This window comes from Dermacentor silvarum, chromosome 11 (genome assembly GCF_013339745.2).
Source record: "Dermacentor silvarum isolate Dsil-2018 chromosome 11, BIME_Dsil_1.4, whole genome shotgun sequence".
NCBI lineage: Eukaryota > Metazoa > Arthropoda > Arachnida > Ixodida > Ixodidae > Dermacentor > Dermacentor silvarum.
Genome location: NC_051164.1, coordinates 94,956,118 through 95,028,206, shown reverse-complemented (window position 1 = coordinate 95,028,206; position 72,089 = coordinate 94,956,118). Strand labels below are relative to the sequence as shown.

Sequence of the window (72,089 nt, the reverse complement as noted above, 5' to 3'; positions counted from 1 at the left end):
GTAGTGTGTCTCTCGAACAAGCGTGGTCCACCCTGCTTTCGTATGCGGATCGCGTTGTCCTCCGCAGCACTAAGCCACGTCATCATTCCAATGTTGACTAAACCGAGGCGCATAAGCGATTTTCAATACGTGTGGCCACTTTTGGCAGTGACCTCGCTTCCGGCGCCTGCAATAGCTTCTGGCACTTGCGGTACGCAAAAAAACATGGCCTTCGAGATTCGTGTTTCTTAACTCGAGGCTACAGCGGGTGGGGTGCGATGTGGACACCACCTGTCCCTCTCGCCCTCAAAAGCAGACTTCACGCCAGAATGAGGGTTTGCACAGCGTTTCGGCCACACGCTTGACTATCTTGAAATATGCCCGGCTTATACAATGGGCAAATCGGATTAAAGAGTGGTATGGCATCATAATAGGTTGCAATATGTGATGTTCAAAATGATAGCGACCATGACGTCACCAATAGCTTCCGGCACTCCCAGTACGGCAACAGCAAGGCCTTCGAGATACTGTTTCCCTTACTCTGAGGGAAGCGTCGCAGGGAGGTGCGATATGCAGCGCAAATTAAGGATGTGCAGTAGCAGTACGTATTTCTAGTGCATATCTACGGGCGCCTAGACAGACATAGGGGTGGGGGTGAATGGATAGACGAATAGGTGTGTCGTGTAGGGATCGGTGAAAACTTGTAATTAAGATTGAGTGTTCAAAACTTTCACCGACGATTACGATATCTAATGTTAAACTTGAGCGCAGCTCTATACGTGTTTTTATTTCGCGATATGTTGGTTGGCGCGGACAATGTCTCGTGCCGCACATTACAAACGGAGGAAAGTGGCGCGACTGCCTCGCTAATCGGGAGATCGCGAGTGGCAGCGCGTGGGTGACGCGTGGGCGCCATTCACAGCAGCCGCCGCAAAAAAAAAAAATTATGGGGTTTTACGTGCCAAAACCAGTTCTGATTATGAGGCACGCCGTAGTGGGGGACTCCGGAAATTTCGACCACCTGGGGTTCTTTAACGCGCACCTAAATCTAAGTACACGGGTGTTTTCGCATTTCGCCCCCACCGAAATGCGGCCGCCGTGGCCGGGATTCGATCCCGCGCCCTCGTGCTCAGCAGCCCAACACCATAGCCACTGAGCAACCACGGCGGGTACAGCAGCCGCCGCAGACGGGCCTCCGCTCATGCAGCGCTTTGTTTCCATATATGGGTATCGGTGAACGCGCTAGCCGCATGCCATCGGTGAACAGACGACGGCGCGCTACTCTGGCGTCATCTCGTAGCGGTGGTCGCCCCAGAGCCCATCTCGCGCGGCACTACCCTTTTATTGCGATAGCAATTATATGGACACTTGAACCGGATTTCTGCCGTCGGCGTCGTCGTCGCCGTCGCCGTGAGGTTCCCTATAGATAAAATCTTCGCCGCGCGCCGTATGCCCGAGAGGAAGCGTGCGGAGACGCGCGCTATCACGGAGAGCGAACGCACTCAATCTCCCACGCGTAAGCAAGGAAGCAGGAAGCCAGCGCCGGAGGGAGCAAGGGGGGGGGGGGCACTTCTCTGCCAACAACCGCGCTCGTCGCTCGCTCGCACCATCTCTTATCTCCACACGGCTCTGACCTTTAAGTGCATTCGCCGCTCAGTTTCCGTTGAAGCGATAGACCGCACGTACCTTCGCCCGCTGCGGCGTATGCTTGCTGCCAGCGTTTTGACAGTCGTTGTCTGCTGTCATTCAGTGTGATCTCTTCGTGTTTGTGCGCGCTCACACCACGCTTGTTCATTCAGTTCGTAATAGTCGGGCCACATTTTCCAACGCACGCTACACACGCAATGCTGCCCGGATCGGCAGTGCAGCGCTACAGGTGTGTCCCTTCGCACGCGCTGCCCACGGGAAGCGCTTCTCATCAACACCACCGTTTCACACGCGCCTTCTCGTGGTCATCGAGTCTCTCTTCATGTCGGTCTACTTACGCCGCAGCACACCTGCTTACTTAATCAGCTCATGTTTACTACAATTCATATTGCTACCAAAGCCGCTCACCTTACTTCGTATGACATTGCTGTGTTGCTATCGCATTCATTGCTTCGCCCTTAGGGCGAAACTGTGACATTTTTCTTCTCACGCTTTCGCCATACCCTCCTCAACCGCATTCCTCCATCGCGCTCTTCGCTATCGCCGTCCTTGATCCCCCGCTGCGCTCGACGTTCTCTCTTTCATCCTTCACTGTGCTCGTTAGCTCGGTTACGCCAAGGGACGCCGACTCGAAACGCAAGACAGGGCGCCTAAGAGCTGCTCTAAAAGAGCAGCTGACGATATTTCTAAAGATTTATGATAGCGTTGTGGCGGTGCTTCAGTGCAGTGATGATAACTTGAGGTAACAACGAACTTTCGATACCACGCACTACAACTTGTACGTGACTTACAGCGGCTGGCGTAGGTCGAAAGGAGATGCGTCAAATGCGTCGCGTCGTTAAAGCAATATTAGACTAGCAATGATACCAAGTCTTGGCCTATTCAACACAGATGATTAACTGTACTGACGTGGCTGTTCGGTAGAGTGCGGACGTTCCGAGGTATTGTGGTATCTGTAATTTCCCACAATATACCGTGCAAATTATCGATGCTGTGGCACCTTTGGCCTCGGTATTACGCGTAGCATCGACACGGTGGTGTAACGAGGAAGTTTTGCGCAAGTGTAGCGTATACAGAACGCAATAGTATCTTCCCCTACATGCATCCACACCACTGTACCACAGCCTAGATGCAACGTAAAGTGCACTTCACTGTACTGTGTCGCTAGTCCATCAATGAATCAAAGCCTGTCAAAAACACAGCATAACCTTACAGTACATGGTCGCATCTGAGATGCTAAACACGTACTATACACTGTATCACTGGTTGAATGCACCAATCCCAACGCATTATCCCTGTAATTATCCTGTCGAAACTTGGTTGCATCGCAGCAAGGTAGACCGTTTGGCGAGTTGATTAACGTTAGCAAGCGCAAACAGGACGAAATTACGAAGAACAAAATACACAGGAGGCCCTGCATTATTGCTATACATTTCCAATACTATATCCCTCATACTTCTCAGGACTGATATATTCAGGCTCTACTAAAGATAACGATCCCATCTGTAGATTACAACACTACATCAGTACTCCAGTAATTAACTGATAGCTCTCGGTGACACAGCATCAACACGTTGTTTGGTGGCGTCTAACAGCTCAAAGAAACGCACTATACCGTGTGTCCCAGCTAACGTTAGCCAAGCTGTTAAAAGAAAAAAAATATGAAGAGACAAACACGGTGCAAGGTACAATTATAAAGCCTCGGGTGTTCGTTTGTCATACCTGCAAGGAACGAACACCGTAGGTCTTATATCTTGCCACCGTGTTTTTCTCTTCATATTTCATATATATTCATATATTTTATAGCTTGTCTAATGTTAGCGGGGGCACCCGATATAACTATGAGGGCCATAGTAGCGAAGGGCTTCGGATTAATTTTTAACACGCGGTAAAGCCTGCGCATACACAGTCGGCAGCAAACGGTATAGGTAAACGTAAAACGGTATACAGTATGTACGCTATAGAGGGCGCTACTGATACCGTGATACGAGCCTCTGTCGCTCACGTTGTCAATCGAATTTTCGGATTCTATGCGACGCCTCTCACATTACGTAAACACATCTTGCACACTAAACAACGAGCGAGTCTGTCAAACATCCGGGCCTCGCATGCTTAATCAGCTGTACACATCCTCTTTGGGGAGATGCGCTAGCGTCACGAGGTCCTCGATAACACTGCAGTCCTTGCGTGTGCGAAAGAGGAACTCGTTTATGGGACAAGGGCATTTGTAATACGCGTACTCTCTCCGTCGGTTAAAAGCTGCTGCGAGTGCTCGCACAGCTTGCAAGTGTAAAACGCGCCGCATAATTGCACCTCGCCGAGGCCTGAAAATGGCTCGGCCCGAGACATGGCTCCAGACACCTTCGTAACTGCCGACGGCGGCTATACGTGCTTCGTTTAGAAATGTAAGGCATTTAATGGCCCAGACATATCGGTCAGCGTGATGCTGTTCGCATAGGCAACACCAAATTCCTTTTCGGCTTTTGTATTTATGTCTTTATTGCTTTTGTTTAAGATCAAAATAGCTCTGGTGGTGCCACGGCGCAGATGTCTCTTCTCCGTCATTGCGATTGTAATAGGAATGAAATATATATTAAGGTTCCCTGCCAACTGTAACCCATGCATTAGCGTTCCTGTCACCACTAGGGGATCGAAAAAACGAAAGGGGGGGGGGGGGGGGGGGCGACGTTCAGTTTGCAGCTGACAAAGCTGAGTTACCAGCGTTGATGTTGGATGTCGCTGGTGTTATTCTTCGTCTGCTTCTCCATTATGTTGTAAGTCTTATTATTGGCAGCAGCAGCAGTAGAGAGAGAGAGAGAGAATAAAGTTTATACAGAAGAGCACGCGAGCGTAGGTGGCTCCTCCGCTCAGCAGTGGGTGGTCCCCTCAGTCCAGGAGTCCAGCGGCCTTAGCTGCCCTTCTCGCTCGGTCGACCAGGTCGAGCTGGTCCGTCGGAGTAGAAGTGGAATTAGTAGTGGTGGGGTGGTATCGGGAGGAATAATAATAGAATCAGTAACAGCAGCAATCGATATCAATACCAGTAGTAGTAGTAGTATTAGTAGTAGTGGCCCCTAAACGGAAACAAAGATGGGAACTCAGCTGGCCGTACCCTTAGTGACTTGTTTGAAGCTTCCGATTGAACATTCTCCAGTCGTCATTTAGAGGAAAGATGGGAAAACGATATTGGAAAGTCGCAGTTTCGGCCGAAATACGAAGCATCGATTGCGATAGCAAATTAGCAGACAGCTATACGAAGTAAGGATTGTAGTTTTATCGGCCGTACAAACTTGTAAACATTCGCTTACCAACTAGATTAACAAGCATGTGTCACGCGCGCACAAGCAAGCATGAATACATCTCATTCGATGACCACGGAAACTCGCTATCAAAACGCTGGAGTGAGGAAGCGGGGCAGCAACAGCAGCAAGCGAATTGGACCTTCGTGCTGCCTCTCGCTTCAACGCGAACTAAACAGCGAAAACACTGCGTACGGCGGACTCTGTCCAGGTCGTAGATCGCTCGGATGATAGCTAGGGCCGGCGCGGCCGCGCCATACGCAGAAGCAGAAGGTGCTGAAGGCGCAGAAGAAGTAGAAGAAGCAGAAGACGCAGAAGCAGAAGCCCCCTCCCCGGTGCCTTGCGCGCGACGGACGACGACGCGCTTCCTCCCCGTTTTCCTCCCTTGCGCGCGCGAGATTCTGCCGCCAGCGTCGGCTCACCCTTGCACGCTTGCACTCGCACATACATTTTACAGCACGCGGCGACGATGTCATCGACCTTGGACGGTATAATGAATATCACGGCGACGGCGACTGCATAAATGCGCCTGGAGTGCCCATATAAGTGCTATCGCAATAAAAAGAAAACGTAGTGTAGGTGTAGACGTTATAAAACCGGCCGGAAGTATACTACCCGCTTGTATAAACAAACATGCAGCGTCTAGCTTCACCACAATGCGCTGCGCAAGTAGGTTCTGCTTTGCAAAAAAGCCTACTATCAGGCTTCTCGCGTGAATCGCCTACAGTGTCGCTCAGTTTTAAAAGAAATGCTAACTATAAAAGTACGACATATGTCTTTAATATAAACACAGTAAAAATATATTTTACCCTAAACCTGGTTCTATGTATTCGCACTTTAAAGAAATTTTTAATTAACCGCTTTACGCGATACCAAATCCAGGGAGCGGGACACAGAACCAACGCGATACAGCCAACTAGCCCAACACAATGTGTTAACAGCAAACAGATGATCTATTCATTCCGTGACGATGTTTTTTTTTTCTCTTATATACCATCCATGACAGTACTTTGTTCACTTATAACCTATGCTAAGAATACATAAACACAAGGCAGGCAAATATGGGTGATAACGTACAGAGGAACCTCACCGTAACTAATGCCATTCTCTCTTTCTTCAAAACGTTGAAGCGAGCTTCTCCGCAATGTTCAACCAGCAGCGTTCTCTGCCAGCCTGCAAGTGCAGGAAAGCTCACGTCCGAACCTCGCGGATTTGATCATCACCAAAAGTATATTAGCTATTTTGCTAACGGTGTCCACCACGAAAGCATCGTCTACATATAGTGGGGGTACAATACGAAGAACAATATGAAAGTAAACGTCTTTGCACTCAAACAACCTGGAAGGGCTGCTTCCTGTTACATCATCGCTTATGTATACCGGTCATACAGTGGTGAACAATATGAACGAGAACGCCTGATTTACATTCCAGTACTAGTACAGTTCATTTTTTGAAAGCAAGGAAAATATATATATTTTTGTCAACATATGACTTCGTAACACATCTAATCAAGCAATTTGCACCTAGGAAGTTGAAGAAACGCTGTAGTAATGTTAGCATAATATTTCGCTCTACCGTTTAACAGTAGATCATACTGTATAAGCCACACGTGATTTGGTTACATCACATGCTGTCTTCTAGGAGAAATCTTCAGTGCGTTCTGATAAATCTAACTATTACGTCATCACATGTTTCTAAACTTATCAAGCAGAAAACAGCGCAGTGCAAATTTGTTGGAGGTAAGTGACCGGCGAGCTCTGGTACCAGCCTGCGCCTTCTCTAAATACACCAACGTCATTCAAGAATGTAAAGCTTTTTGGGCTCGGACTCCAAGCATCCGAGGTGGCGCCACCGTAGACCCTGTGACCACCGAACACTCGGTGCGTTATAGCATCTACGCACATACTATACATTTGACTTCGAACCGAAGCACGCGGAAGTTATCTCTGCATAATCTGTTCGTTCACGCATTAATCTTTGTTTGTTTGTTTGTCTGTCTGTTTCGTCGTTCAGTAGCTCGTTCATTCGATAGTTACATCTTTCGTTCATTAGTTCCCTCAGCAAGCTACATTCCGCTGTCGCGCATTTTACTCCTCCGACAGTGAAAGAAATTAAAGCACGAACTTCCGATCCCAACGTAGTACACAGAGTACGTGGCACGCCCACGCGCCCGAGAATGCGCTACCACTGCCAAGTATGTACCTCCCTCTTCGAAACGTGGTGCGGCTTGCGTCATCGCGCCGGGGTGCGCGCGTGATAAAAGTCTCGCGTGCAGTTATAGCTCGGAGGCTGAGTACGCCGAGAGGTGTGTGCATATAGAGGCGGGGACGAAAAAAAAAAAAAAAAACGCAGCAGCCGCCTCGCCGGTCGCACCGTCCGAAGAGTCGAAGAGGGGGAGAGCGCGCGCTCCGACTACGACGTATGACCCCATTTCTGTGGCTGCAAGCGGCTGCGCGCCGGTGCGTTGTTTACTGCAGGCAAGGTGACTTCTGCAGCGCCGGTGCCGGGCCGAGGACAGCTTTCACCCGCACCGCGTGGCTCGTTCCGAGGGACACTTTCGCCTCCCTCGCGCCCAGCCAATATCACCTCACCCCTGAGGGCCACTCTCGCTTTTTAGCAACCGATCGGCAGCGGCGAAGAAACGCGAGCGAGCACGAGCGAGCAGACGTTACCCGTCTGCTCGGGATACGGTCTGCTCAGGGTTGCCGTGTACTCTGGGTTGCCGTCTGCATGCATGGCCTTAGTTAGGTCTTTCGTCTGCTATCCAAAAAGCGTTTGGCTGCACACATGCACGAAAAGGGTAACAGACGACAACGTTCAGCAGCAGCAAAGAAACGCGAGCGAGCGCGAGCGAGCAGACGTTACCCGTATGCTCGGAGCATAGTTTCCTACGTGAATTTTAGTAGGAAACTTTTTGGTTCGCGGTACCGTTCGCATGGTTACCGCCTGCCGGGTTACCGCCTGCTCAGGGTTGCCGTCTGTATATACGGACTCAGTTCGGGCTATCGTCTGCTATGCATGACGAGAGCGTACACTGCTCACATACACGAAAAGGGCCAAAGATGACAACGTTTGGCGGCGTCAAGAGCAACATCGGCCCTTGTGCGTTGCGCGCCCCTGCACTAAAATGTGTGCGTTTTGTGCCGTCTGCACTGAAGATGCAAAAGACGACAACGTCGCCTCGGCCAGAGTTCTCATTATGATGAGGATGGTGGTGAAGTTTCAAAACGTGGAACGCATTCACTGTGGAGGCAAGGCCATGAATCGAGTGGTTGTAAGTAAGCACAGATGCAGGGGCGAATGAAAAACTGGGAAAAGTAAAACTGGAAAGGAAACAATGGTGTCTAATTGAGAAGTCAGGCCAGATGAAGAGATGATTACATCTGTAAGAAAAGTAGGAAGTGGCAAGGTAATTGTCTTGCTGCTTAAAAGAAATGACACAACTTTCGCCGGCAAGCTCACTGAACTTTCGGTTCAGGAACTTCCAGGTTCAGAAGTGTTCAGGAACGTAACTTCTTGCATTGCAACCGACGACCGTCATTACAACTACAAAACCCGAGGCTACTTCAATAGCTCCAATCTTAAGAGGCTACACATTGTGCTGGATATTAAAATAAAATAAAATCTTATAAACAATATTAATAATCTTGTTGCAGGAATTCCATCGCATTATGGCCCGAGCAAGTCTTCCAAACTCAAAGTGCAGTAAATTAATCTTGCAGCAAATTTATCGAAATCATTACTCTCAAGTAAATCTGACCGGTTTTGACTACCCCCATAGAAGCCAAGCACAAACGCCGCATAAGCAATGGGAAAACCGCAGTGATGTTGTCTGCTGCACCTTTCGCGCGTATATACCGGCTGCCTACGCACTTCGTCATGTGTAGCAGACGATCGGCTCGCCGCCCACGCCGGCTCACGTCTTTTGCGCGAAAGCGCGCGCGCGCGAGCGTAGCAGAAGAAAGCGAAAACACGTCAGCGTTCCAGTTTAGACCTGTCGATCTCGATGTGGCGCCAACGCCTTCCGAAGGCCCACGTGTGTGTCGCGGACAAAGATGGCGGCCGTCCTCTGACTCCTACCGCTTCCGGCATTTCACTGCTGAGACCGCTTGCCGGCTGGCCCTACGCCGCTTGGCAGTGAAGCGGCCTTTACAGTAGGAACAAATCGTTGTCGACGAGAAACTTCTGCAAAATGGATTTCCTGCGTCTTCTGTAGTGGGAGATGACAGCAGGTATTTTTTTTTTCGTGACAGGTGGCAAATTTTTATTGTCTTCTCTTTTTTGTTGATCATGGAACATGAAAACGAGTCGGAAGAGATATGGGGTAACTGTGCCGATAAGGTTGTTGCGAAGCGGTTACGTGAAGATGCGCTAATTATGCACCAGGCATTCAGAAATCAATCAGCACAAACAAACAACTACGACATAAAACAACTTAGTCTGTACAGGCAGGTGATTACTGACCATATGTATAATCCACAAGCTACTTATGCATATTATTACAAGGTATGCACGGATTTCTGTAACTATGTTTTTTTTTTATTTAATTGTATGTAAATTTGGATAATGTCATGCAATGTATGATCTGTTGTGTTTACTACTGAACAAGCGACACGTTCTCGTTGTTATAGGACGGTGCAAAATGTCGTGTTTATAACTTTTCTTGGTCAACGTAATTTTATTGTCAATGTTTGGTTCAGCACATTTTTTTTCCCATGTTTTGTAAGTGCATCACTCTGAACTGTTTGGGCTGAGGCCTCGTCAGGCATAAACTGTCTTTAGCTTCTGTCCCGGCATCAGGCTTTATGTGCTGTCTGCTGCGAAACTGAAATAAATAAATAAATAAATATGTAATAAGCTGTGGTAATCCCCTGATCGGATAGACCAATGTGACGTGGCCTTAAACTGAGCCCTGACGAGCCTGACCACGACACCACTGTGCACATTGGCGTTGCTGTTCCCGCCGCCGCTCACCGTTTTCACGCTGCTCTTTCCATAGCGCTATCACAACACAATTGAAATCAGTTACTAGGCGGGTTCTTCTTTTACATAAGAAAGTGTAGTGACGTCACTCCCTGCTTCGTATGCTACAGTTGCTGCTTCCCGACATCTACCGGCAAACGCTTGCGGCAAACGCTATGAGCGAGTATTGTGGTTATTTTTTTTTTCATTTCCCCCGCACGGCCGGCGCCGCCGTTGCCGCGGAGGCGGGCGCCATCTGGCGGTGCTGCAAGGAACCCAGCGGCGCACGCGGCACGCGCCTTCCGCTGTGATCGGTTGAGCTTTCTGTCGACGGAGACGAAGAAATCCCGGGATCCTAGTCATACATAGCTTCGCTGTAAAAAATTATCAGCGCCGTAGAAAGGCCACGACGTCAGACAGCAGAGTTCAGACGCGCATTATGTGCATGTTAACGAGGGGCGAACGTTTACTGGACGGCGACATGCGCCGTAAAAACATTCTTCATTCCAGCGGACTTCGGCACTTATGTGATGATGACCAGTAAACTCGTTAAGTAAGCACGATACACTAATGACCTTTTGAGGAATATTTCTAGGACATGTGTGATTGTTTATGCTGCCTGTACAGCACACGGTTACCCATATACGGTGCGATACATCAATAAACGGCGCACTATGTTAGTGTTCCGCCTTCAACTATAGGTGATTAAGATATGAAAGCCGCACACTATATACTCTTTAAGTACTGATGTGTGGTCGGACGCGTTACATTAGTCACCATTCCCCGATGAAGTTAAAAAATAAATGATGCAGCTATATTGGGTTTGTTACAAACTAGGTGTTTTCTTTAAAAATGGACACTACTTTATTGCAGGGAGCGTATAGAAATTCTTGACAGAAGCAGACTTCACGGACAGATGTCCGACGACCTCCTTCTGAGTGCCAATTGGCTTTACAGGCGAGGCCGGGAGGTTGCAAGACTGGGAATGTTTGGTTAAAACCTGGCTGATGTCATTTGTGATCATATCGTGTTTGAAACATAATGTTACCGAGTATAATATATCAACAAATCATTGCGTATCCCAGCGAAGGAATGAGCGATCCTGCCAGTAATCAACTGATGAGTGACTAATTTTGTTTGTACAGCTGTTACCTTTTCGATTAATTAATTTCTTCGGTCATTCATAGCAACAATTTACAACTTACCTACCGCCCTCTTCAAAGAGAATGACAAAAAAAAAAAGCGACAGCCCTGGGACTACTTACCCTTGCGTTGCAACTATAAGAAGCAATGCCTAAGTCCTACAATCTCTACGCGTAGCAAAATGCGTTAATTTTCATTCATCCGCGATTGTTAACGTTCCGAAATCATCGAATGAGTCCCACGAGATTTCAATAACAATTACTACACGTTACAATAAAGCTTTTGTGCAATCTAATAGAATCCTATTTTAGAAAGATCTAAGAGCGACTGGCACCTTCGCGGAATGCACATTTAGCTTTCCTATTCAGTCCAATTCCTTAGAAAAAGGAATGAATTGGTTATACTGTGTTGTCGCAAGAGTTCACAAAGAGTCACAGTATCAAAATGTCTTATGTTACAAAAGTTTACCAATCTATAAGAAGCAGTGGACACGACCGAATCGAACGCAACGTTTCAAAAGAATCGAGCAATTAATCAGGGCCACGGTGCCGGTTGGAGAGTTAATGGAAACCTTCCTAACATGTGTTACCTGTCATTTGGATGTCAGGAAAGCTGTGGGGTCCTTGGAAAAATCAGCTCTCAATTCAGCTATCGCGCTGATACTGAAATGGGAGTTGCCCCCACGCACGACATCGGATAGCTCAAAAATTGTGTCAGACATCCTTTGACATGCCTGAGATAAGGGAAGGTGTGCCACCTTCTACAGGCACTTATCTCCGGTGTACGCGAAGCCAAAAGTAGTTCACCCTCCAAACGTGAGGCAAACACTGTGAGAGGGAAATCCCCGAATAAGATAAGGAAACACTGCTACCCCTGTGCGTAATCTGGCCTTACGCGTTATATCGTCTGCTTACTCCGTCGTTATCAGAGCCGAGAGATGAAACATCGCAGCAGACGCGCTCGCGTGATATTTCGTTTTTTGTTGCGTATCGTTTGCTTCCGATGTGGGTATTTACGAACAGCGAGGTAGAGGGAGTGAGATAACGAGTAAGCAGACGAATACGGGGGAGCCGGCCACAGACGAAACAAAAGCAAGGAAAGCCAATAACGATGACGCAGGCACAAAATGACACACTGAACTTTCTCCCCGAATCTGGGTCATCGACTCATCCCAAAGAGACTTCGCGGGGAGGGCGGAAAACAGCTTCTCGGGGTGTTTATTTCGCGGTATTTATATGAATAGACGGCGCAATTTTTCTCTTTTTTTCTCTCTCTCTCTCTCTTTTGACAGACTTGCAGCAACAACAACAACAAAGAAAGAAAGAAATTGAGTGAAGGCAATCGTCGTTTCATTTTTTATATCATTTCTTTGTCGTCTTTAAACGATCTTCAGTCTTCGACTCAATCTCGCTGGTGATCACCCTTGACAGTTCTTAAGTTCCGTTCTTTTTGTTTGTGTGTGTGTGTAGTTGTTTCTATAATGCGAGAACATGTCCATAAAAGTCACTATCGGGTACGGACCACGTTGTCTTATAACACAGCGATAACAGACGAAGCGATAACTGGCGCATAAACGGCCCTTACGCGGGAAGTTACACTGAAATAAACTACGTCACGCTGACGTATGGGCGCTGGTGTTTCGGCGGGAACTTCAAAGGGATGGAATTACAAGGGTATTAAGTTTAAAACTACAAGGGTTAATTATTAAGTTTCCCAGTAATGTACAATTTTCCGCCAGATTACTGAAAATGTTGTTTTAAAATAATAATGCTGTGCAGTCTAAAATTAGGCAATATTGGTATTTTAGTATCCTGCTTATTGATAAAAAAGCGATAATAATGCAACGTTATGGCAGCGTTACCTTCGTTTTCCTTGAGCGAAAGAAAAAAAAAATTAGTTCGGGGCCATACAAGAGTTTCCTTTTGAAATGCAGGATAACGGGGGAAAATGTCGTTTAGGACGTGTATCAAATAAATGTTTACTAGACGTCAATTCGATGTTGACTCCTGTAGTATCTAATAAACGCCTAATAGACTTGTATTACAAATTCAAGGTCTGCTATTTATGAGACGTCAAATAGACAAATAATCATAACATCTAACAAATAAGATAGATGCTACCCAAATATACACGTCTATTAGACGTCTACAAGACACTAGACAAATTTCCGTCTAATAAACGTCTATTACGCAGTCGTTACTCGACTATTCGCACGTGTTCGTCCGCTTGTCGCCGGAACCAGACAGTAGCGATCGCGACAAAAACATGGCTCCTACGCGACGACCAAATCGAAAGACGCTCCCACTTCCGGTTCATCTGGGGCTGAACCGCTCTTCCTTAAGAGCGGTGCGAAACAGGTCACCATCCTTACAGGTCGAGGACGACTCTTTCGATATAGGAAACAGACTGAAATAAATAAAGAGCGAGAATCTCTCCCCTCCTTGTTTCCGCGATAAACAGGAACAAAGCAAACTAAAACGAACAAGCAGACGACGACGCCCCGGAGGCGGGAAATTGCGTGATCATCGAGAGCAGACGACCAGAAGTGAAAGGAGGATGCCTACAACGGCGGCAACAACGGACGGCATCATCACCACCACGCCGCCGCACCAGCTCAGGCCCGCGGCGCGAAGCAGCCAGCAGCGCGAAGCGCCGACGCCGGTTAGAGCGACCAGTGACCTCTACGAAGAAAAAGCTTTCACTTGCCGAGCCCTTCTCGTTCACGGCGTTTCTCTCTCTCTGGTTTGCGCTCTCGCTCGCGCCGCGGAGGAGCGGCGTGGCGTTGTGTGCTGCCGCCAGCGGCAACAACCAACGAGCGAGGGCCTTGGCCCGCTTGCGAGCGGGGGGCGAGCGCCGGTTCCCCTGACCTGCTTCCCTTCTCCCCGCCACCCGAAACTGGGTCATGGAGCACGCACACACACACGCGCGCGCACGCTCCCCAAGTGCGCTCTCGCTCTCTCTGGGTGCCTGGCGGCTGCTCGCGAAACGGCCCGGCTGCTGCCAGAAAAAGATCTGCCGCGCGCCTCACCGCTTCTTCGATGGCGGCCGGCTTTGGCCCACCCCTGATCGTTACGTGAACGTGCGCGTCTCCATTCAATCGGGACCGCGAGATCGTTCGGCAAATTTGATTTTTTCCCCGGTAATTCCGCCGTCGTCGAACGCGAGTCTTCAAGCACCGGAGTGAATTTTCGTGCTAAAGCAACTGCCCCGTCGTCTGCTAAAACTCTTGCCGGCGTGCGTCCGTCGGCAAAGCGGCGAGCGTGTGTCGTCTGCTACGACGCCGGCGTGTGTGTGTGTCGTCTGCTAGCAGCGTGTGCTTGCACCTGTGATCGTCTGCAATCTTCAACGCCGCAACGTGTTTTTCCTGACGAGAATCTGTGCGGAATTTTACTAAAAACCATACTTTGTGCAGCAACGACGTCGTCATCGTCCGTCCGTGGAACTAAAGGAAGTTCGTCTGCTGCCGCAAGGTGGTCCGCACCCGCATGTCTGCTTCGAGAATCTTCCGAAGATCGTGATCCCGCTGTGGTTGAAGCGTCAGAAAACGAATAGTTTTGTCGGCGTTTGGCACGTGGCGTTCGGTGAAGAGATGTACTTAAGGTACCGTTTCGAAAGTGAACACTTCGATGTTAACGGTTGAAAGCCGGAGGAGAAAACTGAATGTACTCCGAAAGTGTGTCTGTGGTACTCGCGAAACATGTGAAGTGCTAAAGACAGGGAACAGAACCGACAGCACCTAGTCGTCGTAGCGATATACACTTCGTGGCTACCATTTTCGATTTGCATCGTGGTGCTTCTCTGAGGATTTGAGCACCAGTACTTTTTTCCCTTTGTTATCCTCTTCGTGTGTTCATCGACTCTTCTTATTTAAGGTGAGTTGGATTGCCACGCGCTGGATTTGCTACGCGCATTCTTATGCAATATAAGCTTTTCAGACACAATGTGCAGGCTATATATAGTCAAAATTTATTTCATGCGTATCATACACAATTAGAACCAGTTGACACATGAAGATTCCAGAACTTTGCAGATAGACGACACAGCCGTATTTCAGCAAGTGGTATCACTAACCAGAATAGTGTTTTTTTTTTTCTGTCATCGTAAACTGGACAGCGAGCGCACACTGATTTCCGCAAATACAAAAATAACTAACCTGTTAAAATTGTATTCGCTTAACTGCGCCGGTTGACGCGTCAACACACAAACAAGATTATCTACAGCGATAAGGCGCAGATAGACAAATAACATACTTCTCATCTAGATGGTATAGTTAAGCCGCCTTGCCTCGTGAGTATATTTTTCTGAACCGTAACCAAACTCACTTAAACAGGCTAGTGGTACTGCCAGCTGAATGTCAGCGGACAACTTCCTCAACGTTGAATACCCTGGGTTTTACTCGTTATTTCACACAATTCTTTTCTCAACACAAGGTGTAAGTTATGGTCACTGAAATTCGCACTTCTGTCTATTCCTGCAAGTGGCGGTGAATTGCACTGACAGTTGCGACCCTGACAACTTCTGATTAGGCTTGACATCATTTTCCGAGAACCTGCTAACGAGAAAAAAAAATAACATGACCAAAAACAAAAGTCACAGCTATGGTAAGGGAGAGGGCGCTCGTTTCGCTTTCTCGACCACGAGATTGCCCGGCGAGCCGCCGTGACGTCATGGTTGCTTCCCAGTTGAATGACCTTCGAAATCCCGAATGCGCTGCTTGGCCTGTTTGCTCACGATTTCGTTCTATTTACTGACACTTTCGTTTTTCTCTTCTTTTTTTTAATCTTTCCAACGTAGTCACATCGTTGTATTACTCGTTTGCTTGTTTTCCTCACTCGCTTCAATCCGACCATGTGACAGAAGCTCCATTGCTCTCTTTAGGCTTAGCGCCACGCATCCTTGCTTATTTAGGCGTAATGGCTGCGTTGCATACGAATACGTTGCTACTAAGTAAAGAGTTTCAGCGGCGGATTTTAGTACCAGAGCTTTTTCGACGATAGCACATTTTGCATATCTGATATTACTTCTATAGATGTGAGACATCGGTTGTTAAATTATATGACTCGAACGATCGCCCACAAGCATTGCTTAATTACCAGCTGGTTCGTTCAAATATCGCTTGCTCTAAAAAAAATGCTAAGCGCCACTGTGGTCTCCATATTGACTCCATAGTAGACGGGACGTGTCGAAACCTTTCTGTGTCGTATATATCCTCTAATATTCTAGTGTGACACATAACTTTTCTTTCTTTCCCTTAACACTAAGATCTTGGGAAGTCGAATCGTCCGAGTGGCTTCATAACTTTCTTCTAACTAACATATACAGTGGAATCTCGTTGATACGATTCTGCATAATACATTTTTCGGGATAATGAATTTTTTTTCTTATATACGATAATGTTCGGATAATACGATTTCGGATGATACGTTTTATTTTGCGGTTCCCGTGAAGATCGTATCAACGAGATTCCACTGTATATATAATCGTGGGGATTATTTATTTAATCATGGCTTGTTTGAGGCCTGTGTAACAACCGTAATGGAGAGTTCTGCATTAATTTCGAGTAATTGGGGTTTTCTAAAGAGCACCTAAATCTCATCACACTAGAGTTACTGCATTTCGCGTCCACCGGAATGCGGTGGGAAGTCGAACCAGCGAACTCGAGTTCGGCAGTAGAACGCCACACCTGCGCCACCGCGGCCAGACCTTCAACAGTGACGCTGCCGAAAGTGCACTGCTGTTCCATCATTTCAATTTAAGCATGGCGAATTTGTAACAGCGTGTTATTCTGTCGCGGTGACCTTATCAAGCGCGCTTTTCAGCGGCCATTACGATACTCCGCTTGGTCAACATGTCGAACACGTCTGTCCCATCCATCCACTTCCCGAGGCCATCTGCTAATGTTCCTCTGATTGATGTCGTCTGCTAACGACATGATGTTTAATGCCAAAGCACATTACGCGTGATTGTTCTGTCATTCGCGGTGATGGGGCCGGGTGTTTCCTTTCAACCTGTAATCTGCTTGTTTTTTCCGTTTGCGAGTATTTATACTTGACGTCATTTAGCATCATTTGCCAAATATTCAACCACCTCCCAACCCCTCCACATATAACAATAAATTTTACAAAGGAATTCAAGTTGGCTTCGCCAAGGTTCAGATGTCGTCCTTATTTTGATAGAAAAAGCTTCAGTTCTTGTATTTCTACACCATGTAGCTTGCATTGTTCATGTAGATACCCTTATGCGTTATGAATTATCTTCAATACGCTTTCAGTACACACCCTAATCTGTTTAGCCGTTGATTTGGGCCACACAGCAGTTTCTACTAGAAACAAGCTAAATTAACTTGTCGCTAAAAGACGTTATCTACGTGCACGCTTAAAATGGGCCCACTGATTTATCTACATCGTGAGAGTCGCTAAATTTCTTGAAATAAAAATACCTCGTGAAAAAATTACAAATACATGCCAGATTAATTTGACCAATGTCGTACGAAAATACGTTATGGGTTGTATAGCTGTTTAAAAACATCGGTCAGAGGCAGAAAAAAAAATGAAATAGAAAGAAAGAAAAGCGATACTTTATAAAAAAATGCATGAGGTGTACATTTAAACATATGTGAACAAAATGAACTCACGGGGGTTTACGATGAGTACTGCTGTACATAGGCAACTGAGTAAACACTATAGCACAAAATGGTTTCAAACGACTGGGATAAAAATTGACGACAGTCCAAAACGGCATCGCTAAAGTTAAGTTTCGCCATTGAGACGCCATGCTCCAGGTTTTGCGAGTCCGTCATCTTTTCGTCTTCGACTTCTGCCATTTTGTGCCTAATAGCAGACGACAAACCTAAGCCTAAGCGAGGCCTCGTATATGCATATATATAGCTCATCGCGTTGTTGTGTTTCGTGAGCAGGAACGACCTGTTTTACAGCGTATCGCTTAATGTATAACCAACCATTTTAGTTTCGGTTTATGTACGGGGTGGTCTTGAAAATTCTGAACTATTAATACGAACATATAGCCGCTGTTGCAAGCGATGGTGCTACAGAGCCAACCACGTCCTTGCGTTTCTTTCCTCGCTCGTTTGTTTGTCAACTGGTTGCAGCAGCGCACGCGTTGAACGGCACAGCTTCAAACGTTATGCATCAACAGTGTAAGATGGCGTCATCAAAACCTCTCAGCTAAAGTCGTACGCGTTCTCTACTTAGTAGCAAACGCCGACCTCCAGCTAAAACGAGTATTCGTACGTGCGACGTCATGGTCCCGTTATTTTCGCAAGCGCACGACTTGTGTGCTATAGCCCTCCCACCCGTCGCCTGGCACTCACGCCGCGTGCTGCAGGGCACGTTTGCCTTGACATCGAAATCTTTCTTTTTTTTTTTTCAAACACGAAAGCGATCAAGACTTCACGGGCAACGAAAAGAGAACGCGAGTGGCTGCCCTGTTGTCGCTTTTTCGTCTTATCTTTTAGAGCTCCGTCCAGGGAGCGCGCGCAAGGCAAGGTGCCGTAATCGCCGATACGGCTTCGATCCAGGTATTACCGCGTAGAAAAGGCCGATTGTGACTACCGATTACGCTTTCCTTTTTGGCACAACACTTTGGCTTTCTCGTGAACCGCGGCGACCTATAGGGGGAGGGGTGTGCTATTGCGTAATAACCCCCCACCTTCCCGAAGTCATCGAAGGCTGCGCTGCTGGATATGGCATTGGCGTAACCGCCCCCTTTTGCAATGAGTATATTGGCCGGTCGTATCCAATGGCCCAGCGTCAAGTTTCATCTGCCTTATGTTGTGCGTGTTTCGTTTAACTCTCTGGCAGTAGATTTATCTTTCTAGAGCTATAGCAAGAACGCGTTAGATGGCAGGCGGTTGTTTTGGCTCGTTTCGTGAAACCCGCGTGACTAAATTGCTCTATTTCCCTTACAGGGCAAGAAAACTATGCCAATATTGTGTTTGGTGCCAGGAATTTTACTCCCGATCGGTATCACTTGGTCACATCAAGGCCTCACAACGATCTAACGAGTATCACTTATTCCAGTGCCTGATGATGATTCCACTGCTCCAGAGACAAACAATAAATGGGCGAAAACTGGCAGGTTGATCTTTAGCAACTACTATTTTTGATTAGCGGGAACGAATGCATTTTGTTTTTCCGCTTTATTATTTGAGAAAGTTATTGCAGAGACAAACACGAGGCGCTCAAAATGCAACCTATGCGCAACGACAACGTAAATCTTTTCCATTTTTCTTTGCTCTCGCACATCGTATATAGAACGACTTGACAGAAAAAACAAAAGTGGGAAGAGATCTTCGATTCGATTCCCAACAGTCGCGGCCGCATTCCCCTGGGAGCAGAGTTGAAACGCGCTCGTGTACTTCGATTTATGTGCACAACAAAAGAACACCATTTGGTAAAAGTTAATCTGGAGTCCCGCAACTACGGCGCATGTCCCCTGTGGTGGTTTAGAACGTTAAGCCTATAGCAATTAGTAAACCCTGGGTTTGCTTCAGATCCCCTTCCCGTCGATGCACCACTTCCCTTCGACAAGGGTACAACAGGAGAAATATGCGGTTTTATAGGAGAAAGACTGGAAAAGAATCAAATCTCGCATGCCTGACGTCTGCTCATCGTCTGCAAGCACGGTTTTCGAAACACGAGCGCACCTTCGACAACCTCCCCCTTCTTGCAATTAGGGCGCGAAGCTTACGTCGTATGTTACGACGATTACAGCTAGTACACGGCAACGAGGCTGTTGCATGACAACGATAGAAAAAGAAAGAAAAAAGAGCGAGAGAGACGTTTGACGCGTCCTCACCTTGGCCTAAAATGCCGATGCCTATAGCTGCCTTTCGAGCGTTCGCTTCGCTTTCTCTCTTCGTTCAATCCTTCGCTCCTTCATTACCTTTCGCTGCGCATACGGTGTTCCCGGCCGTCTACCGCTGACACTTCGCATAAAAAAAAAAAAGCCATCCGCAGCAGCAGCAGCAGCAGCAGCAGCAGAAGAAGAAGACGAAGCTTCAGCACGGCTTTTACGCGCGTTTCTCTTTCGTTTCTCATTCACTTCTGTCCGCTTCTGTTTACACGCTTGTTCCCATATTTAAACTGCAATCTACAGATAACACGCGACAAGCTAACACTCTTCACTTCTGAAAGATGAGAGAGAAGTCAGATAAGAAAGATCGTCTGCCAAAACTCGGCAGGGCATGCAGACGAGCGCGAGCGCGTTGTTTACAGCCGGTTGAGCATACAGATCCTCGTCTTTACGGTTATGCTATAGTTGAAGAAATCCTTGGAGACCCCATGTTTAAAAAAAAATGAGCGTATGTGACTCGAAAGTTGGAGATCAGCGACTCCTCGCAACACCCATGCTACAACGAATACGTTTCGCAGATCCACGTCGCCAAATGCCAAATGGCTGCGCATTAGCACGTCACAGAGGTTGATTACGCTCTTACGTCCACCAGCTGCCAAATACAGAACGAAAAATTTTTGTTTATCGAAACAGACGTTTTAAATAAATATAAACAAGACATTAAACAAAGCAAGCGTGGCCGTCGTCTGCACATGCCCAATTCAACAAAAACTGTTACTTTAATCGTTGCAGATGAAGAAATGAGAAGCGCCTAAAAATAAATATTTGAATCGCAACTCCCAACAAGATGAAAAAAGAAAAAAAAAAAAGTCGTCTGGACATTGAATAGTGCGTGCAGAAGCAAAACTCTAGCGTACGTCGTCTGCTACGCGCTGAACAGAAGACTACTATACTACTGCGGGCGGCCACTGCCTATTCAAGCAGGCAAGCGAGCCTGTCAGCGAAGCTCGAAGAAGATTGGCGGGGTACATGGTACATACGCTCGCAATATCCCTAACTGCGCGCACGGCATGAGCTTCACGGACACCGCAGGATACGCGCCAACGCCATTCCGCAGCATCTTCGGCTTACGCTGCTTTAGTGCGCGCCGCGGTGAGCGGCCTTGAGTGTCCTTGGCGTATGCCTCGTAGCGCCGGCATCAAGCGCGGCGAGCCCAAACGAAAGCGCGAGTGTAAAGCGACCTTGGATCCATTTTTCTTTTCTTTTCCGCCACCGCTTCACTCCCTCGCTCCGCGCTAGACCCTACCCCCCGCCGTCACTCGCTTTCCAGATGTTGTTCCGCCGCGAACGGCTTCGGTTTCACTTTCCGGCTTCCAGATGTCGCTCGCTCAAGACGCGCGTACCGTTCCTTCTGTTGCCGCTTCCTTGTTCGCTTTTTAACGCGATAGCGCAAAGGGCCCCGTGTCGCAGAAAATCCGACGTCGGCACGTCGTTGGCGGAAATAATCACGCCGAACCACATCATCCCGAACCACACCGACCGGGCAGGCCCTTTGAGTGGCGCAAGGCGTTAGTGAACAAAAAATTAATCACTCAATGTAAAATCCGTCAGAAAAATCGTAAAGGACGACTTAACCATAACCTATACAGACGTGATAGTGTCGGATTGTAATTTGAATATGCGTGAAAAAAAAGCCTAATAAGCAGCCAGGGATCTTTAAATTCTATCGCGTTCCACTCTTAAAGGCGAAGCTTAAGCGTCCTCCAATTATTTTTTTCTCTCAGAAAGGGCATATACTATTCAGAGCGGACACACTAAGCGGACTGAAGTGTAGCGGCGACTTGTAACAGTGTAGCGGCCGTATTTTGTAACAATCCATTTCAATTGCCACTCTTCTTTGCTTTGCTAATCCCAGGTCGTACAGAGTAACCGACCTGGAAGATAAGAGCGGTGCAGCGATGTATGAGCCAATGAAGATAGGCGAGAATAAAAAAAAAAAAAACTCAATTGCTGAGAAGCTTAAGAGCTTCAAATTGAATGTTTCGATATGTAGTATACCTTTGTTTACCTACGCAATGATCCATGAACCTCACAAGGGCAGAGTATTTATTACAGCAAGGGTAAATTGCCGTACTTATTTTGACTTAGTGCCGTCCTTTTCATTCATCCCATTTATCATCGTGTCGAGGCCCCCGCGGTACTTGTTGACAGCCTGCTTCCATTTTTTTAAATATTATATAAGGAGATGTTGACGCACAAATAAGGCGCCGGCTACTCCTTAGCTCTTGAATGGGTCTAACCAACTGCCCCCCAATTAGCGCAATAATTTATTACTCCTCTCTTGGCACACTCAAGCCCACACGAAAGAAATTTTAACGATGCTCACACAAACCGAATTACCTTTATATTGTCGCTTGATAGACATGTTTTCGTGTGGTAGACAGTAACCTCCAAGAAGGAGGCTCCTTGGCGACACTTAACTGACGTGAAAGGTATTTCAGCTTATAGATCACCTAAATCAGTCTATGACCATTCCACGAATCTCTTAAATGGCCTATCAATATCCGCGTGGCAACATTCACTCTACCGCGAGATTAGGCGCGAACTTGTGTGTTTTTGATGCATACATCGCGATTAGTTACAGGTGACACTACAAATGCAACATTCCGGCTTCACTTCGGCGACATTATAGAAAGAAGTCATTAATCCGTTCGACATTCCAGCATTTCAAACGCACCTATCAAGTACTGTTTCCCAACGCAGGTAAACCGTGCTTTAAAAGAGTCTGCTTAGGATGCATCCTCAACTAAAGAAATAAATTGGCCGTTAATGCCAGCAGCTAACCGAGTGCCTTATCTGAGGCCTCTTCGTGATTAGAGAATAGTTATTCGCGCAGCAGTTTACCACGCGCAACAGCAGTAACAATCGTGGAAGCCTGCAACCAGTTGCCACGAAGCTCACAGTCCCGACGAGAAGCCCTCCGCCTACCACCAACCAACAGGCTCGCGGCGGGCCGTCTACCGCTCACCGCGATAGGTGCAACACGCCAGGGACCCCCGCGCGAAGGTCAACGCACTCGGCGTCGAGGTCATTGACAGGGCCGCCGCAGCCCGCGCAACGGTGCCGTTGAACGCGGCCGACGACGTTCCCGCTCCTACCGTAACGGACGCCAACGGGAACGAGAAAGGGCGGGTGAGAAGAGAGGAGGCACGGTGCGGGGAACGGCGCGGTTTTGCAGCGCACACAAGCACCTGTTGAGCTCTGCGGAGAGAGCGAGTTGAGGAAGCGCCGGCGACAAGGCATGCTGGCACAAAACGCGTAGGCGAAAGTGATTTCCACCCTCGCCACATTGAACTCCGTCTCTCCACTTCCTTCTTTCATATCTCTCCAGCTTTCTCCCTCGCAGTTTTTTGGGGGTTCGTAGAACCGAAGTGAAAGAGAAGGAGCTCTTTTGTCTTCCGTTCTCTCCCCGTTTCGCTGTAAGGTATTTTTGCTTTTGTAACTTCTGACGTTTGCGGTCTTGTGGCGGTATTATTATTGTCTGGGCTGAGCGGGCCGTCGTGCGGTGGTTGTCTCTCCCCCTCCATTCCGCTGCGCGCTGTTACTGGTTTTGTAACGCCACTGGGTCACCGGGTTTTGCGGCTCCATCACTCCTCGTCTGCCACCATGCGTTCACTCTCTTTCATTCTCTCTCTCTTTTTTCAACCTGTCACTTCTGTGTCCGCCAGTGCGCGCATGGCTGAAACCTCATGCTTCTTCGCGATGACTTATGTCGGAGTGAAACGACCCAGACCTACCAGTAATGCCGTCAAAATGCCGTCTGTTCAAATCCGAAACTTAGTCAAATATGGTTTAGTATACGCAAGCGTTTATTAATTACATTTTTTTTTATTCTGGAGAGGAGCGAAAATTAATTTGAAGGACACTGACAGCCGTGTTCATTTCACCACGACTTCCAAAGTAGTCAACAAGCTTATATCGCAGTTGAATTGGGCACCTCTCTCGTCTGCGTATCAATAAACTGGCTTCATAAAAACTGCCGCTCTCGTCGCACCTGTCCTTTGCTTTCAAACCCGCCCACCCTTGTTTCACCGTCACTGCTCTTTTAAAAACGGCACCTATTAGATTATATTGCTGTCCATCTGGCTCAGACAGGTTGACGCAATAGGTGTATAAATGGCCTGTACAGGCGTTACTTCGGTCGTTCTTATCCTGAAGGTTATTCGCAATGAAGTCACTCGGACTCTGTGTCCCACAAAAAGCAGAAGTAGAACGCGTCGTCTGCACTCCGACGATCCGTGTGTAGCAACTCAGAGCCTCGACTTTCGTTCGTCTGCGCAGATGTGTAGCAACCGTTTCGTCTGTCCATGCAAAGCGACGTCCAAAAGAAAGTTGCAGACGAACTGCAGAATTCCATGTGCTGTTGACTACCGTCTGGTGACCATTGTGTAAGAGACTGCCCGCTGTCCTGAATTTACACGCCCGCTTTTACCGTCGTCACTTATATGCCTACAGAGTGCCTTATAAAGATCATGGCGTCCTTATTCCGACGTTAGTTCATATTGCCCCACATGTATATACCTCTTGTTTCTTTGCGAATTCTGGTTATTGCGCAAACGTACGTTCACCCCTTCGTCGAGTTTCCAGACGCATGCACGTATTGGTGAGATGTTTTTCTGTCTGTTACACTGTCGCCTTGCGAAATCTTCTTCGCATTCACTATGTGCTTTGCCGTTGTGGCGAGGAATGACTCAGTCGCCGTCATATTTTATCTGGTATAGTGCATTTTATGGGTATGTAATAGCGCGCGCTCTTAAACCGTTACCCCGTTAAAAGCTTGGGGAAATGATACATTGCTAAATCACTGTAGAATATCTCAATTTTCGGAGGGAGATAACTGCGTAAAAGCGCTATTTTCTGATTTATAAGATAGCAGACATGCCATGCTTGTGAAGCAAAAAGCACAAAAAGAAATATGCCGTTGAACACTTCACTGCAGCTGCGCAAAAAAGGAAAATAATATATTGCAGAATGTGTCCAACATGTTGCGCCACGTTTCATCAGCAAGAGCTCCAAAGCGCGCAACAAGTGCCCGAGTGCCACTATATTTTCGTTTTCTCCGTCTGGAAGTCGGTGGTTATAGCGGCGGCAGTTATCGATTCACTCCATTTTCAAATTTCTCATAACGCTCCTCATGCAGGTTGCTGGAAAGAAGAAAAAAAAGGCACGGGAAAAATCGCTTTAAATGAAATATTGATTGACTCAGTTTTTAAAATTTCCAGGAGTTTCTCAGACTGGTCATCCCACGGGAGCGCGTCGTCTGCAACAGGCGCGTGCAGACGGCAACATCGTCTGCTTCACAGAGCGCACAGGGCTTCTTCTCAGCATCCGACGCGCCGTCGTCTGCGCGTCGTCTGCTTCTACAGGCGCGCGTCGTCTGCTACCGCTCCCTCGGAGGTCGTTGTACTTGGTGCCGGCGCGCTCAACGGCAAGTCCCGTTGCGGCCGGCGCTGGTTCGACGACCTTTGCAAAATCCAACGGTGCGTTCCTCCTACCTCTCCGTTTCTTCTCTTTGTTTTTGTTCCTTTCTTTCTTTCTCTCTTTTCTTTATGCCTCCTTCCTTCGGTCGCCTCCCCTTTCCGCGTTGCTCTTGCCCGTGTGCTTGCTATCTCTCTAGCGGTCGAGAGAGGAGAGAGAGCCAAGTCAAGCCTTGCCCGAAGCCTTGAAACCGAAAGTGGGTGGGGAAGAGAGCACGGTCACTGGCCTCGCGTCACTGCTCACCGCAATGCCATCGCCACGTTCTTGATTTTCGCTCTCGCTCGCTCCGTCAGAGCTATAGAAGAGGAAAGGAAAAAAGAAACATTTTCTGCGAGGTGTTCGTTCCTCGACGTGTTGTTGACTTACTTGGTACAGGCAAACGGTGTCTTTCGTTTCTCTGCACGGTTATCTTCTCTTGCCGTCTGCAACGACGAGTCTATTTCCAGACGCGTTTGAGCTAGTGGTCCGTTTCTTTTTTTTTTTCTCCCCTTTCTTTTGCATCCCATTCACTTCTGCTTTAAATGGACGCCTGTACGGCTTTCAAGTAATCAAGTCGGACTTTGGGCCAAGCTGGAAGCCAGTTGCGTAGTCGCGATTGCTTCCACGGACGGATGGTTTCTGCAAGCTAACTCTCTACGCGTAAACCTTGCGCTTACTTCTATTTCGGCTTAACGGCTTACTTGTTTCCCGGTGATTACGGATCTGTCCTTTGTTATACATTTTCCGGATCCCAGCCATGCTTTCCTTCCATCTTCGATGGTGTTTGATGATCGGTCACGAGTTGTTAGGTGCACCCACGAACAATTGCGTCTCTCAATCGTGTTCTGAAGCCTACTTCGAGATTGCCTGCTAGATGGACTAATTGCTCGGATTGACCGGTACGCGGCGATTTGTTGGAACAAGTGGGTACCATAAAGGTACTACATACATCCACGTGTCTTTGCTAGACTGCCAGATCAAAGGTTCAATAACCTGCTGGCTAGCACACTGACCAATGCGTCAAATGACGACTGTAAAGCATAGTCTTACACTAAACTGGGAATAATTCCACTATGACATACAATTTCAACTTTTAGGCAGAAAGTTGACTGAAATTAGAGGGATAGATATACATCTAGTGTAGTCTTGCACGCCATATATCAACGACAATTGATGACAGAATTACTAACTACGAACGCTACAAACAATCGGTTCGCCCACTTCATGAAGGAATCCTTGGGGTTGCTTCTATACAATCAACTCGGCACTGCTTTTTAATTTATTCAGCGTACACAACTCCTACAAATAGGCAATACAAATAGGCAAAGCATACAGCTAAAGAAAGTGCAACGAGAAGCTAACCGTTTCCTCAAGAAACCTGTATCTATATATATGTATACGCCCGACTTTCAGACACTGACGGAACACGGTTTACCAACCGCCCACCGCCATCTTTAGCACTTTTTGTACCGCTTGGAAATGAGCGTGCCCTATAAACTGCACAAGTCGATCGTCTGTTATAGTGCACGCAGACGACGCCCATGTTCTCCTTTCTTTTTGTTCGCAGACGATACTCGTCTGTTACATCAGGAAGGTAACAAAGGGGGCCACGTTCTCATCTGTGTTGCAGCTCACACGATGCTAATTTTTCTTTCACGCACCCACTGAACGCGACCTTATTCTGTCTTTGCATTGCTAAAATTAAAAGGCTTTTTTTTTTTACTTTTTCCACTGAACTTCAACACGCTGAGTCGAAACCATTATTCCAACACACGTAGGCGTCTGCTGCTGCGCGGGCAGACGACGCCCTTTCTTTATTTGCAGACGAATATAATTCCTTACGCCGGGCAGGGCAAGAAAGGTTACAGGTCTGTTTTGTAATTCGCACATGAATGAGTCTCTATTTTCTTTTTACTTCTCTACTAGACGCCCTCAAAGCGCGACCTTCGCTTGTTTAATGTCCCCTTAAAGGTGCTACTTCTTTTGCGTTTTACGGCTGACCGAACCCGAACGCTCGTGCACAGAGACGAACGTTACGTACATGAACGTGCGTACGCGAGCAAGACCTTGCACCTTATTTGCATACAGACATGTTTTTTTTTCTTTCTTTGTTTTTCTAATCCCCCAGGTAGAGTGACTAACTTCAGACGGCCGGTTCTTTTACAATGTTGCGAGCCTTACAACTCAGCACATCCCACCGACCTTCTTAGCTGACACACAAGAGCTCAATCATTCCTGTCTTAATTATTCAAGTCTTGTAAACTTTCGGGGTCGAAGTTTGTTGCAGTTGAATGGTGCTGACGCTGTACACTCCTGCTTCGAGTCGTACGTCGGTAATCGCACGAGGAAGCTTTTGTGCTGCACGTGTTCCCCGCGAAAACAAAATGAACTACAAAAGAAGCAGTGGGCGATGTCACTTGCTCAGGCGGGGTGTACACGCGTGCGGCGAATAACAATTGGAGCAGAGCGCCGAAGCCGTTGTTATTACGCCGCCCCACTGGGACGCAAAATGGATGCACAGCTCTGACGCGTCAGGGTCGCCGCATAATAAGTCCCCGCCACACACGACACCATCCCACCCGACCTCCCTCAGCGCGCGACCTCCCCACCCTGATATTCTAAAGAAATGGGTGCGTTCGATGCGCCCGCAACACGCGTAATTCTTCGGGCGTGTACACGTTGAGTGTGCGAACAGGTTACGCTTGTCTCCGTACTGGACTGCCGCTCGAGCCCAGCATATTAAACGAGGTCATTTCGTAGGCTCAAATCTTTCATACCCAATGCGGTGGCTTAAGGGCTATGACATGCTGCTGTCGAGCGCGATGTCGCCGGTTCGATTCCTTGCAGCCGCGACAGTGTTCTCAACTGGCAGAATACAAAGAAAGAAAAGAAGAAAATGAAGACGCGCGTCGAAACACCCAGGGTGTGTAAAACTTATTTCGGGACACATCAGTCAACCGTGAAGCTTTGGGCCGTGAGATTCCATCAAGTATTTTTTGTTGCGCAAGAGCGACACATCGTAAAGTAAAATTGAAAGCATGCATTCTATTCACAGGGTACATGACTTCTTTACCGTAATATTGAGATTTCTTTAATATTTCTGGAAGCACGGATGACATCAGAAACAAATAATGACTTTTCTTTTCATCTCTCCATTCCTGAGTCACAAATACGTTATGAAAATTATGACTTATCCCACAAGTCCGCACCGCCGGACACGTAGAAAAGTTATTTGCGGCGAGAAGAGTCATCCGCGCTATGGGGACGACTGGTGCGGTCAGCAGGTGTCGCAACCTGCGAATTTGTTTCCGCCCGCGTTTCCGGGACTTCTGCAAGTGCGATAAAGGTAATGCTTCGTACACGTTATGCCAAAGCTGTTCACAATTTGTCATCTCTCTCTATAAGCGATCCCGCCAAAGAAACGTCGCGCTCGGCAGCGCAACGCTGTGACGGTTCGGCTGTTGCCGGTCGGCGCACACACACGGCGCGCGGTCAACGCCCCCGAATCGCCTCTTCCATACAGGGTTCCTTGACTCGCGGAAGGGAAGGCCGCGTCGCAACGCGGCAGTGGTCCACATTTGACGGCCGGCAGCGTACACCGCGTTATCGTCGTTGCCTGTCCCGCTTTTCCACTGCTGCCAACCAGTTGTGCGACCCCCCCCCCCCCCCCCCTCCTTCGGCCTTCTGCCTCATCACACGGACGCACCGTTGATGCCCAGCGGTAGAGAAGGGGAAAGGGAAGTCAAGAGATGAAGGTGCACGCGCCGCGTAACCTTCTTTTCGCAGCCCGCCCACATAAACGGAGCCGCTGCGAGCCGAAGCCACAGTCAGCAGCGAGCGGTCGTTGAACCGCGTCGTCGTCTGCTTTTTCGCGCGGCGAATGCAGACGACGGCGGCGTTGGGGGAGGAGGAGGGGTGAGCAGGTTGCGTCACTGGATGCAAAACGGGGAAAAAAAGCGCGCGTGAACCGCTATACGCGTGGTAGTACTTCACGAGAAGGCGGGTCGATGTACGCGCAAACCCATTTTCTCCCCCACTGCCCTGCTTCTTTTGTCTCCGCGGTCGTTTCTTTGTTTTTGTTGTTGCCGCTGTTGTCTTAGCTTCACGCCTGGTACGTTGTTTCGGCACTGCTTCTCCCTTTCTTTAGTTCTTCAGCCGCCCACTGTGATGACCGGTGGCGCTTGTTGCTGTTGCGCCGTGCATGCGTGTGTGCGAGCCCGCGTCCGTGCCTCGTGATTCACCCTGCTCTCTGGCAGGAGGCTGTCGGTCAGTTACCTCCACTGACAGGGAGCTCCGAGAGCATGCTCTCGTTTGCGCTTTGTCCGTCGCCCCTTTTGTGTCTTACTGAAATGAGCACCCACCCGGCTTTTGAAATGGAAATTGGCCCCCGCGTTCGTTCGTGCACTTGGCAAGCCTCCGTAGGGGGCGTGCGTTTAAATAGCGCACGTTGTTCTCACCGGTAGCCTGAAGGGAAGAGAAGCGATAAGGATAAGTAAGTGCGCATTCGCGTTGTTGGCGTGGCGTCTAGCGAGCGATCGAAAACAATCGACTGCAATGTCGCCTAGTTCTTACTTACGCTAATACGTAAATGCGTGAGGAAGGGGAGATCGTGTTATCGTGGATGGTCAGTGGTAAATTATGAGGTGGTGGGAGTCAACAAAACAGTTGAACTGTGGCTTCATGCTTGGAATGTTTAATCACTTGGGTCCAGTACGAGACAATTTTGCGAATTAGGCCCTGGAGTGTATATAATGTTGCCGCCACAAGGTATCACAGAATACATTGGCAACAACATTCGTTTTGTGTTTTTACCGTTCAGCTGAGGGATATTCCTGTACGGCCAAGTGATTCTTCTCTTGGTAGGAGTGATAAAGGAACTCTTTTGCAATAAGCAGCGTTAATAGTCCACTACGGTCAATCCAGCGTCGGAGGTCATTGACCTCGATGCAGCGGGCCGAGGAAAAACAGAAGCTTGGAAGCGACCGTCTCGCTGCATTGCCATCACTGCACAATAGCAAAATAACATTTAGGGCTTCGTTTTGATACCTTGTGATTCTAGCACTACAGAGTGGTTAAAATGATTATATAGGGCGAGCTTCAAGCGCCGATTTATATAAAACCCGCGGTAACGCCTTAACGGCAAGCAAGCTTAATGACGAAACAAGGTATAGGTTTGCTTCCCGTGTACACTGGGGCGGTAAACCAGGAAGAGAGAGACGGTACGCAAGTTAAGGTCAGTGAACCAAGCGGCGGCCCCACCACTTCCCTGCAGGCCATGCTTTTTTTTTTTCTTATTGTTTGCTCGTTGATTTCTCCCCTTCCTGCTTCCTGACCTCGCCAGACCGTGCGTCTGCATAATTCGTCCTCTAAAACACCACGGGCACTTACCTTTGATGCCGTTTGCGGAGCTCGATGCGTGGGACCTTGCTTCGCAACGCAATGGAAATCGGCGTAACATCGTCTGCTGCCGCGAAAACTTCGCGTGACAGAATGTATCGCCTGGCAACACGGAAGCGCGAAGACTACGCCTCGCGTTGCCGACCGGCCGGCCGTCATTATCGTCCGCTATAACTGCCCTCATGTGCGTCCCCTTCACTGCTTGGTTAGAGTTTTGGGAATCGCCGTGCGGGCGCGCTTCAATTAGGCGACGGCGGCAGCGCGAATATCTCACTTCGTGCAGCCTATTCGTTCCGCCTTTTAGAGCACTATAGATGTGAATCGATGAAAGGAAGCCGCAAGCGAGCGAATCGCGTGGAAGCACTTCTAGAATCGCCTTTGGTCTGTGTGAACAGGCTGATTTTCTAATAGAGGAGCTCAGTTCCTTTTGCTGATAATCGGCTTTTTGCTAAACGGAGACAAAGTTACTCTGCAAGGCCTGCCTTCGATACGGATCATTATAATATGTAAGCTATTCTTATTAGGCTTTTTTATGTTTTTTGTTATCTACGTGCTAATGCTACCGTATGTCCCTTTTGCTATCTTAAAGCTCCAGACTTGCGCCGAAGGTGTGGTGATGTCCTGAAGGAAGCTCCGAAAAGATTTGGCATGCTGTGAATTACAAAGCTCTTTCTTTTTTTTTTTTTTCTTGCTGATGACGCCTTAAGAAGAAATCGCCGACGAATAACTACGAACACGTTGATTAAAATGTACGCCTGACTAAGCTACGTTTCTACGAACTGAAGCACTTCAATCGTATTTACCGAATAAGGATAATATAGGCGCCGATAAGTAAGCTTTGCATTATTGCATGACGAACGTCAAATGTTCGCAGTAAGAGAACCCAAGCAAGATTCCAGACCGCTTCCCTTACGCTATACAAAATACTTTAGTAGAGAAGTCTATGTTTACGTTACATAACGTGTTTTTATATACGGTCTCCACCCCTGCTGGAGACTCAACCACTTGCTTGATTTTAGGAGCGTAGAAACACCCTACCACCCTGCATTTTCAATAGAAATCATGAAAAATTGACTAGGCCAGTGTCAACAACAGAAGCAAACCCCACCACCACTAATGGCAAGGTCGTGATGGACTACACTGCGGTTTTAGTTGCTGGAACAGACGATACGTTCCTGTGTTAAAAAAAAAGCAAAAAAAAAAAGAAAAAGTAAAAGAACAAGAAAACAGCATATTCTGGAATTCCTGGGTGTATTAGGAAATTCGGGGCTGCCAGAATCGCCCGAGAGCCTGGCAACTTATCCTTGGAGCCTGCAGACGTCAGTCACGCTAGCCAGGCACCGCTGGTTCATTATTTCAGCCAAGCGAACCGTCAGCACTTTCCATAACAAGAACCCCAAATATCGCGCGCGGCGTCGTCTGCATGCTAACCAGTAGACGAAACTCCTCATCGCCGTCTGGAATGTTCCCGAGCGATGACGCAAGAAGGGCGCACCGCAACCACAATGCTCCCAGCTTGCGAAGCTCCGCGGAACACGAGCACAAACACGCTCTCTCGTCTATATAAAAAAAAAAAGGGTCTCCCGGAGGACGCAGCGCGTATGGCCAGAGTGTTTGTGGCCGCGAGCGCGGCACTATTTAAAAATGGTTCCGGCCTCCCCGCTGTACAGGGACGTGTAGCCGAGCGCGCGCCCCGGATCAACGGCGTCGGTTGCCTTGCCCCGGATTCGGAAAGCGCTGATGAGGTCACGCAGACTCGGCGCTAACCTTGCGACGGCGGCGGCATCTCTTGGCGTCGTGCCGAGCGCGCGACGCGAGCATTGGCGTTCGCGCGTCGTGCGCTCCGGGGAAACGTTTGTCACCCCCGCCTTGTTTGTCGTCCCCTGCTTTCCTGTTCTTTCGAAAACGGCCATCTCCCTTTCTCGCTTCCTCTTCCGTATAACGGCGTCTGCGTGGTTTGTCGTCTGCGCGCGAGCGTCGTCTGCTCCGTACGGTTTTTCGTCTGTTGCCTTAACCATGCGTTCCGCTGTATTTACTTGCTTCTAGGGAAACGTTTCGTTAATTATAGTCTTTTTTTAACTTGTAGGAGAAGTTTTCGTGCGATTTCTTAACAGCCTGTCACCGCTGGTGTTCGCTCGTTGTCGCGATGCGTCTTGTTTTTTTTTTTTTTTTTTTTTTTTTTTTTTTTTTTTTTTTTTTTTTTTTTTACAAATGGCGGTAGCGCTTCGTCCGTACGTACCGGTGTCGTCTGCTTCAATCTCCGCAGTCAGCCATTTTTGTTCCGTCCTCTGCTTCCCGAGAATATGCTTTGTCGGCGCGCACCGTTTTAGTGAGCTACAGCACAGGCTGCACTTAACAGAAGCATCCACTTTCGACGCCAGATTATAAGTAAGGCAGGCAAAACTGTCTTTCTGCTTCAAGTGGTGCTTTCCGGCGACAACTAGATTACACAGACTAGCCGCTACGTAAAAAGAAGAAGAAAAAAAAACCGTACGAATTGTATGATAATTTGATAGTCATTATCTCATAATCAAATTTGATAACAGAATGCCCTATACTTCAATCTACTGAACATGTTGACGACGCATTCAAGTAAACCAAACGCATAATAAGCTAAAACAAAAATATTCTGCACCAATGGTGTGCCATTGATAACGTAATTCCGCAAAAAAACTTCTCTACACACTTCTGAAGTATTTTACAAACACTTCAGTATATAAAAAAAAGAGACTCTTTGAGCTCGAAAAATGTCAGCAGGCTTTCTTTGCAACTCCACCGTGCACATAGTTACACTAAAATTGAACGTCGCCGAATCACGCGCAGCAGTAAGTATCATTGATGCAAACTTCGTCATTTTCCCACCCGTCTGCACCGATCATGACAACGCAGACAGAAATGCATTTCCTTTGTTTTGTTCCAGCGCCTAAATTTCACAACCATCCCATTTCCCAATTACATTCACTGTCGTGTGCGCCTCCGCGCGATTGCAAAAAGGCTAGTCCTTCGCCTGATTGTTTTGGCTTTTGCCTCGAGCTAAATCTGTCCAAATTTGTCAACGTGACAGCTGTCGGGTAGTTGGGAAGGTCTCCGTTAAAATTTTTGTTTTCGTGCTTGCCTTCTGGCGACAATTATCGTCTGCAAGAGCGGCTGTCAGACAGACGTTCTGAACGCTTTCCAGACGAAACAGCGCTCGCGCTAAGCGCCTTCTTCCACCTTCTTTCTTTCTAGCCCCCCCCCCCCTTCGTATTCATGCTAAGTCGTCTGCCCACATTTTCTTCCGCTGCAGTCTCCTCTCACGGAGCCCGAGCCTGTTTTAAATTCTTGTCCAACGTTGTGTCTAATTACATGTACCACCGCATTCTTCGAACAAGTTAGCTAGCAAGCATGCGCAACTGTGGAACCTTACTATTCTGCACCGTACTCGACTTGGCTTGGCTACTGTTCTACTGCCCAACAAGTTCTTCTAAACTACTGTTCTTCGCGCGAAGTCTACAACTCCTCTTTACACCCTCCGTATTACGCTCCAGTTTGAAATTCTTGGCCGAAGTTACCTTCAAATGCCTCGTTCTGTAATCAGAGAATTAGTAACATACGTAATTACGCAACCTCATTCAGCTGCCCATTTCAGCCGCTTAATGAGTTGGCTGTCAAGCAAAGCGCTGCTACTACGCTTGTTACCGGTACTCGTTTTTTTTTTTTTTTGAACGACGCTTACTAAGCCTAACTTGTCACTTGCTTGCTTGGAGAAGTCCTTGCTAAACCTAACTCGCCCCCCCCCCCCCCCCTCTCCTCCCAGTCACCTAGAGGCCAGCAAAGCAGAATAAAACATTTCAGACTTGTCCCTCGAATGAATACATTGTTCTACAGTGTGCCCCCAGACCAAAACTTAAGAGGAAGCTTTAGCATGGGGCCAAATTCGATTTCCATATTCAAGTACATGAAAAACAGAAAAATACTTTCATTAGAGAACCGCTGAACCGATTTGGATGGAATTCATTGCATTGAAGAGAGAAAGCAAAATTATACCGGTTGCGCGAAGCAAGACTTTCGATTAAGACATTATTTTTCTTTTGTACAAAAATTGCCGAAAATTGGCAGGTTAGTAGAACTGAACCACGAAGTTTAAGAATCGGTGACTACGCAGATAAATACGATGTCGCACTTCTGTGAACTGAATACGTTAGAGCATCTGAAGCGGACAAATCTGATATACCATTTTAAAGCCTACGTGAAAGTGTTAGTGTTTACGAGAGTTTTGCGAAAAAAATTATTCATATATATCACAGCGGTATACATATATAATACGTCGAATTTGTACGCCTTAGGGGTCTCAACAGCTGCAGTTCGTAGAAATGTGATATGTTATTTTAATTACTGCAGTTCGAATTGCAATATTTCTTTTTTTTTTTTACTTTTGCAGCTTTTAATACTTTTGTAAGCAAACCATGTACCTAAAAACAAATCTGCTTTCAGTCTGTATATTTAAGCTTTTGCTTTCATGTTCAACAAACCTTATCGAAATCGCTGCAGTGAATTACGAGCAAAACGAATTTTCTGTTCCCATGTATTTAGATAGGTGCTCCTGAGAGCTAAAGTTCAACTTAATATACAATTTAGCCAGGTTAACTGGATTACGCGAATGGGACCTTCCCCGCATGTCCTTTATTTAGTCGCAACGAGTCGTCCATGAAGCGCGCTGTGCTGAAACACACCATTGTGGAAATCACATCGTAACATCAATATCTCCGCTACGATCACAGAAACACAAGCGGACCCTAAAGCGAACCGCAATATTAAACGTTTCGTTGAAGGCGCAGTAGTCGACGCTTAGGCAACGTCAAAGTATGGGCAGTAGATACTAGGTGCACTGTAGTTCATTCTCGAAGGGAACACCTTTAAAGTATGACACGAACATAAGTGTCACAGTCGTTCAGCTCTGCTTCAGCTGTTCGGGAGAAAAAAAAAAACTCCAATACGATAGTTGGGGGCACATTTATGAGACCAACAAACTTAACCATCAGGCTCCCACGTCACTTGCCGGCTGCAATAGCTCAAAAATCAAAAAGTGGTAATTAAGTCTTGCTTTCAAGAGTGGACCACTTGAGTAAACCGCACGCTCTGTACATTATTAGCCCCATGTGCATGGCAGATACGACTACGTGCACCGTCTTCCTTCTTACCACCGCTGACATTCATTACGTCACACACTACGTCACCTTACATCACCCCTATTGCGAATTTCAACAGTCACCGGTTTTCTAGACTGATGAAACTAACGACTGCGTCGAAGTGACCGGCTAGGGCCAAATCGGGCGTTCGCTTCTAATTGATTCTTAAAACAAACATCCCAAGACGTTCTTCGTCTTCTTTTCCTTTTTTCTTTGACGACGCGCGTAACACGGGACGTCACAGAGCAGCTTTCTTGTCGCGTGCGTCCTTCTCGGCGCGACAGAATGCGGGAAACAAAACATGTGTCGAGGTTTCGCCGGGGAAGAAGCCTATTTCAAGTCGACGCCCTCGGAGACATCCTTGCACCCGCCGAGTCGGTCTTTTGTAGGCGCCTGAGCGTCGCGCTTTCATTCGAAGGCGTAGGTGTGCTTCTGTTTGTGTTCTTGCAAGTGTGTGTGTGTGTGTGTGTGTGTGTGTGCGCGCGCGCGCGCGCGCGCGCTTGCATCTGTGCCTCACTGTTTGTGCACCACCACGGCTCCTGCTAGCTCTGCTCGCGCTCTCTCAAGGTCCGAAACCACGGGGGCGACCGCGGTCTCGGCGCCGAGTCGCCGCTGGGACTATTTACATCCTCGGAGAACCTCGGCACCGGGGTTCGGTCGGCGGTCGGCCGCCGACGCCGCCTTTGAGGACACACCGCTTCTTCTTTTTATTGCGCTACATTCTTATCCGGTGATTGCTGTTGTTGTGGCGCACCGGGAAACGCTTACGCGTAGGATTGCAATGCGTCACCCTTACCCCTTTCTCTGCACAGCTGCCGTACCGCGAGCCTGCTTACGTAAAGGACGCAGCCATCAAAATTCTTTCGTAGGGCCGAGACATGCGCGGGCCCCTTCGCTGTGACGCGCCGTCGCCGACACGAACGCCGTCCCCAACTTGATTGAGTCACGGAACGGAAGTAATAATCTGAGCTGGATTCGAAGGTTGCACCGTTTGGAACGCTAAAGGGACACTAAACCAAAATATTAGGTCGAGCTAGACTGAAAGATTAGGCTTCTGTAATGTAGCGAATTCGTCATTCGTGGCGAGAACGTGAGCTTTTTTTTTATTGTAAGCGAGAAAATGACGAATGTGAAAAATCGGGAGGGGACCACTTATTTTGGATTACGGTAACTATCCCGGCGTGACGTCAGCACTGTTCAATTCACAGACAACGGAAGAAAGGCAGGTCACGTGGCGATTGCGTCAAGTCGTTCGTTTCGGCGCGGACAGCTCGAACTGAAGAGCAGCAGCGGGACCCTTCACAGGCGATTTTCTACGCGGCGAAGTCACACACACACACACACACACACACACACACACACACACACACACACACACACACACACACACACACACACACACACACACACACACACACACACACAAAGCGATGATCTACGTCTAGACGAAAAATATATCGATCTAGCTCAGCTTATTATTTTCCTTTAGCGTCCCTTTTAATTAAGTCACCGTAAAAAAGACCGCAAAAAACGGAAGACAGGCGGGGGCACCACCTTGAAATTTTCGCACCAGCTCCTCGTGACGTCATAGATGTAGCAAGTCTACCTGCGGCTAGTTAAATGGTTGGAATTCGGCTGGATTCTGAGCGATTGGATGGTTCTTTTTTGAAGTGCCAACGCCGTCCCGATTAACTTATTATTGATGTCAGAACGACGATAGTTGCCCAACAGCACTATAGCTCTAGTCAAAGCAAGGCCTTACGCAATTGCATCCAGCTCTTTGCTATAGAGACAGGGCGTTAACCTCCCGCCTTAAGGAACTAAAGCGCTAACCACCGCCTCCGTTAGCTGAGAGCCGCCGTTGATAGGCCGCCAGACCTCGAACCTCCTTAACTGAAGACAAAGCAAGAAAGTTTTCATTGTACTGCGTTTCGCAATATGTAATACAAGAAAACACAGAAGCTCTAGAACCCCACGTTAAGCACCGTATAGCGGAGACAATGCTACCCCATCTAACTTAAAGCCAAGAGAAAATGTAAGCCACGGAAATCATTCGGAAACTAAAGAAGTTTGAACTATACGCAACCTTACATTTCAATTACACACTAAAGATCCTTTAAGGTTTCCTGCGTTTCACTGTCTGCTGGCTTCATAAGGTTGTTACTGAAGATCAAACCCATTGGTTCACTTGATTCATCTTGTACTGAGCGCAGGCATTTTAGGAGACCAGGATCGGACTTCCTAAAATCGAAGGCCAGAGGAAGCAAAATTTTCAATTTAAGTAAGATAAATCAGACGCCATTGCGCCGTCTCGGCAACCTTGCACACGACGCCTGTCATCAAGCAGCCGTGATGACTCACAAAAAAGAAGAAAAAAAAGAAATTGAAGAGCAGCTAGCTTTCTTTATGCGCTTCGCGCAACAAAAGACGCGAGACAAGAGACGGGACGCGATGATCTCAGGAGACGGGAGAGTATTTTCGGAAGCTCGCTCTTTAAACGTCCTTGGAAACGGTAAGGATAAGGAAATGAGACAAACAAACAGAAGCAAAAAAAAAAAAAAAAGGACATGCCGCCGCCGGCCTTTTAAAAGAGACGTTAGTTCTAGAGAGCTTGTTGTTTCATAAGAGAGGCCTTGAAGAAAACGAAGGCGACGGGGGAGAAGTTTAAATAAACGGTCGCTCTCCTTGTGTTTAGGGCACACCGATGATGCACGAGGAAGTCCAGGATGGAAAGCTTAGAAAGAAGTGAGGCATGAGTAACTCAACTGCATTATTAGCTTACTGATGTACGTCTTTTTTCTTTTTTCACGTAAGCTGTGTGAGATAACACGCGCATGACAATAATAAGTTTGATTGGCCTGTAGAATGTTATCTTGCGCAAAATATAGGCGCGATTCGACTGCATCTGTTTAATAAATGTGCCCGCGAGTGCGCGCTTACAATGGCAAGAACGTAGAACAGTTCGGTTTCCGCTAAATGGCCCGGTGTAGGAAATGGTTCGCTCTACCTTAAACTCAAAATTAGGCCAATAAATCTGCCGCATTCCTTAAATTTTATCAAAAGCAAGTGACGCAATGCCACGTGTCAGGCATACTTCTAATAAAAAAGTTCTGTTAATAATGACATCGTTATTATGATAGAGCAATTACGATAAATGGAAGATAAACACGAAGCCCAGGAAAATATTTCAGACGTCGAGTTTACGAAAAAAAAATATATATATATATTCTTCGCCGTCGGCGTCTAAATTTAGTCGAAGCGGTCCATTACCGGAAAGGACGCTTCACTGCTTAGTTAATGTGTACACGGAGAAGCGAGCTTTCAGACGCGGCTACGACTAGTTTTTAAAAATTAATTTAAAAAAAATTCAATGTGAACATTTTGTTAGTTTGTATTAGGGAATTGTTAAGCTACTTAACTGCTTCAATCTGTGTTTCCGCTACTCACGGGTTTATTCTGACATAATTTAATATCACTTTTTCCTTTACTATGATTCCGCACGATTCGACTACGTCCTAAACTGATGATTCTTCCCCATAATGTCCAGAATGATTGCTTGATTCTTCGACCATGCCAAAATTAGCTGAAGAACTAGAATGCGCCTAGTAATTCCAGATCTGCCTTCCATACTCTAAATGCCGAAGATGCCGATACTTTCGTACAAGAATTGCCTCCGTGGGCAGCCTAATGTCCACAAGAAGTCGCGCAAACATATCGATCACTATAGAAATGAAACTCGTGGCACAGTCGCATCGGCCTAATACCTTGTGAAGCGTTCCTAATGTAAAGCAACCGGGATGCACGCTTCGACCCATCGCGTACGTTCTGCGTTAAGTGTAATCAGTTCCGCGTCTGAAAATGGCAGCTCATAATAGGCGATGCCGTTCAGACAGTTCCAATAAATGGTCGAGGTTCCAGAGTCGCCATCTCTGGTCGTAAATAAGACATTGAGCTGACATATTGAGCTAGTCTACGCTGGCATTTTTATCATTGTAGAATTATGAAAACTTACTAACGTCAATTCCTAAGCCTAAATGTCTGGCAGCAGTTCTTAAAAATGAAAAATGAATGTGTTTTCCTGGCCATTTCTTTCTATCTCTCGTTGCTGTGCCTCCGATGCCAAATCTCTCTTATAATGTATACACATGCACGAGCGTGACGTCTCCGCAAATGCCAGAAGCTTCAAATGCAAGTTTTGTGAGCAGAATGCCGCCTGCAGAGAGCCCTTTCGAGGGGCCGTGTGACGCTTCGGAATATAAACTCTACTAATTTCTTAGAGTACGTTCAAACTGCAAGTGTAACAAGGGCTGGTATTGCTGGAACGCTTGTCGATGCCACGACATTCACAAATAACAATTACGACTTCACAGTTTATTCAGCGCAATTTCGTACGAGAAAATATCCATTAATATATATGCGGTCCAGACTCTCGTGATAACGCTTATCGAACCAGAAAAAACTGTGCAAGCGGTGTTCCTTGCACACTACGTACCACCGCTCGCGCGCCCAGCACCGATTGCTGGCCATGCCTGGTTCATTAGTACCACATAAGCGTCGATACCGTTTTCGACAAACGCGATGTCAAGAGTAGAGCCTTAAACGTCTGCCCGGCAACTTCTTATTACCACAAGCTTCTTGCCGAATCTCACGCAAAAAAGGGGGAAAAAAAACTAGCGACAACAGAATGTTGCTGTCACCAGTCCCAGAACGATGACAAAATTGTGAAGACATCAGCGAAAAATATTTGAACAGGGTTCGCATGCGTCCAGAGATTGTCTATCCCAGGGAGAAAAGGGCCGAGATAGGACCAACCAAACGACCACGAAAGTAACAATGCCAGGAAAAACAAACGTATCACAGGAGGACGCGGTAACGACAAAAGACGCGAACGAGCAAACGACCGCCATAAATTAAAAAAAAAGGAAGACATCGTCTGCTTTTTCTGCCCAACGAGCAACGCGTTTGCACCCGAAAGAAACAAACAACCGGCGTGTGTCGTCTGCTTAGTTGCTTTCTTTTGCGCGCTTACCGCGAGGTACTAGAGGGAAAGCATGCAGCTAGCTTCAAGGGGAACGGGAGAGGAGGTCGAGAAGAAAAAGAGAGATAATAAAAATGGCGATAGTGAGCGAAGCCTCCGGCGTGCGCGTGGCCTTCCGGACACCCAGTGAGAGTGAAAGTCCCAATCGGGTCGAGGCTATGCAGACGACAGCGTGCGCCCGTGTGCGAAACGAGAGAAACAGACGACACGGCGGACTCATGCGTACGCGCGGGAACTGTCATGGCGGACTGCAGCTGCTTCTTTTTTTTTTTTTTGCCATAAGACCAAGTGTGGCTGGAGCTACCTTTCTGCTCAATCTTGAGATTGCAACTGATGTGGTGCTGCGTTCTTTGAAAAGGTTCCGCATTGAAATATACCAACGTATACACGCGGACTTGGTTAAGAGCGTAAGCAGACTATAGAAGAAACTCGCTGTTGTCTGCACCGATAGACTTGCCAACCTTGCCTTCCGAAAAATACAACAGACGAAGCCAGAAAAAAACTAAAATGATAAGTACTAAAAAAGGAGCTATTACTGAAGATTTTGATTGCTATAAGTAGCGGTGTGAATCGGTAATTCATAAGCGCAGCTAGAACGACCGCAGCCACGGATAAAAGGAAACACTACTGAAGTTTATTGAAGAATTATTCATGCAATGGCGGCCAAAATTTCGGTTCCCGTTTTACAGGCATTCTAATGACTGGAGGTTGGGGGGGGGGGGGGGAGGCGCCAGAAGTTTCGCTTTCGTCAATTGAATCGCAGTTGGAACCGCGCTTGTTGAGAAACAAAATGAGGGTCTATTTTCCATCTCGTTAAAGAGGCGGGGGGGGGGGGGGGGGGGCTTGAACGTACACGAATTAGAGAACGTAGTGATAAGCAGGCAGCAACAACGGATTGTCTACAATCTGGAAACAGCGACTCAGAATCGGCTGACTATCTGCTGTTTGCAGACTTTAGCTATACACGTCACTCACCCGCCCCAACGCTGAGATATAACTGTCGTCTAACACATTCAATTAAGTTTTATATACGAAATCGTCGCGTAGCTTCAGCCTGGGGGTAGCCGAGCCAACCAGATTCTACGTATCGTGGCAACGGGAAGTGCTAAAGTAAAGTACCCTTTGTTTTAGAGACCTAGCCCGGTATTCTCCAGCGATCGATCCCCACTGGGGTCCACTACTCCCTTGAGTAGAGCACAGAGCCGCCTGTCGACTGAAAAAGACACCACAATTCTCACGAATTGCGTCGGAGCCTGATTGAAGAGCACTGACCATTCTGTCGAAAGGCGGCGCTGCGATCAACTTCATCGAGTCCAGGTGGAGGGCGGGCTGAGTGCAGGATTTCTGGAATACGGAGGTTGCTCTATCAAATACGTTCGCGTTATTTGCTTTGCTAACCAATTCAAGACAACAAAAGCGACAGGAGAAAACGAAAACGCTACTCGAGATTAAGAGCCGGAAAAAACTGTGGTCGACAAAACGACATTCGAAAGTTGCTTTGACTTCAACTGTAGTGGGCGTTGTCAGTGGAATGACTGCTTCACTGTTCAATGTTTGCTTATCGATTCCAAGATAATAATGCCCAACCTTTATGAACATATATATCGGCGGATGTTACCAAACCCGACTATCTTTGACGTGCGCGTCTATCTGGCACAATAAGTGATGCTTTTTATTCGTTTTTTTTTCTTTAGTATCCGTTACTGTCACCACCGATTCTTGGCCAACTCTCCGAATCAGATAAGTGGCATTGCCTCTAAAGGTAACGGTAAAAAAAATAAAGAGTAAATGTAGACAAGCGGCGCATACGTTCCGTGTTGATTTGACGCAAGCGATGGTACAGACGAACTGCGCAAACCAATTACGACGAATCATGCGTCAAACGCAGACGTTGTGACCCTTTTTATTTTTCGAAAAAAAAAAGCTAGCAGAGTTCGTAGAGGACGGCAGAACGGTAAAATCGTGAGAACAAAATAATGACACGAAGAGAACGGGGAGCTAAATATAGACTACGTGGCGCGCGCACACACACCGCCTTCTCCTTGACACCGTCGCGTGGGCTTCCTTGACTGCAGCGGCGGCGAGCTATCCGCCCTAGGCCGCCTTGTCGAAAGCGAAACCTTCGAGGGATATCGGAATCGATTAGCAGGTCGTGCCGGCGGCGCGCAGCCAAAGCCGTTGCCGTAGCCCGAAGAGACCTTGTTTACCAACACGCGAGTCGTCCGCTGCCGGCGAGGTTGAGGCGTTTTTGACGCGGGTGTCGCTTTCATTTTGTTTTAGTTGGAACGTCGAGCTCCTGTCGCCACTCGCGTCCTCCAACAGCTTCGCGAACGCGACACATCGCCTGACAAAGGGAGAGGAGGTCTCAGTCAAGGCATTGTTTCGGATTCTCGTGTTTTTCTTTATTCACTGTTCCTGCCTTTGTTGGGAAATGACAACATTTAAAGCAGTGGACGTTGAGAGCCTCGAGGAGGCGTTGAATGACGAATGGCGCACGGTTGAATGAGATAGCTGTGACGGAGCTGTGAATTGCTTTAGGGCCAGGGCTTGCTTAGATGGCGCGGAGCTTGTTCAGTATCACCCGAGCCTTCCGGGTTCGGTCGTTTGCTCGGAACGGCCATCGATAGCGAAGGCAGCAGGACGGTGGAAATTAAAGAACCGACGCCATAGTGAACGAACGATCGATCGACTCATGTCGGCGATATCGTCTGTTCAATCACCAATCGATATCTAATTGGCTGCGTTGTATTGAAATTAACAAAATCATGGTTGCCGACATGCCACCGGTATCAGACGCACATTCAGAGATTGAGCGCAATGAATAATGAATGAATGAATGAATGAATGAATGAATGAATGAATGAATGAATGAATGAATGAATGAATGAATGAATGAACATTGAGAGCAAAAACAGCACTCACTTCTCTAAATATCTTTCTCGAAACAATGCCATTGCGTGCAATGACGACATGATCTTCAAGGATTTCTTCAAAATTTGTTGCGCATGTTCAATATTCCGCCCGTATTTGAGTCTAAATTTTTAAAAAGTTAGGTACATTTTTAATAACGCGAATTCACACACTGACTAACAAGAACGTGGTCATACCTTTTGTTTTTGTTTATTAAATGAAAATCTGGGAAAATAGGCTATTTAAGACTGATTGTCTCAATTCACTACCAAGCCACAATGACCAAGCAACCTAATGGAACTAATTGCCACAAGAAGCAACCACCTTAAGATCATAGTTGACCATCAGAATGCTAGTAAACCCAGGGTGATCTCCTGATATTCACGAGACAACTGTAATACCAGTCAGGAAGCGGAACTCGCAAGCGTACTCGAGCTAGAGCAGATTGAACTCAGTGCGATATAGCACCAATGCACGTCACATTCGAGCAAGCTAGACTTCCATCCTACTGTAACACAGTAAGGTGAAATATTGGGCCAGTTGGTTTTGCCATCATGAGGTGTTACCACGTCCCGCGCTTGGGGCTGGTCGCGCTCGAAAAGTGCGTTCGACTTCAGTGACGACCCAAAAAAGTATGTGTAAAAACGGTTATAAGTTATCGCCAATTATGATCAGTCTGACAGATTCCGTCGGTATCTGAGATGAGCGGGTAAGCAACGGCTGAACCACCAGACGAAAAAAGCCGGGCGACCGAAACTACACCTTAGATGATACGTGCAGATAAGTGAATTTAGAGAAGGCAGAAGTAGTCTCCTTAACCAACGCAAGAGGAATAACGACGGACTATATTTATGTCCTGATTCCATCATATTCTTAGACAATAGCGCAACTCATTTAGAGGGAAACCGAACCAAACCAGACGACGAAAGGACCTTTGCTGTCTGCTTCCCTAATCCTCTTCCTGAAGCTCTCGGAGAAGCAGTAGCGGTAGCCGCCCCACCAGGCGAACTATAATATGCGATCAGCGAAGGTCACAACCTTTAATAATAATCGCTACTCTCTCGCTCCCTTAGGGGCGGCGGTTAGAGCCACTTGTGAGCATACGGCAACGGTAATGACTCACGACCGTGACGCAAACAAGCAGCAAGCAGACGAAAGTGAAACTGCGACCTTCCTTCTGCGCGATGCGAACGCCACCGTTTTTCGTCTGTTTGGTCGTGCGCGCGCGAAGCCATTACGGGCACACTCGCGAGAGAGGAGGATGTGACTCTCGCTTCATCCTCTTCTGCCTCCTGACTCCGTTTTTATTTTTTTAAAACGTTTCTTATTTCTTTTTTCGCTTCTTCTCACCATCGCTGGTGGAGAGAGAATAAGGCCTATGCGCTTCACCCTCGGGTAGCTTTCGCCCGTGATGTTGAAAACGGCGGCTAGCAGTAGCTCACCGACAACTGTTTTGAGCATGCAGGAAGGTCATCCAAGCCAATCCGGTTCGCTACTGCTGGTGCTGCTACTACTTCTAAGTACTACAATTACTGCAGTTACCACTAGGACAAAAAAAAAAAAGCGTCGCCATGGCCTTCCCTACCGCTACTTGCTGCTCCTACCACCGCCACAACTGCTACTATACTACTACTAGTAGTGATAGAAGTAGCCAGTCACTATTACTACTACTAATTACTTGTAGTACTAGAGGAAGTAGTCAGTAGCCAGTAATGCTAGTTGTAGAAGTGCTGGTGGCAGTAATAGTGTATACTAGCTAATAGAGTTTCTAATACTATTTCTACTACAACTCCTGCTCCTATACCACTGCGTTCTGCTGTGCGACTGCTCAGCGCACATGAGTGGCGTAATAACGATGACGACGATGATGGAATGAGCATGTTCCTTGAAATGGGATGGAAACACATGCTATCAATCTCGTTATTTTTACTTTACTGGTGCCTCTTGAAATGCTTTCATAATCGACGACGCGGCAGGCAATTTCCGAGTGTTCTCGCGTGTCATCCATTACTTAGAATGTATCACCCATACTCTGCGCGTGAGCTCGCTCCTCGACGTTGCGCTCCCCCCAGCTCGATAAAGGAATCTCGTTATCATAACCACAACCAATTGCGGGTGCCTAGACGTACTAGCTAAATAGCAAACTAACCTGAACTACTATTTTTTTTACACGCAAGATAAACGTTCGCTGAAATATTGATCGATTGTATGATTTACGCTTTGATTGATTATACGATAACTGGTAACGACGGATTCCGTTGAATTCTGTTCGAAAGGGAGTCAGCTCGCAAGTAAGCGCCATTTCTAGGATGGAGTCACCGCTTAACGTTTCGGTAACGCTGCGCCACCCAGAGCAAGTTCGCGCCTGTGCTCGAAAAAAAAAAAAAAGAAATAACGCCATTCCAGCTTTATTTTTATTGCTCAGTATATTGTATGGTCCCCCTTGCGCAATGCGAATTTCCACGATGGCTGTTTCTTTTCTTTGTTTAGAAATTCTGCGCGAGAGATGACGCCACATTGAAGTTGCGTAGGACATAACCTAATCAAGGCGTTCTATTGGTGAAATATCAATAGACATCAACTACAAAAAGTTTAATAACGTTGAATTTGCGAGCCTCGTTCAAAATGAGATTAAAATCGATGAAATAGTCGCTCAAATACGTTGTATAACGTGACCGAGACACCTAGCGTGTACTGGTGGAGAGTTACCACCGTTTATACACGTGACTGAGACACCCAGAGTATGCGTATAGTGTACTGTCGGCAAATTAGCGTTGCAGTTTGTGTTTGCCTGCCACTTTCATTTGTTCCGACGCGACGTATTGCATCGTCATTTCGATTACAAGGCATTATATTCTATCCGGAGTTTAAGTTTCTCCTTATTGCGTTCGGTGTGTCGATATTTTGAGATTTATCGAAATTAAGTCAGCTGATCTTCTACGACCCTGTCGGCTTTAGGGTGCTGGCAGTTTGCCGATGTTTTCTGTAGGACAAAATTCCTCAATATAACGAAATTTTCGATTTAGCGAAATTCGCGGCTCGACTAACCTACTGCGCTGCTGTTCGCGTAACAAAGGGCGGAGTCGATCGGTTTTAAGTGACGCGCCTGTTCTTCTCTGTCCGGCAGCCGATGGGCCTCTGCCATGATGGTCACTGAAGGAGAGCCCATCGCCAAGCAGCCCCGTCCGGGCGAGTGGCTCTGCTCGATGGCGGCGGTTGCCGCGTCGGCGGCCGCAGCCGTGGACCTTCGCTCCCGCGAGCCACTGTTCCCGACGCGCAAGCAGCGCGAGTTCATACCGGACAACAAGAAGGACGACACCTACTGGGACCGGCGGCGACGGAACAACGAGGCCGCCAAGCGGTCGCGAGAGAAGCGGCGCCTCAACGACATGGTCTTGGAAACGCGGGTCCTCGAGCTGGCCAAGGAGAACGCCGTGCTACGAGCTGAACTCGCAGCGCTTAGGTACGTCCAGTTTGTCGCTCGGGGACGTAAGGGGGGGGGGGGGGGGGGGGCTACAACGGACGGGAGTGGCAGCGTTTAGTGAAAATGCAGTAACCATTGGTTATAACAAATCGTTTTATTCGAAATAACGCTTTATATGGGAAGTTTTATTTTCGTTTTCCCACGTTACTACGGCTGTTGTGTGGCTCCTCCGCTTTTAACGAAATACCGCTAATGACAGAGTCAATTCCCGTCCCAGTGACTTCGCTACAACGAAGGGTTAAGGCGCGTACACATTAGCGGAAAAACCCGCGCCGCGCAAGCAGCCGCACGGCAGCTTTTCCTTGCCGCCGGAGGGATCGGTCCTGGACCGATTTTCTTGCGGTTTGCCGCGTAACGAAATGGGGCGCAATGAATACCCGATGTAACGAACACTGCTACGTGAAGAAATGATAGGTAAAACTAAACATCCTTATTTTGTTAAGAGTCGTAGCACCAAACGTTCACGTCGCGAAGTGCGCGCATGTCATTGGCGTCGTGCACGTTATTTGTCTTAAGTTTCGAAGCCACTGCTTCCGTTACCATACCTGTCGTCGGGTCCCGTACTTTGTGTCCCGTAATTTGGGTCCCGCAATTTGGGTCCCATACCTGTCGTCGGGGCAACGGAACTCGCCAGGTCTCGTCACACGTGCCGTGTCTTCTAGACTTTTGACAAATGATGCGCGTGCGTAAAGAGGGAAGATGTAGGAAACGTAAGGGGGGGGGGGGGGGGGGGGGGAAGCTGAGCGTATCTATAGCCTCACTACTGCGAAACGAGGCGGGGCGAAATATAGGATATAACGAAGTGCCCGACATGTCGCTGCGCGTGCACGTGACGCTTAGCATCGTACGCTATTTCATGATCTAAGGTAGGGATGAGCGGTCTACAAATTAAGTGTACTTGTAGAAGTTACGTTGCAACATAATTTCTGCTGTTACACTTCTCCTACCTCTGGAGCTCCGGATGTTGTAAGGTACTGCGGTTGTAAGGATACTGTAGCATTTTTATTATTGCATCGGGATAGTATAGTAGTTCGTGGTGTAGGCATCACTAAACGGAGCATTAATTGAAACCCGGTGTTCTCGGATGAGGGCTCTCGCGACCTCATCCTACGGCTTTCGCCGCGAGAATCTTAAAGTACGGCTCCCACTAACTCTAATCCATCACCGCATGTGTCGAGTCCTTTGCAAAGTTTCGTTTTTCGCCGACGATGCCTCCCCTGTTTGCGTCTACAACGTTCTCCCCCTTTTTTTTCTCTCCCCGCTCTCTTTTTCAGCGCTCAAAATTCTCCCCAACTTTACGTCTCTCCCCTCAGGGATAAATTCGGCATTCGCGGCTCGCTCGTGGTCGAGCAACAAGCCCAGCAACACCACGCCGACATAGCGGTCCCAGTTCCAGTGCCGGCCGCGGCCGCGGCGGGCCTCACCGACCTGCGCGGCCGACGGAACAAGCTGCTATCCGCGCTACTACCGGCGCTGGTACCGCCGTCGCCGACTTCCGCTTCAACTACCCAGCCACTCGCAACCTCGCCCTCACCTTACGCGGCCGCGTCTCTGGCACAGCAGGCGCAGCAAGCGCAACAGCAGCAACAGCAACAGCAGTTGCAGCCGCACCAGAATCACCTCCTGAGCCAGAGTCAGAACCACCTGCACCACCACCACCAGCAGCTGAGCCAGCAGCTCAACGGCCAGCACCCGCCGGCGCTCCTGTGCGCCGCGCCCACGCCGGCCCTGGAAGACCACAGGACGGCAGCGACGGACCAGGAGTCGTCGCCCCTGTCTTCGGGTGAGCGTAGATCTCGGTAACTCATTCGACGGACACCTAGCGGACTCCGTCGTGACTCCGTCCGGCTGTTTCATTACGGGGACGATATTCTCGGTCGCTCACCTTCGGGGATAAGATCACTTTCGCAAGGTTTTGCCTGCCTATGCAGAGGACGCATCGATGTGCTATAAGGCCGACAGCATTCGCGGCACTGCGCAAACGCAGTGAGCTTCGTACGGTGCCAGCAACGCCGTCGTCCGTGTACGCTAACGCGTCCCGTGCACAGTAGCACATCTCGCGAAAGCGACCGCGAATACTGCCCAACCCTGCACTCCAGGCGGTCATCGAGACCATTTTCTTGCAAATGAATGGAATTGTAATTCGACTCGATCCCCGAGACAGTGATAGCGGTGACCGCAGACCGTGAATTAAATAAATAAATAAAATTGAAGGAGATCGTTTAGTCTAGCCCATTGTGTGCAATGTCTAAGAAATCCAGCTGCCCTTATTGGCCAAGCTGGTAGACAGAAAGTCAATTTCCCTTTTTTGCGAACTCTGCGCCCAATCGGCGGAGCCGATTACACCTGTATCACGCCCAGGATGCCGAAGCGTTTTCTTAAATCGAGCGCTGTTCCCCTGCAAGTACACAAATGATGCTGCGGAATGCAACACATTTGTTCTTTGTTGATTAACAACTAGTACGTAGTGCCGAAGAATCATTCCCAAAACATGTGACGTCACTGGGAGCTGGTGTGGCAATTTCGAGCTTGTGTCCCCACCTATTTATCGTTTTTTTTTTCGCCTTTCCCGTCGTACTAAAGTCCCTGCTCGAGGTCTTTACAACGCCCATTTATCGTAAACTCAAGCCAACGCCTCCTAGACAGCCCAAGGCCCGCGTACTTCGATCCATGACGTCATGCTACCTTGCCCGACTGCCATAGAATATAATGGGGATGCTCCCGAGTAAGCCGCGGTGATTTTGACGTCACCGCTTTCGTCAATTTCGGTCCAAGTAGCACGACGTCATGAGGTAGGATGCACGGTCCTGCTATCTATAGGAGGCGTTGCTTAACCCTCGCGTCGATTTTCCTCGCGAATGGTACATGCCCTCTGCAACTTCTTGGCTGGCGCTTGTTTGCATAGGTTCGTGGTCATCGGCGGAAGACAGTCCCCCGGCGCACCACTTCTGCCTACCGCACAAGCTGAGGCACAAGTGGCACATCAGCGGCACGGAGGGCGGCGTGGCCCCGCCGGGCGGCGCGGCCGTCGTCATCACCGCCGCCGCCATGGTGTCCGGAAACGGGAACGCCGGGAGCAACGGCAGCGGAGGCGGCTCGTCGTCTCCCGAGCTCCGCTCCTCGTCGTCGTCGTTCCACGGCCGAGAGGACACCGCCTCGTCGGACGGGGACAGCGGCGCGTCCAGCACGGACGCCCCGTCGCCGCGCCGTGACGAGTCCTCGTCGCGCAAGAGCCGCAACGGCTCGTCCTCGGGGCATCACCACCACCACCACCACCACAGGTACACGCTCGTGGGCAAGCAACTGTGCGCGTCGCCGCTTGTGGGGACCTCCAACAGAGAGATCGAGGTGGCGAGTAGTGTAGGAAATCGATTTCTACGTACAGTGCGGTCAACTGTTAAAGGGAACGCCCACGTTATGCGGCTCTGACATTTCTGGCGGTCTCGGATGCAAGTTACCTGCTTAAGCTTATTTAAATGTACAGGTATACCTCTATTTCGGTATTGAAGTTCGGTATATATAGCGGGGAGCTTTGCCATAGAAGATACCAGCTTCACGCCACACTGCCCGAGAGCTTTTCCTAACTTCTCGTGAAAGGGGTCCCCGAATAATGCTCAAGGTCTGTGTGAGGACGCGGGAGCTCTTTATGTGCAAGTATGTGAAAACGTGTCAGTGCCGGCAACCACAAATCAGTCTGCCAGAACGAATACACCTGCCAGAAAAAAAAAAAGAATAAGCACGTGCCCCACAATCGCCTGTCCCCTTTACCAGCAGACCGCAGCGTGCATTGAAACGCAGTAGAGGACTGCAGTTGCTTAGGTGGTGTAATAGGATCAGGAAATGTGCAACAATAGGATGAAGTCGACTGAAGCAAAACAAAAGTAACTTGATATCGCTTAGAGATATATTCGTACGGCTGTGGAAATCAAGTAGGCTGATGATGATCGTAACATTCATGGTGACATGTTTGCGGAGAACTTCACGCCAAATTTTCGCACGCGAAGACCAAGTTCCGAAAAAGAAAGAGTTTGAAAGTTTATGTAACATAAGTAAACCATACAATTGGAAAGTACACACTTTTGGGACCCAAGAAATTTGTTAGAGGGTCCCTAAATTTGTTAAAGTAGGATGAGACTAGTCAGCGACACAGAGGAGGACCGAATCCGGGCCTTCGTCGGCACTAATTACTAGTTCAGAAATGAGGAGGTCCAGAAGTGCGCCACACTAGTCCCGAAGCGCGTAGGAGGGACTAAGACGAAGAGATCATTGACTGACTGCCTAATCCGATGACCGTTGCTCGCTGAACACGTATCGATAAAGCGTTCTTCGCGCCCTCTCTCGTGCAGGTCAGCGCATTCGCGGTTAGACCTGCAGACGGAGAACTTCCAGCTGCGCTCCGAGATGCAGCGGCTCGCGGCCGAGGTTGCCAACCTGCGAGACATGATGATGAGCGGCGGACCCTCGCCTCATAACGGAGCGCCGCCCCCACCGCACCTGCACCCTCTGCAGGCGGGGCACGGAAACGGCACCGCGGGCGAGCACCACGGTCCCGACCACCCGCCGCACCTACAACCGCCGCCGCACCTCCAGCACCTGCAGTCGATGGCGCAGGTGGCGCCACCACCGCCGCTCAGGCACCACCACAGCCACAACGGAACCAACGGACGCGGCGCGGACGAGAATGGCTCGTCCTCCGGCGGGGTCGGCAACGGCTCCTCGACGCCAACAATGAACGGTTCCAGTCGCGAGGACAACCCCAGCCACTGACGGAACAGACAATTTCGTCCACACGAAGAAAGGCCAAGGTGTTCTCGCTTGTCGCCACCCTGTTCATTTCCATCGCGCGCCGCCGTCTCGTGAAATGCGAAGTAGAGAAAGAGGAACTGCGTGTGCGCAGAGGCGGTGCCTGTACGGCCGTCACCTCTCGGCGCCGCTGGTGCGTCACGCAGCACGACCGAAACGCCTGCCCGCCATCCTCCCCGGTTTCGTCATCCCCTTACAAGTGTGCCTGGTGCAGCTATGCCACGCCGCCGAAAAGCAAGGACTGGACTGCGCATGAGTAGCGAAGCTTGTCACGTGATGCCATCTCTTCGTGCGCCGCGAATGAAAAACTAAGATTGTCCGCGTGCATGCGCGTCTGTGTGTGTGTGCAAGATTTCCTCCACTGACTGCCCGGTGCATTGTTGAACCGACTATGCTGTGGTCCTCAACAGGAATGGACAAACTGCTCGTGCGCACTGACACCCTGCTACGTCACGCGTCAAAGCGGGCGCGACGTTTCGTCCGCGCCCACGTCAACGTGTTGTCCTTCTGGCTGGCTGGCTGGCTGTCTGGCCAGGCCACCGGTCTCCATCATAATGTCCCGCGATTAGTGGACAGCTGGCCTGCAATCCTGCGCGCCTCTTCCACATCGATGAGTCCCCAAAAATACACATTTAAAAAAGTCAGCGTCCCGCCTGTTTGTCTGTCGGCTCTTGGTCGCCGTCGGCAGCTGCGCCACGACATCGGCTGAAACAAGCAACAGTCACTTTCTGGTCCTTCACCTTGATACGGCGCAGAAAAGACTCGCACTGGACTGTGCGCGTGCCGCTAGTTACTGCTTATTCCGACGTCACCGGAAGAAGGCCGAATCTTCTGTCAGCGCCACTGCGTCGCCTGTTTTTGGTTCGTCCGCTAGTGCTTGGCGCGACGGACATGGTGCTACAATGACCGGCCAGCGGCCCTCCTTACGCCCGCTGTGTCGGTGCTTCGACCTAGTGATGTCATGTCGACGGTGTCTACGTCATCTGCGCGCACCTTTGGAGCGTGCACGCACCATCATCACTTCCAGTGGTGGTGGTGGAAGCAAGCAGGGTTTTGTAGCTACAGAAGGTTTCTTTTTAATATATATATTTTTTTCATTCCCGCCCGCTACCACGACACGTTTGTACGTCCTTGTCACACATGGAGTTATGTCATTATACTGTGCAGCTCGCCGCTGTGTCATGAAAGCACTTGAAATCGCATGGATACAAAATTGCCGTAGAAAATTTCTACACCCTAAAAACAAGTTTACGCCCTTCGGAGAGTATCTTGTACCCAAACAATAGTGATCTGTTTTGCTCGCGTTTCCTTTGTTTAAAACACTCGGCTCACCGCTTTCCTATCAAGAACGCTGCGTCACGCAGAGACTCATGATTTGGTGATTTGCCGGGCGCGTAGCTTTAAAGAAAGGAAAAGTGCGCAAGGTGACGATTATTCATTGGGGACAAGATAAGTCCCGGAGTGTGCACACGTTTTGTTAAACTGCTGTGAATAAGGCATACGCATGCGCAGATGATCACGGGGAGGCTATCGCCTTCTTGTATCCATCATAGTTATTTTTCCATTGCCAATGTGACTGCTCTTTTTTGACACAGCGACAAGCTTCGGAGGCAAGCCGAAATCAAACGTGCTCTTTGGGCCCAATCATAATCTCGATGCCATGAACCTTGTTACTTCACACGGTGTCAAACCTTCATTGTGATCGTTTTTTTCCCTCATTATAGTTCCGAATAAGAATGCTTTGTTGTTTTAAGTTTCCGTTGTGTTCAAGACCCGAAAAATTGGTTGCCAGGAGACCCTGGCAGTGGAAGGCAATTTCTGCCATGATTTTCCTCTGTGCGTCACCGCGTACGTAGCAGTTTTCATCGAAATTTATTTGCCGTGGTTCGCCAGGAGCCGTGAATAAGAGTAAAGGTCTAATACCGAGAAGAAACACACTGCAGAACACTGACAACATGATTAATGGAGGCGTGTAGCTATTTGACTAGAGTGGCTGGCTGGCTTCTTTATTTCGATGAGATAGGATATGTTGGCCACAAGTACCCTGGCAGAAAGACATACTAAGCGGACGCATGCGCCACCAGCAAAAAACGCTTCATCGAAGACAGGCACCATTTGCGCCGAGCACCGATTATGTCCCCATACCCGTCGACACACTGCTCAAAGTCGAATTATGAGCTGTTTCCAAAATATTACCACAGCATGCTTTTCACGTGACCACAGTAAGTCTTGATGCAGGCGATAAATGTATTGCTTCTGAAAGATCTGAACAGCTTCGTCAAACCTCCCGCACATGGTTTGGAAATCTGTGTGCTTACTGCACTGACTTACACGTCGTCGCTTTTCTGATGGTCCGTGCTGAGGAACTTAACATGTCGCACGACGATTTGCATTCTTTAAGTTAAAAGAAACACCGAAAATGGTAGAGATCTCCTCAGCAGTTCTGGCGATCCAGAGCATCTACACATGTCTTGTAGGCACTGCCGTCTCATGACCTGTGGTCTCAACGTCTCCAGAATAGAAACGAAATCGCCACGTTCTCGCCGTGCCAGTGCGAATGAGCAAATGAGCGGTATTTAGACGAAATTCTGCAGACCTTAAGAACCGTGACATCACCTCTTTGTCATTGAGAATAAACATAAGAAGAAGCTCGTTTTGCAGTCGTGCTGCGAGGCATCAAGCTCGCTGTGGTCGCGTGACAGTTAGGTTACACTCGAACCTAGCAGTCTCCTGAAAATTACGCGTGTTGAATGCACTCACACCTCACTTATCTCGGACACATACTTCCATGAATTCCTGCAATACCTTATACGAGGCCCTGCTCCGTGGTGTTCGGAGCCCGCGGAAGATGCGTAATCTCCCGATTGTATGACGTCGCGCTGTGTTCCCAGCGGAGCAGGAGACAAATAACGTTAGCTAGCGAACAGGAAACAACAGCTGCGCTAAACCTCGCGGTCGAGGCTTGAACAGAGACGGCAAGAAACGCAGTCGTGCACACGAGAAACAAACAGTTATTCCTTGTCCGTGCTGTTCAAAGAGGTCAACAGCTTTCAAACGACCCTTCAACATAAGTGAACCTTGTCTTTAAACCGCACTCTAACCGGTGTTATGAAAACAGACGTAGCTCGTAACGGACTGCGTACTGCTATGCTAGGCCTCGCGGTTCATGTTTGAGAAAACTGACCAAGACAAATTCAACCGTGCGGATGAAGAAACGGCACACAGTGGTCGTTCTGCAGCCTGTGGTGTCCACGGACGCCAGAAGCCAGGGAACCTCCATTTCGGAGAAGTGGCATTCTCGTTAAACGACTGGTTCGTAACGGCACGTTTGCTCAGCGGCAGCATTCAACATATGACGAGCGTCCGAGTGAGCTTAAGAAACTGCGACACTTGTTGTGACACGGAAGTGAACAGGGTGGTCTCCTTTGTGCGGGAAAAAAATGGAGCACGAGGGACGCGAGATGGCACTTCTTTTCCTTCATTATACTTTTTGGAGTGCATTGTGAAAAGGCAAAGACATTGACGAACGTTGTTTATCACCGTTGTAGTCTGCCTGTTCAACCGACCTTTTCTGGTCTCTGTTGTGGAGAAACGAAGACGATATTACGTGCTGGTTTTGTCGGATGCTTGTGATGATAACGCGTGTGTGTTTGTCGGTGAGTGCTTGTATGTGTGACCGGTGAGTGACGACTGTGCCACTATTGTACTGTAAAGAAAGGATATGGACAACGCACATGGACAGTGCTGGTGCTGCTGAAACGCTTTATTTGCCTGTTTATAGCAAGATTTTTCTTCACCTCTCGAATGTCTTCACTGTTTCTCATTGCTGTGCCGTACCCACGTAAAAACAGCTGCTTATATTTTCTTCGCTTGCTGCCTGAGGCAAGTTCTTTGTTATTTTTATTATTTCTTCCTATGCTCACAATCATAAGGACACGACTACAGCGAACAACGGCTCAGCCGGTTTCAATTAGCAATGATGCTCCAATGAATCGCCAAGCGCAGCTACCAGTGGCAGCGAAACACTCTACGAAAAGAGGGAGTTCTAGCGACTCCGTTTGAGAGAGTAACTGGTTATAACGCGTTTGACTCACTTTTAGGGAGTTCTCGTACTCACCTGGTGGAGTATGTTCACTCTGCTTAAGGCACAGACGGAGTGAACGTACTCATTCGGGTGAGTGAAAATGCTCCGAAAATAGGGTTCAACAGCGGGACAGGCAGTTACTCCCGCAAGAGGAGTCACAAACACTCCCTTCTTTTAAGCGTACATATTAGCGACGAGACAGAAGAGTACAGCAGCGAAATATTCCCTTAATATTTAGTTTCAAACCTACAGAATGCTTGCATTTTTAAGTTATGTTGAAAGCTCTTCGTACATGCATTCTTCGCGTCACGTGTGTAAAAATTTCTTCTTTCACTTTCAATAAATCGAAATACGATGAAAACGGAAAAGTTTATACGCCTGCCCTTTTGTATTCAAGGTTTGGAAAGATTGGCCTGAGCATTCGTGAGCGTCGCTCAAGCACGCGAGTGTCAAGTAGGTACGACTGGAATAGAGACAAAACGAAACTGCACCCTCAAGTTGATCTCAGCAATCGAAGTAGGCTGTAATCGCAAATCTGATAGACTTTTTTTTCTCAGACATAGTTCTTCTTTAATTGCTTCTCAACTTCAACGTCTGCAGAACGTATTACTGAACGGAGTTAATAATTGTTTCTGAAAAACGCTACTGGCTACGGATCCATAGGCTACACAAATTCTATGAAAAAAAAAACCGTTTTCGTCACTGTCTAAACATTACTCTTTCCTCAAGCTTCGAAACAATGATTCGATAAACATGTCACCGGCTTCACCGTATACTGCGACCGGACAGTGATCGTGACACTTCTCGGTTTTCATTATTTTGTAACGAGACAAATAGTTCGTTGCCCAAACACAGAGATCAAAACTTCAGCTGCCATGTCGTCAGCTTTCTGGAAAAGTCTGGTGGTAACTGGAATGGCGTGACGCTTTTCATGCGACTAAAATATTTAAGACGATGTCTGTGACGATTGTTCCAGCTAGCCAAGGCCTGCATGCCTGGCTGTCACGTGATGCATTGCGAAGCCTCCCGAACAGGCAGCTTACCCGTCAAACTGCCTGCAGTCGCCCCAGTGGTTGCAGCAGACGTATAGACGACGAGATCGCCTGTGTTGTACAGACGCTTTAGAAAAGCACCCCTAAACGATATTTATTTTGTTCGACTTCTTTGCAATCATGCAGACGATCACCGCAGATGACAGACCGTCTGCTGCAGGCAGGGCGCTAGCGAGGATGTGACGTAATAAACGTTGAGCACGTGGGCTCCACGCTCCGTCTATCCCATGTAATTCCAAATGCAGCGTCACAGACGATATTACGGCAATACCGCTTCTTGGCAGTTCATTGTACTTTGTGTTCAATCAAACGTCGCTGATGTGCCTTTCTGTAATGCATCGCGCGTTCTTTTCTTCTGCACTGTCACACGAGTCATTCAAGGAGTGTCTGTTTATTTTTATAGCTTCTTTCCGGTACGTTCTTGGATCAAAATCATGCGATGAGTGACGAAGCTCGCAAGGAAAAAAAAAGAAATCCAGCAGGTTCTGGCTCGAGTAACGCCGACATCAAAAAAACTCGACGTTTACTTTCTCAAGCATGAGTTGTCATTGGTGTTTTGATAAGAATAATATGTTTAGACTAAAGTTGTATTGGTTTATGCAATCTATGTAAATTGACGCTCATTGCCTTCTGTCATACGGTGATTACAGCTAATATACTTAATCAAAAAATCTCGCCGTCTGCAAGATTCAGCACAAACAGACGAGAATTCTGAATAAAACTTTCGATTAACGTTTTAGAGAGCGCCGCTTAAGCGTCTGCGCGTTGCGTTTGATAAAGAGCACGGTGCCAATGTCAGTATAATCAAAAACAAAATTAGATAGTGGTATCCGCCACGTTTGGCAGCTGTAAAAAGTTTCACCCGTGCAAACATAGTTGGATTTCTTTCCTTTCTCTTGCGGAGTTCCCGTCAGTCATATAAATCACCAGTGTGTGTTCCCAATCTTGTCACTTAAAACTGATATCGAATTTCTGTTGCCATGTCGTGGGAATTGTTGTGGAGCGGAAATTGTTGAAAAAAAAAAGAAATTGTTTTCCCTCTCAATCTGTTTCACCGTTCATACTCCATGCTTTTTGTCTTTCGACATTCTTCGTTCACGAAAACCAGAAAGAACTTCTGCATGTGGTTTACGCCCCATATATGAATAACCGTTCGTCCAAACCTGTACTGTACACAGTCTGTCAGCGTGGTTTTTTTCGCGTTCACGACGGATCGACAATAAATAAGAAGTTAAAACTATCTGTCTACATGCGACTCGTGTCTGTCTGTCTTTCTTTGCAGCAATACTTACGAAGCCGTCTGCTCCTTCTGCCAGGCGAATTCATAAAACCTTCTTGCGCGTAAATGTGGCCGGTCTCCAAGGTTCGACGCCTGTGCGAATGTTGTCTTATCCCGGCTGGGTGGCATCCACACTTACGCGCGTAAATGTGGCCGGTCTAACATACAAATGCAGATGCCGACCGAACTTTCAAGCCGGATTTTTTAGAAACAGCTCGATTACTCTGACGAATATCTGCAGCGGAAACATCCACTTCACTGAACCCCTCTATAACGGCAACCACATCGTCAGCTGCCTGTTCCGTGAATATTTGTTCCATGAAGAATCTTCACAGCTACAATGATCTGCGTCACCAACGAAAATATTCGTCAATAGTGGAGTGTACCTGTTTACAGCATCCCTCGGAACAAATGCCGTGAGTTGTTTTATTAAGCATGAAATGCCTTTAGCTACCGTTGTCGGCGACCTTCAAGTGACCTTGAGCCAAAGGCCAGAGCCGTTATCCGGGCACTCAAAACGAGAACATGCCGGCAAGTTGCTGACAAGGAAATTTATTTACCCGTAGGCACGCGTACAACAGTTGTATGAACGTAGAGTACAATATAACGTACCACACATGCAATACATCGTACTTGATACAAACAAAACAGATGAGCAAACAAAATAGTAAATTGCAGCTGCTTGAGATTGACTTTGCCACACATCAAAAACATTACGTCAGTGTACATGCAAAATCATAAATGTCAGCCTTGGATTCATGAATGACACCCGAAGCACACACAAGTACAGTTTTTACTCAGGCAAACAAAATTTGGGCATTATTCTGGCTGTAGCAAAACTTTGCCTCGAGGCACGGTTAGGTACCGCGTAGACCAGCGGCGAAGGAATTCGGCTTCACCGAGCCTGAAGAGCTGTTCTTCAAGATGACCCCATATTATCACGCGTAGTTTGCGCACTCGGGGGGTACATTGCTCTATATGGCTGCCGGGATCGTTCTGCAATGTTGCGGAAGCACCACAAAACGTAGCTAACGCTGTAGTAGACGAGACTCGCAAACCCATCTCGCCGCCGTGGTGCCCGCACGATGGATATTCCAAATAATCTTCCAACCAGCTTCCAGAAGGTGCTGCGCTACAACGCACTCCTTTACTACATGCGTGTTGGTCTCTGTTTGTGCGCAATGTATGCATTTATCATTCGCTACTATATCCCAGCGTTCAAGCCTGTCTCTTGTAGGTAGAATGCCCCACTGATATTGCCAATGAAAATCCTTCACTTTAGAAGGCAAATCAGGCGAAGAAACGGCTGTCCATGTTGCGTGAGCAAATCGAGATCATCCGGGCAACCAGTCAAAACTTAACAAAACGAGTTCTCCAACCCTCAACACTTTGTACAGGGCCGCATTACATACGCTAGTTACTCTCTAAACAAGTTACAAAAATTATTGCTTCCGAGTTCTTCCTAATGTTTCTTCACAATATCACTCGAGCTGTAACTTCTAGTACGCTGAAGTTTTATTTGTCATTTCCAATAACGAAGTTCAAAAGGCAGATACAGGGGACCTAAGGCCGCACATTTGCAGCCGACCACATCGATGCGACAAAAAGAAAAAGTGGCGGCAGACGCTGAGCACGATGGACTGTTGCTAGAAGAAACGCGGTTGAAGGCGGCGTAACCTCAGGCAGCAAAAGACGCGATATGGTAGCCATTTCATGCTTACATCCACTCTCGATTTTAAAATCCAGCCAGCATTTTAAACAGTCGATATTGAGTACTAAGGCAATTTTTACTATTTCTCTTTAAATTTTCGTATTTTTCCGCTTCGACTGTAGTAATTTTCGAATCCTTGAATTTGGCAGGTTTTGGTGGCGAGTTTTATCGGCCAATCCGAATTTGGCGAGCATTATCGGCCAATCCCCTGTAATGGGCATGGGCCCCTGGTTACGTGCCCGAATAGTCAAGCAGAATTAAGAGGCAACAAGTGAAGTCTGCATCCAAAGCAGCCGAGTGTGGAGAAATTAGCGTGAACCGAATGGGACCAGGGCGTGCATTGATAACCATGCCGGGCACCTGCCAATCAAAGCATCTCGCGAACGAAAAGCTCTTGCGGTTCACAGGTCAAATTCACCAAGCTTTTTGTTGTGCGTGTCAAGAACTGGTTCCCAATGGGCTTCCTTAACACCACAATTGACCAGTTTCTGATCTTACTAATCTCAGGTATGACTTGCGATGTAAATACGGATCTTGTATTTTGCGTTCTTAAAGCCGTGCCTGCAGTTTGCAGGACCACTATAAGCAATTAAAATGATCCAGGTGAACTAATAAATTCAAGCACACAAGTAGTTCAAGCCCACCACACATTAGAAAGTAGCTACGTAGAGTTCTAATGCAGTGCACAGCAATTCAACGTCGGCAAATTCAACAACAAAACGACCCCAATAAATCAATCATGCGGGTGTTTGCAAAATACAGCTTGTTTGGCCTTTGAAGGGGCATATAATAACCAGACGTTCGTTAGTCTACCACTGCCAGTAGCGACAGCCATGTAGGCTTAGCTCCTATAAAACAAAAACTAAAGAAAAAAAAAGGGGGGGGGGGAGGGCGGAGGGAGTGGAGTAAGACGCTTGTTATATATGCACTGTAGACGAACTAGAACAGCGAATAAAATGAGCACCTGCTTCTGACGAACTGTTTCAATACGCTCATTCGGCTACCATTGTTTTAGTTCGACGCCATCTGGCGGCATAGGCAGGTAGTAGAAACGAAGTCCAGACTGTAAGGCACAAACAATGACTCTGGCAAAGTGCGATGCAAGGAATCACGGGACAGCCCTCAGAAGAAGTTCAACATCACCCGAAAAAGTGGCAGCTGGTAAGTATGCGTACTCCCAGAACTATAGGTTGAGCTTTTTTTGGCAACGTTTCCTAGAATACTATCAGAGAGGAAAATTTGGCACCGTCACCTTTTCCGAGTTTCCCAACATACGCGGTCCACCACGATGGGAGTGCTGGGATACGAATGGTATTGCTGGTCGCCCGCCCCTTACTTGGCCTAGAACGCTGGCCACAATAAATGTCGCCACTGAAGCTGTCTCTGAACGAAATATTCATAAAAGGTATTGGTACTCCCACGACACAGGATACATAGCTGTAGCCCAGTAACTATATGACATTGTGCACAAGCACCTGAGCGCTTTTATCATAATGATAAAATTGATTGTACCGCTGGGGTGTTATCGAACCTGGACAGTATAGCACCGGCAGGTGGCAGCCCTCCTGCAAATCAAGCCATCCTTATGCTCATTAAAGATGTTTCTCTCTCTCTCTCTCCGGCCATAAGTTTCTAGAAAGACTGAGCAGATATGAGGCTCATTGTGCGCCGAATTCAGGTGAGTATGTTTCCGTGTTCTTCGTTTAACTGCTGCCTTGCAAGTGGCCAAACAAATGCAAGTCGCATTGCGTGAGAGAACACCTCTTACGTGAAGGCTTTACAGCGGGGCCAACTGCGATTTTTCCTATTGAGATACATGTGTGAAACAGAAATGGTCTCAACAGATGCATACCGAATCGAGTTTAATAATTTTTTTATACCAACACAGGAAGCTGAACTTCACAGACAACAAGCACGATTTTCACTTACGGCCTCACAATTTTTAGAAAATTGACTAAAAAAGGTAGGTCTAAAAAAAAAGGAACCACTACGATTACAAACTTGTGACGCTACACCAACATCACATAACGCAGCACCGTAAACAGTAATTGTTAGTTTATCTTAAGCCGACAAATTTCAAATTTACGTGGAAATTCTCATGACGTCTACGAGGGTCCTCGGTTTTGTCGAAGCCCTACTCACAAATTAGTGGTGCATTTCATATAGGGATGACCGATTCTGACCGCTTTAGGTGTTTCCACAGGTACATCACAGAGAATTGTTATTGTCGACTAACGGAGATGTAAGTGTGATGCTTCAGCTTTTTAATTATGTTGCGATTATCAAAACAAGTTTTTATTATTTATTTATTTTTTTATTTTTTACAGAAATAATGGCCTAAATAAAAATACATTCTATCTTCAGTCGGTAGAGTACCTTTTCCTTTAATTGCAAGGCACTCTACCATGTTTGATGAAGGGGATGGAAAGCAAAACAATTTCTACTTTTCGACGCATTTGCATAGGAAGCTCTTGAGGTAAAAGAGAGAGAGAGAGAGAGAAGCTTCCTCTAAAGGGGTCCTACTACTTACTATACATAACGCTCTATTTGTGAAGCCAGGAACATCCTTTAGGCAAAACGAAATCCAAGGCAAGCCGAGCTATCCATGTCGCGGGATGCAATTCTGCACATTGTGATATTTACACAGATTGCCGAATTCGCCATCTTGTGAGACCTGATTATCTCACAAGGTTACCTCTCCGATTGGCTGAAACCGCAAATAAATGAAAATTTTAGTGTCCGTGGAATAGCTCCCCAGATTACATGGCCGAAAGAAAAAAAAAAAGAAAAAAAATCAACGACTGTTATAAATAGGCACTCTATCTGCAAAAAAAAAAAAAAAAAGCCAACTGCATTACCACAGCAAGCTGGGCGAGTTGGTAATTGAACATGTTCTTAGGGGGGGGGGGGGGGGGGGGGGGGGCAGCGCTACCCGGACGAACGACAGAGGAAGAGACGATACGAGCGCTGTATCGTCTCTTCCTCTATCATTCGTGCGGGTAGCGCTGCCCACCCGTAAGAACATGTCCAACTACATTGTTATCGGGCCTTGCGTAACGATTTGTGCAGAATTAAAAATAACAAAAAGAGTAACAACGCAGTGGTGGAATAACTAGCGGGGGAGAAAATGGGGAACACGGGCGGGGTGTACCGTTTGAAAACGTTATCGACGACCGTGCAAGAGGCCAATGACACATCTATAGCACTTAGGCCTTTACATGACCAGCTTGTACATTCACACTCGACTGCTGCTATTTGATTTTATGGCGCTAACAGCTGGGTCATTGGCCAAAGGAAGCGTGCAAGCTGTTGCGCCACTCCGGCGTGGCTCTGAATTGAGAGTTAGATGAGCACGTTAAATCAACCTTTTCACGATGCCCTGACTGATAGCGCAGCACTTCTCTTTTTACCCAATGCATTCGTCAGAAGTCAGACTTTCCGATTTTCAATTGCATTCTATAGTTTATATATATATGATCTTTACTATCGAGCTAGTTAGCAGGCGGCAAGCCCTGGCGAATCCCAACATAGGGATGGTAATATCGATGAACGATTAATCGATTAATCGACGAAAAGTACGCCGCAAAACGATTAATCGGCATCGATGTCTACCTTTAATTTAATCGGTTTAATCGATTAAACCGCTTCGATTAATCGTTTTCCAGACAGTGACTAAAATGGCGTGAAAATTTTGAAATCGTACTATAGAATGCGGAGCACGAGCAACGACAGCGCGGCTGCGAAGACCGAGATCGACTGTCAACTGTTTTCCCCGAGTCCTGCCGAGATTGCCGAGCGTTTCCGCGCTTTACGCACACGTCACGCAGGCCGCCTGGGGCCGGAGAGAGGCCGCCCTCGTGGAGGAACAAATAAACTAGGAGAAATCATTATACGTGAGGCAGCAAGTATTGGAAAGCGAACTCATCGACAAGCCATTTCCTTCGCTGTTCACCTCGCAGTATAGGGTCAGCACGTGACCCTGACAGACAACGTATTGGCCGATAATGTTTGGTTCGCAGTAGTTTCAAATCGGTGCGCACCCGTTCAGCTGCGCTGCTGCCCTGCACCCGGCAGCATTAAATTAACCGACCACGCGCTCTGATGTGGCGATCACGTGTTGCGCCGTTACTTCTTGATGTCAGTTGTGCTGCGATGGTCTCTTCTAATTTTATTGCGATAGCAATTATATGGACACTCAAAAGCAGATTTCTGCCGTCGGCGTCGCCGTCGCCGTCGGCGTCGCCGTCGCCGTCGCCGTCGCCGTCGCCGTGAGGTTCCGTATGACGTCATTTGGAGATGAAATCGTCGCCGCGCGCCGAACGCTGTATGTGCGAGTGAAAGGGCGCGAGGGGCGCGTCTTTCACGGGGAGTGAACGCACGGCGGAGAACAAACGCGCGTTCTGCGCCGTGCTCGCTTAAGGGCTGCAGAAGTAGGCGTCTCTTTTCTCCTTTACAATCACCATATATGTAGAGCAAACGCGCCTTCTTCGGACGCGCGAGAGGCCGTGGGGGAGGGGGAGGGAAGGGAGGCGACGTTTAGCTGCGGCACCAAGTGCCTATTTATATCAGAGGCTCCAGCAACAGTCACCAACGCCGCACGCATTTTGAGCTAACGCGGGCAAAACGCCGATGGCGTCGACAACAGTTCTGCGTGTTGTTGCTACCAAAGCCGCTCACCTTACTTCGTATGGCATTGCTGTGTTGCTATCGCATTCATTGCTTCGCCCTTAGGGCGAAACTGTGACATTTTCTTCTTCCTCCACGCCCACCCTCCTCAGTAAGTGCCATTTTTAACATACAGGGTGTTCATTTTTAAGTTTTATGGAATTTTTAGAAATCGCCTGTGGCAGGTAACATAATTCTTATCATTGATGAGGCGGACATTAGTACGAGAAATCGAAACACATATTCAACTAATTAATAAAAATTACTTATTAACTTCGTAGTTAAATAATTTACGGCGCATATTGCAATTTACCAATTGCAGCCGGTGAAGTTATTTGTTTATTGCACGCACTTTCCAGGCCCGAAGGCGTTACAGAAAGGAGTGGAGTGAAAAACAAAAAATAATGCAGCTAGAATACAAACCAAAAATATTAACAAAATGCATTCGAACAGCGGTCTTGAAGTTGGTAGAGTCGGTGATGAGTGCGACTGATGCGGTAAGGCGATTCCAGTCCGTGCATGTGCTAGGGATGAATGAGTCACTGTACCGGTTTGTGCGGCACAATGCTACCCCGACTTTAAGGCTGTGGTCAGTGCGAGACGAAATATAAGACGGAGGGGAAGACGGGTTTCTTTTAAAAGGGGGTTCAAATAAAAAAACTTTGTGAAAAAGGGAAAGACGGGAACATTTGCGGCGTGACGAAAGATGAGGTAAGTTAAGAGTTCATTTCATTGATGAGATACTTGCATAGCGAGAATAATTAGATAAGACAAAGCGTGCACCGCGGTTTTGAATACTTTCTAGAGTAGAAACTAATGAAGACTGAGTCGGATCCCAAATGGCTGAAGCATACTCCAATTTGGAGCGAACTAAAGTTTTGTAAAGAGTTAGCTTCAGCGACGAAGGGGCAGAGCTAAAATCACGGCGCGAGTAATCAACCATACGGTTAGCGTTATTAGCAACATAGTCAATATGCGAATGCTAAGAAAGGTTATTTGATATGTGAAGGCCGAGATACTTGTAAGAAGTAACTGACGTCACATGTGCACCATTAATAAAGTACGTGTGCATGACAGTGTTACGAGATATTCGCATGGCCTGCATTTACTTGAATTTAGTTGCATGCACCAATTGGAACACCACTCAGTTACGCGGTTAAGGTCGTCCTGCAGTTCTTGGGAATCGGAAGGATTAGGAATTTTACGGTAGAGAACACAGTCATCTGCGAATAGCTTTATGGAAGAACAAAGAACGCAGTTCGGAAGATCGTTAATATAGATTTAAAAAACACTGCCCAAGCACTCCGTACAGGTGGTTAACCAGCGAAGCTGAAACGTGCGGCCCCGGTGTTTAGCAGTGGTTAATCCCGACGCTGTACTGAAGCGTTTCTCAAATATTGGCGACATGTTTGTGTTTCTAGTGGAACGCAAGCGCCAATGGCGGGCGGATGCTGCTAACCACGACACCGAGCTAACTCGAGATATCGAACGCATGCGACAACGGCGAGCCGAGGAGGCGGCGTTGCGGGCAGAGCAGCGTCAACGTGACAATGGCGGGAACGCGTTCGCTAACAATGTCACTAACGGCGCTAGCTGCCAATGGCGCGCGCGCTTGGGTGCGACGTAGAGAACGACGTAACTGACGGCGCAGCCAATGGAGACGTTTACCGAAACATGAGACGAATGGTTTTTCGTTTCGCCTAGCCATTTATACAGCTTTCGCTGTAAAAGAGAAGTGGACCGAGGACTGAGCCTTGAGGAACACCTGCTGGTACATTAGAAAACAGCCGTATCCACTTGTCAGGCGTATTCACTTGGAATGAATTTCCAGATTTTGGAACTGAGGTTTGAACAGCGCCAAGAAAACAAGGACACGAAGAAACAAATACCACAAACAAGCGCTTGTTTGAGGTATTTCTTTCCTCGTGTCCTTGTTTTCTTCGCGCTGTTCAAATCCCAGTTCCAAATCATGAACCAACTAGCCCTCATCAAGAACTTACTGAATTTCCAGAATGACACCAGTTTGAAGATATGCACCATCAAACTCGCCGTAAAGAAACGCTGTTGTTCCACTTACATTTCTACCAAAATGCATTGAAGAACAAAAGTAACTGGAACGCCCGTGTATTTCGTCCCACACTTTGAGAAATAATATCTCGAAACTGGTGTCATCCTGTAAATTCCTTTTAAGTGTGTCTTCCAAACTCATCGGCTACAATTCATAAATTGTAATATGTGTCGTAAAGTAATTAACAAAGAAGTTCATTACTTAATGTTTGTTAATTAGTCAAATATATATTTCGATTTTTTGTGCTACTAATGTCCGCCTGTTCGAATAACCCAGCTCAACGATAAGAATTATGCTACCTGCCACAGGCAATTTCGAAAAATTCCGTAAAACTTAAATACGAACACCCTGTACACTGTTTATTCCTTCACTAGTCCCTAGTGACAATTATAGTTGGCCTTTAAGAAGTTAAAAAAACATTATTCTTCATCAAAGGTTACACCCTTGTATTTCTTATCCTGGTTCCACCTTTCAAACGTTATAATGGGTACTTACGTGAGTAGATAACTGTGTTTCAGCCTTTTTAAAGCACCCGAAAAAAAAAGTCGATTAATTGATTAATCGACGAAAAGCCCCGCATCGAAAGCGATTAATCGATTATAGGCTAAACCGACGAACGATTAATCGTAATCGATTAAAATATTTAATCGACCATCCCTATCCCAACACGTACACCCGTGAGCAAAAGTGTGCGGACCAGGGATTGCGAGATAAAGGTCGTTTTCTCCTCTGCCTGTGAGTGTGAATTGAAATTAAGGATTACAGTCAAAATTTGCCATTGCGAACTTTTCAGTGCATTCGTCAATTTCAGGTTATGCATAGTAATGACGAAGAAATTCCGTTTTTTTTTCGGTGGCCCTGTGGTCCGTATACTTTTGCTCACAGGTACATACGTGCCATTTCAATTCGCTATCAACGATAGTAACATTGGCCTCTGCCCGGCACGGACACGTGCCGTATCTATTATGCAACAACGACGACAACACCCACTCTCGAGGCAAAAAGCGGTGCTAAAAAAAAAATCACGAGCAAAGCTTGTCCAGCTTTTGAGGTTTCGCCAGTCATGTTGCGCTATCGCATTCCAACGCTAAGCATTTACTTGCGTTACCTCCTCTAGTACAGTACTTGAAGTGCACCGGTTTGAGAGACCTTTTATAGTGCGCCTGTGCATCCTCCCACGTGGACTCAGTGCTCGCTCTCTTCTTTCTATCATTTCTTTCCCTTACGACCATTTTAGGGTAGAAAACCGCGGACGCTCGTCAAGTTGACCTGCCTGCCTTTCCTCTTCTTGCTATCGCTTCTCTCTCTCCTCTACGTCATATCTGCAATGAACTGGCATAGATAGATTTCTTACGCTCAGCCGACGCTCTTGCACTAAAACTGATTCAGGATTGTTCTAACATGGGGTTGAGTCCAGGAAGCTCTGTTGTAGTCTGTATAGTAACGTGCTTAGGCACGCGAACAACATTACTGGGCTCTACGCAGGCAAATGTTTTAACGGCTATATATTATAGCCTATGCAAGGGCTTTCGTATACGAAAGGCCCTTGAAAATTTTCGTGCAGGGTATACCCAGCACGAAAATTTTCTATCAGTGCCATATTTCCCTGTAATAACATTGGTGAGGAACACACACTTTAATTAAATTTGACTACGTTTTGCGCATGCGCACTGTCGACCACCTATTCCAATAATGCACGTTAATAGCTTCGCGTACGCTATTTCAAATCATTTTACTAACGCCAGATTTTCTGGTGGTACCTTTGTAAGAAATTCCACGTCCTTGTAGCGCTTCACTGCTCCCTGCGCATGCGCATTTTACCCCCTATTTTATAGCGCACGCGAGAGCTTTGCGTAAGCTATACGAATACTCCTTCTTTGAGCCAAATTTACCTGTGGTGGCATAAGTAAAAGCTCCATGCCTTCACTATACTTAACTGCTTTCTGGAAAGGAAGAAATAGTTTCATCTGCCCGACTGTACTATAAACAAAACTCATACTAGTTTTTCAAAGGAAAGAAAAACAGGCTTCGCAATTGAAGAAAAATCGCCACTTCGAAGTGCAGGGACAAAGGATATCGCAAATCAGTTCGGCAGAAGCCCGCAAGGTGGACGAAGGTTCGCAAAAGGGAAAATTTTCATCCACCAGACTGCAGCACGAAGCTGCAAGGCAAACCCATTCGAATTCGCACTGCACATATACTGCGCGATGTGCGCATGCGCCGTTTTGACCCGCTGCTTCATTGCGTCCGCAAGAGATTCGTGTATAATATACTAACGGGCTGTCTATTAGCGCCATTTTTTTTTCCAACGTGAATCTCAGTGAGAAACGCCACATCTTCCAACTCACTGCGTCCTCCGCGAGGCTCCCTTTGCGCCCCTATTTTACAGCGAGCACAAGAAATTTGGATACGCTCGAATAAAACTCCCTACTAGCGCCATGTTTCAGCTATTGCAAGCATGCAGTATAATAAACTCAATGTCTCAAAAGGTTCAGCCGATCGAGGAGCTTCTTTTCGCTCTCCTGCGTCGGTCCGTGGCCTCCTGCGCGGCGGTCGCCGCGCAGCGCAGCGCGGCGTCAACGACCTCGCGCGATTTCACTGTCGACGGTCGCTGCCCTGGTTCAAGTTCGTTCACTTTAGGAAGCGGCCGCTGCCGCCACTGTACGGCCTCGCACAGCCGGCCCCGCTGGCGTTGCACACCTTTCACCGGTCGCGCCGCGCACCGCTGGTTGGGTCACCGAGCTTCTTTCTCGCACTGCCGCATACAGTACGCGCACGAGCACATTTAGTCTGCTACGCGGCGTGATTATAGCAAACGCGTCGTCGCAGTAGTCGTCTGCTATTATAACGGCGGCGCTGCACGACGGAGGTGGCCATGTCTCTCGTCTGCTGCGGGCCACAGCTCCATGCTGAGGGAGCACTCGTCGTCTTTCGCGGTCGTCTGCTGCAGGCCACAGCTCCTGCTGAGGGAGCACACGTCGTCTTTCGTGGTCGTCTGCTGCAGGCCACAGCTCCATGCTGAGGGAGCACACGTCGTCTTTCATGGTCGTCTCCTCAGAAAGGGGCTCGTTCCAGACGGCGTTACTACCAGGGGTGCGGTGTTATCGTTGAGAGTCCCACGCAGCGTTCTTCGTGCATATTCTGGAACCTTAATTATAAAATTCTGTTTCTCTCAGCGTGCCCGATGACTGCTTCCTTACGCCACACTTTGCACACGAATAAAATATATGCAGTCTATTTTTCTTTTTCTTGCTCCAGCTTATTTCGTAATATTGTTTTGCTCCATGTACCACCGATCATTACACGACGTTGTTACGAGAAGATCGTGATGGACGATTCGGTCCATTCTTATGGAAAGCAGCCAATCGCGTTCATGCGCGATCACTTTTTGTCTGCAACGCGGTGTGTTTACAGCGAATTTTCCTCTTGTGCACGCTTGCAATCAGCTGACATTTCTGCAGAAGACGCACCACTGGATCATCCCCGGCTCGCATGTGCAGCAAATCAGTTAGCACAGCCAGCTTACCCATTCATCACACAAAGCACGAGCCAGTCAGGCACTTTTGTGTTTCAAATTGCTCACTTTATTTTCCAAATGGGCATCAAAGTTATGTTGCTATGCATTTATTACAAAGGCAGCACTGGACGCGTCTGACGAGCAGACTGAATGTTTACAAAGTAAATAATTAATTGCCAGAACTGGAAGGCTCGCACTACCGCACCAGGCAGCTGTCAGCTTTTACAACGAGCGACAAGCGCTCTATATCGACGGATCAGTCTCGATTGCAATATTTGTTTAGGCAAGGACCCGAAAGTTCTTTATGGCAGCCAACTTAAGTGTTTTTTTTTTTTTTTTTTTTTTGTTAACAGTAGTCAAAACTTGATGCAGTGGCGAATAGCTCATCGGTATTTCTTAGTCTGGGCTGACCCACCATTTAATTTGCATGCCTTACGTCGTCGCGTGCATATCACGAACGTATTCGAATAATTTAAGCTCGCAAACGACGTTGATGGCACTAGATTCAGGAACGACGCTTACCGAACAGGTAAATCTGGCAGAATTGCGCGAGACGTCCAGAAAAACAAGTAGAGAAAAAGAAAAGAAAAGAAAAGCAATCGTTGCGAAATTCCATCTAGTATACGAGCTCATAAAGAGGGAAAATAAAAAAAAAGCGACACAGCGTAAAAAGTCGCGTATTGTACCTATACGCTACGGTGCGTCGACCCCCCACGGCTCGCCTCAGTCGTCTGCTCTGGGCGCAAACAGGCGACACATAAGGAAAAATCACAACAACAGCAGAAGTTACGCGGCGCTAGCAGACGAAACGAGCGTGCACGCCACACACATATGCACGCCTCATCTCTTCTGCTGCGCTATAGGGAAGGGGTGGGCGCCATTGCAGTATCAACGGCGTTGCACCGTTGGGGGTGTGACACAACGAGGTCGACCGTACTCTCTTTTAGCGGCTCGCTTATATACTTTCCACTTCGGACGCTTTACATGGAAATGAGCTGAGCTGCTGGACTCTCCGAGAAAAAAAAAAAAAAAAACCGCCAAGGGTAAGAGAGTAGGAGGGGGGTGGACGAACTCCACGCAATATACTGCCTTGCACGCGCCCCAGCGGCACGAACGAGGAACCAATCTCACAGGCAGACGATTACGCGGTGTTGGTGTCGGCGGCGTATGTACGTACAGTCGCTTTTGTAGGTCGCTTTTTGCCCGAACGAGCTCTCGTTGACTTTCGCTAGAAATACAAACGTCAGGGAGAGATCAACAGCTCTCCGCTTTTTAACTTCAAATGGCATCGTTCGTCTTGGCAGTTCACTGATATCGACAAATAGGAACGCATCCAAAACCGGACTGCGCGATTTATAGTCGCTAGTTTTGACGGAAATTAGGGCGCGACTGCAGCTAGGGGTCGTGTTGACCTCGAACCCCTTCAAGAAGGAAGAAGCAGGTATGTTCGAAGTTTTTCTACGAAGTGTTCTATTGTAGGACAGGCAGAAAACCTCGATAGATAACTGTTCAAGCCGAACCGTATTTCCGCACGCCTTGACCACATTCATAAAGT

The 72,089-nt window shown here is 47.7% G+C and overlaps 1 protein-coding gene across 2 annotated transcripts; it reads left to right on the top strand.

Annotated features, from left to right (window-relative positions):
• Positions 1-13,791: 13,791 nt before the first annotated feature.
• Positions 13,792-58,534, top strand: LOC119433955 (transcription factor atf-2). 2 transcript variants are annotated; one of them, XM_037701245.2, is made up of 5 exons: positions 13,792-14,899; positions 46,999-47,334; positions 48,669-49,138; positions 50,261-50,636; positions 51,702-58,534. In XM_037701245.2, exons 2-5 carry the CDS (start codon positions 47,015-47,017, stop codon positions 52,120-52,122), a joined length of 1,587 nt encoding a protein of 528 aa, XP_037557173.1. In that variant the 5' UTR covers positions 13,792-14,899; positions 46,999-47,014; the 3' UTR covers positions 52,123-58,534. The 2 variants fall into 2 exon arrangements, with proteins under 2 accessions (XP_037557173.1, XP_037557172.1); XM_037701244.2 differs by having other exon boundaries at positions 48,630-49,138.
• Positions 58,535-72,089: the final 13,555 nt, after the last annotated feature.

What these genes read in the sequence shown, in the direction of transcription:
- LOC119433955 (XM_037701244.2), top strand. Translation starts at nt 47,015, where the DNA reads ATGATGGTCACTGAAGGAGAGCCCATCGCCAAGCAGCCCCGTCCGGGC. An exon ending in GCTGAACTCGCAGCGCTTAG is followed by an intron (nt 47,335 to 48,629) that starts GTACGTCCAGTT and finishes TCTCTTTTTCAG; the next exon opens with CGCTCAAAATTCTCCCCAAC. An exon ending in GTCGTCGCCCCTGTCTTCGG is followed by an intron (nt 49,139 to 50,260) that starts GTGAGCGTAGAT and finishes TTGTTTGCATAG; the next exon opens with GTTCGTGGTCATCGGCGGAA.